Below are 72,089 nucleotides of genomic sequence, written 5' to 3' on the forward strand. Positions count from 1 at the left end.
TTTTTTGTCTGAGTACACTTGGTAGTGAATACAATACTCAATGTGTTATTGTGTTTGAGGGAGGTGTCAAATTTGTGATTTTCTGATTCCAAAGCTGTGAATGGTTCATAAAGGTTAACATTTTGCACTGTGGTAACCATCATGCAGTGTTGGGGAAGCTACTCTGAAAATATAGTTTACCAAGCTACCAATTACTTCACACTGGAAGAAGATAATATACACTAAAGCTGCTCCTAAGGAAAATATAGTTTAATGAAAAAGTAGTTTACTACATCCAAACTACTTTGTGAAAAAATATCATATGTAAATCCGAAAAGTCATAGACTACAAATTGCAAAAATAGATCACTTTGGAGTCATATTGTCATGTATTGTCATGTTGTGTCTTTCTGTCCTTTCCTTTCACCCTGTCTCCCTCTGCTGGTCGTATTAGGTTACCTTTTCTCCCCCGCTTTCCCCCAGCTGTTCCTTGTCTCCTCTTGACTACCTCGTCACCCCTTCTCCCACCTGTTCCCCTTTTCCCTCTGATTAGTCCCCTATATCTCTCTCTGTTTTTGTTCCTGTCCTTGTCGGATTCTTGTTTGTTGTGTTTCATGCCTGAGCCAGACTATCGTCATGTTTGCTGTAATCTTGTCCTGTCCTGTCGGAATCTGCCGGTCTATCTGAGCCTACCTATGTTTGGTTATTAAAGAAGCTCTGTTTAAGTTAGTTCGCTTTTGGGTCCTCATTCACTCACCGTAACAGAAGAATCCGACCAAGAATGGACCCAGCGACTTCGGATCCTCTCCACTCAGCCGTCGAGATCCAGGGAGCGATGCTAGGCAGACACGAGCAGGAATTGTCTGCTGCTCGACATGCCGTTGAGACCCTGGCCACCCAAGTCTCCAACCTCACAGAACAGGTTCACCATCTCCGCCTCGATCCACCGGCCACTTCCAGGGCTTTCGAATCTCCGGAGCCCAGAATCAATAACCCGCCGTGTTACTCTGGGGAGCCCACTGAATGCCGCTCGTTCCTCACCCAGTGTGATATTGTGTTTTCTCTCCAGCCCAACACTTACTCCAGGAGCACTGCTCGTGTCGCCTACGTCATATCTCTCCTTATTGGACGGGCTCGTGAGTGGGGCACGGCAATCTGGGAGGCAAGGGCTGAGTGTACTAACCAGTATCAGGACTTTAAGGAGGAGATGATACGGGTTTTTGATCGATCTGTTTTTGGGGAGGAGGCTTCCAGGGTCCTGTCTTCCCTATGTCAAGGTAATCGATCCATAACAGACTACTCTATTGAGTTTCGCACTCTTGCTGCCTCCAGTGGCTGGAACGAGCCGGCTTTGCTCGCTCGTTTTCTGGAGGGTCTCCGCGCAGAGGTAAAGGATGAGATTCTCTCCCGGGAGGTTCCTTCCAGCGTGGATTCCCTGATTGAACTCGCTATTCGCATTGAGCGACGGGTTGATCTTCGTCACCGAGCTCGTGGAAAGGAGCTCGCGTTCTCCGTTGCCCCCCTCTCCGCATCACTACCATCTTCCTCTGCCGGCTCGGGAGCTGAGCCTATGCAGCTGGGAGGTATCCGCATCTCGACTAAGGAGAGGGAACGGAGAATCACCAACCGCCTCTGTCTCTATTGCGGTTCTGCTGGTCATTTTGTCACTTCATGTCCAGTAAAAGCCAGAGCTCATCAGTAAGCGGAGGGCTACTGGTGAGCGCTACTACTCCTGTCTCTCCTTCAAGATCCTGCACTACCTTGTCGGTCCATCTACGCTGGACCGGTTCGTCAGCTTCCTGCAGTGCCTTAATAGACTCTGGGGCGGAGGGCTGTTTTATGGACGAGACCTGGGCTCGGGAACATGACATTCCTCTCAGACAGTTAAGGGAGTCCACGGCCTTGTTCGCCCTGGATGGTAGTCCTCTCCCCAGGATTCAGCGTGAGACGCTACCTTTAACCCTCACTGTTTCTGGTAATCATAGCGAAACCATTTCTTTTTTGATTTTTCGTTCACCTTTTACACCTGTTGTTTTGGGCCATCCCTGGCTAGTTTGTCATAATCCTTCCATTAATTGGTCTAGTAATTCTATCCTCTCCTGGAACGTCTCTTGTCATGTGAAATGTTTAATGTCTGCTATCCCTCCTGTTTCCTCTGTCTCTTCTTCACAGGAGGAGCCTGGTGATTTGACAGGGGTGCCGGAGGAATATCACGATCTGCGCACGGTGTTCAGTCGGTCCAGGGCCACCTCTCTTCCTCCACACCGGTCGTATGATTGTAGTATTGATCTCCTTCCGGGAACCACTCCCCCCCGGGGTAGACTATACTCTCTGTCGGCTCCCGAACGTAAGGCTCTCGAGGATTATTTGTCTGTAGCTCTTGACGCCGGTACCATAGTCCCCTCCTCCTCTCCCGCCGGAGCGGGGTTTTTTTTTGTCAAGAAGAAGGACGGGTCTCTGCGCCCCTGCATAGATTATCGAGGGCTGAATGACATAACAGTTAAGAATCGTTATCCGCTTCCTCTTATGTCTTCAGCCTTCGAGATCCTGCAGGGAGCCAGGTTTTTCACTAAGTTGGACCTTCGTAACGCTTACCATCTCGTGCGCATCAGGGAGGGGGACGAGTGGAAGACGGCGTTTAACACTCCGTTAGGGCACTTTGAATACCGGGTTCTTCCTTTCGGCCTCGCTAACGCTCCAGCTGTCTTTCAGGCATTAGTCAATGATGTCCTGAGAGACATGCTGAACATCTTTGTTTTCGTTTACCTTGACGATATCCTGATTTTTTTCACCGTCACTCCAGATTCATGTTCAGCACGTTCGACGTGTCCTCCAGCGCCTTTTAGAGAATTGTCTTTTTGTGAAGGCTGAGAAGTGCACTTTTCATGCCTCCTCCGTCACATTTCTCGGTTCTGTTATTTCCGCTGAAGGCATTAAGATGGATCCCGCTAAGGTCCAAGCTGTCATTGATTGGCCCGCCCCTAAGTCACGCGTCGAGCTGCAGCGCTTTCTCGGCTTCGCGAACTTCTATCGTCGTTTCATCCGTAATTTCGGTCAGGTGGCAGCTCCTCTCACAGCCCTTACTTCTGTCAAGACGTGCTTTAAGTGGTCCGTTTCCGCCCAGGGAGCTTTTGATCTCCTCAAGAATCGTTTTACATCCGCTCCTATCCTTGTTACACCTGACGTCTCTAGACAGTTCGTTGTCGAGGTTGACGCGTCAGAGGTGGGCGTGGGAGCCATTCTTTCTCAGCGCTCCCTCTCTGACGACAAGGTCCACCCATGCGCGTATTTTTCTCATCGCCTGTCGCCGTCGGAACGTAACTATGATGTGGGAAACCGCGAACTGCTCGCCATCCGGTTAGCCCTAGGCGAATGGCGACAGTGGTTGGAGGGGGCGACCGTTCCTTTTGTCGTTTGGACTGACCATAGGAACCTTGAGTACATCCGTTCTGCCAAACGACTTAATGCGCGTCAGGCGCGCTGGACGCTGTTTTTCGCTCGTTTCGAGTTTGTGATTTCTTATCGTCCGGGCTCTAAGAACACCAAGCCTGATGCTTTATCTCGTCTCTTCAGTTCTTCAGTAGCCTCCACTGACCCCGAGGGGATTCTCCCTGAGGGGCGTGTTGTCGGGTTGACTGTCTGGGGAATTGAGAGGCAGGTAAAGCAAGCGCTCACTCACACTCCGTCGCCGCGCGCTTGTCCTAGGAACCTTCTTTTCGTTCCCGTTCCTACTCGTCTGGCCGTTCTTCAGTGGGCTCACTCTGCCAAGTTAGCCGGCCACCCTGGCGTTCGGGGTACGTTTGCTTCCATTCGCCAGCGTTTTTGGTGGCCCACCCGGGAGCATGACACGCGTCGTTTCGTGGCTGCTTGTTCGGTCTGCGCGCAGACTAAGTCCGGTAACTCCCCTCCTGCCGGCCGTCTCAGGCCGCTTCCCATTCCCTCTCGACCGTGGTCTCACATCGCCTTAGATTTTGTCACCGGACTGCCTTCGTCAGCGGGGAAGACTGTTATTCTTACGGTTGTCGATAGGTTCTCTAAGGCGGCTCATTTCATTCCCCTTGCTAAGCTTCCTTCTGCTAAAGAGACGGCACAAATCATCATCGAGAATGTTTTCAGAATTCATGGCCTTCCGTCAGACGTCGTTTCGGACAGAGGTCCGCAATTCACGTCTCAATTTTGGAGGGAGTTTTGCCGTTTGATTGGGGCTTCCGTCAGTCTCTCTTCCGGCTTTCACCCCCAGTCTAACGGTCAAGCAGAACGGGCCAATCAGACTATTGGTCGCATCTTACGCAGTCTTTCTTTTCGCAACCCTGCGTCTTGGTCAGAACAGCTCCCCTGGGCAGAATACGCCCACAACTCGCTTCCTTCGTCTGCGACCGGGCTATCTCCTTTTCAGAGTAGCCTCGGGTACCAGCCTCCGCTGTTCTCATCTCAGTTCGCCGAGTCCAGCGTCCCCTCCGCTCAGGCTTTTGTCCAACGTTGCGAGCGCACCTGGAAGAGGGTCAGGTCTGCACTTTGCCGTTATAGGACGCAGACTGTGAGGGCTGCTAATAAGCGTAGAACTAAGAGTCCTAGATATTGTCGCGGTCAGAGAGTTTGGCTCTCCACTCAGAACCTTCCCCTTAAGACGGCTTCTCGCAAGTTGACCCCGCGGTTCATTGGTCCGTTCCGTATTTCTCGGGTCATTAATCCTGTCGCAGTTCGACTTCTTCTTCCGCGATACCTTCGTCGCGTCCACCCGGTCTTCCATGTCTCCTGTATCAAGCCCGTTCTTCGCGCCCCCGCTCGTCTTTCCCCCCCCCCCCCATCCTTGTCGAGGGCGCACCCATCTACAGGGTCCGCAGGATTTTGGACATGCGTCCTCGGGGCCGTGGTCACCAGTACCTCGTTGATTGGGAGGGGTACGGTCCTGAGGAGAGGAGTTGGGTTCCCTCTCGGGACGTGCTGGACCGTGCGCTGATCGAGGATTTCCTCCGTTGCCGCCAGGTTTCCTCCTCGAGTGCGCCAGGAGGCGCTCGGTGAGTGGGGGGGTACTGTCATGTATTGTCATGTTGTGTCTTTCTGTCCTTTCCTTTCACCCTGTCTCCCTCTGCTGGTCGTATTAGGTTACCTTTTCTCCCCCGCTTTCCCCCAGCTGTTCCTTGTCTCCTCTTGACTACCTCGTCACCCCTTCTCCCACCTGTTCCCCTTTTCCCTCTGATTAGTCCCCTATATCTCTCTCTGTTTTTGTTCCTGTCCTTGTCGGATTCTTGTTTGTTGTGTTTCATGCCTGAGCCAGACTATCGTCATGTTTGCTGTAACCTTGTCCTGTCCTGTCGGAATCTGCCGGTCTATCTGAGCCTACCTATGTTTGGTTATTAAAGAAGCTCTGTTTAAGTTAGTTCGCTTTTGGGTCCTCATTCACTCACCGTAACACATATAGCTTATTGAAAACAAAAATGATGTTTACATTTAGAATTAGGCAGGTCTTATGCCCAAAATGAAGGAAATGAGTGCCTACTTCACACCTATTTTATTGTATTTTTTGCAAAAAAAAAGTACTGCTTAGTTCCAGTAGTTAGCTAGACTGTTACATGGCAACAACAACAAAAAATAACAACTGAAAACACTACTTAGATTTGAATTTAGTTAAACTACAACCAAGCTACTGCAAAATGATAGACACGGGCTTTGTACAGATATACAGTGGGGCAAAAAAGTATTTAGTCAGCCACCAATTGTGCAAGTTATCCCACTTAAAAAGGTGAGAGAGGCCTGTAATTTTCATCATAGGTACACTTCAACTATGACAGACAAAATGAGAAACAAAATCCAGAAAATCACATTGTAGGATTTTTTATGAATTTATTTGCAAATTATGGTGGAAAATAAGTATTTGGTCACCTACAAACAAGCAAGATTTCTGGCTCTCACAGACCTGTAACTTCTTCTTTAAGAGGCACCTATGTCCTCCACTCGTTACCTGTGTTAATAGCACCTGTTTGAACTTGTTATCAGTAAAAAGACACCTTTCCACAACCTCAAACAGTCACACTCCAAACTCCACTATGGCCAAGACCAAAGAGCTGTCAAAGGACACCAGAAACAAAATTGTAAACCTGCACCAGGCTGGGAAGACTGAATCTGCAATAGGTAAGCAACTTGGTTTGAATAAATCAACTGTGGGAGCAATTATTAGGAAATGGAAGACATACAAGACCACTAATAGTCTCCCTCGATCTGGGGCTCCACGCAAGATCTCACCCCGTGGGGTCAAAATGATCACAAGAACGGTGAGCAAAAATCCCAGAACCACACTGGGGGACCTAGTGAATGACCTGCTGGGACCAAAGTAACAAAGCCTACCATCAGCAAGGGCATTGAAGATGAAACGTGGCTGGGTCTTTCAGCATGACAATGATCCCAAACACACCGCCCGGGCAACGAAGGAGTGGCTCCGTAAGAAGCATTTCAAGTTCCTGGAGTGGCCTAGCCAGTCTCCAGATCTCAACCCCATATAAAATCTTTGGAGGGAGTTGAAAGTCCGTGTTGCCCAGCAACAGCCCCAAAACATCACTGCTCTAGAGGAGATCTGCATGGAGGAATGAGCCAAAATACCAGCAACAGTGTGTGAAAACCTTGTGAAGACTTACAGAAAACGTTTGACCTCTGTCATTGCCAACAAAGGGTATATAACAAAGTATTGAGATAAACTTTTGTTATTGACCAAATACTTATTTTCCACCATAATTTGCAAATAAATTCATTAAAAATCCTACAAAGTGATTTTCTGGATTTGTTTTTCTCATTATAGTTGAATACGTGTGTATACCTATGATGAAAATTGGTGGCTGACTAAATACTTTTTTGCCCCACTGTATTTATAGATTACCTATGATGTATCTATAGAGTACGTAGAGATCTGGTAAATCTGGTGAGTATAAAGGTCCTAATAATTACATTTATGTGGACTATCTTTTAGCTACCCAAGGGAAATGAACTTCCAACCTTCTGGTTGCACCGCTAGCCACAGTCCCAAGATACTTTACTCACTTGGAAGTGATTGTAATGCACTTATCTAGGCTGGTGTAACAGTATATCTTTAGACCGTGCCCTCGCGTGAACCAGGGACCCTCTGCACACATCAACAACAGTCACCCACGAAGCATCGTTACCCATCGCTCCACAAAAGCCGCGGCCCTTGCAGAGCAAGCGGAACCACTACTTCAAGGTCAGAGCAAGTGACGTCACCGATTGAAACGCTATTTAGCGCGCACCACCGCTAGCTAACCGTTTCACATCCGTTACACTGGGATCATTTAAACTGTAAGACATTCATAAGAAATGTATAACACCCTCATGTGCACTGCATTATAAACATTCATGAAGATCTTTTGAATGTTATATAACGCTTGTAGATGTGTTACCTTATAAAAGTGTTATAAAATCTCTTGTCTGAGTGAGTGAACACCCAAATGAAGCGGAACAAGTGGGATTTCCAATGTATATAATGATTATGCCATTTAGCAGACACTTTTATCCAAAGCGATTTACAGTCATGCGTGCATACATTTTACGTATGGGTGGAATCAAACCCACACGTTACAAGTGCCATGCTCTACCAACTAAGCTACAAAGGACCACTTGCATTGTAAAAACCCACTGGATGTCGAGTAGAAAAGTATTTCAAATAGTTGGTTCTCCTTTTAAATTGCGTGACGTGTCTCCATTGCACAAGTGGCATTTTATTAGAAAAAAATAACTTTATCTGATTTTACTATATTAATTCTGTTCTCCATTTAAGTGATAATGCCCGAGAAAACAGTGTTTGGAGGATATATTGGCATGGGTGTTGTTAGGCTCGACATAAATCTAGGGTTATTACCCAAGCCGGCTGGTTGTTCGTTTTATCAGTTCGATTGCTAGAGACGCGATCCAGTCGTTCAGTCTTTGTGTTCCTTATCTATGTGTAACAGTATAATTTTAGACCGTCAGTTCTTATTCCCAAATCTTATAGAAAGCACATGTTCTGTAACTATAGATTATCCCATATTCATAAACTGAGACATGCAACATGCTGTATCAGCAGGAGAGCATTTTGTTTAAGACATTAAGCCATTGAAAACCTTTATAAATTCGGGTGTGAAATCACGTCTTAAATTCCCCAAACTCAATGATATCCGCAAGGAATGCAGGTGCAGTAGAAAAATGATCACTTTCAGAACCACAACTCTTTAAAAAAATGGAAGTATTTTTTCTTCTTTCTTGTACAGTCTCCAAAGCTAGCAAAATCCACGGTAAAGAAAATAGAAAAAATAGAGAATTCCTGATGAGGGGTTGGCAAACATAAAATAACTTGCGTGAGAGTATAATATTATGCATAGCTGATTGTAAGATTGGATTTTTCTGTTTTCCTTTGCCTTAATCCTTTCATTTAAGTAGAGCACTGGAGTTTTCTTTAGGGGTAGCTCGAGTTACCTTCAAACAATCCATTTTCTCTGCTGGAGCAAATTAATCTTAGATAATCAAATGTGGGACATTTATTTCTGTAGTTCTGTGGGATACTTTGGTGAAAATACTATAGCACATGTAACCCTGTGTATCCATGCACTGTGTATGTGTGATTGTTAACATACAGGAACCCTGTACTGTCTGTTCCTTTGAGTGCACATCCCTCAATGTACACAAGTAAATGAGAAGACAATGAGAAGAAAACGCAGTGAAACTTCTTATGTCCTATAGTGACTCGGTGAATCAGGGGGATCTGTTTGTGAACAATGCCCACTCTCCCTCTCTCTATGATTAATGACTAAGTAATAGTCAGAGTCTGCGCCAGGGCTTTTATGTGAATTGTGCCTGCGGGCTGGGCCGGGCAGCATGGTAGGGTATGATTGACGTTGCTGTGTGCCAACCTGTGGCTGCAGGGGCCTGGAAACCTCATCAAACCCAGCCGTCTTTGTCTCTCTGGTCTCTGCCTGCCACAGCGCAACAGCCCTGATCCCGTTATTATAAAACCATAGCAAGACTAATTCACTGATTGAGGATAGAAGTGGTTTCGGGGCAAGTTCAATTGATGCAGATCCAGAAAGAGGTACTTTGGATGCACAGAGTGGGGTTGAGAGGTGATAATGATGTCATAATGCAGACCCAATGAGAATGGTGCAAAGATGTATCTTTTGTTGGCAAGATACAGTACTTGTCTGTGAGTGATTGAAGTTTGGCATTCATCAATAGGGCCAGGTTCTTTCATGTCTATTTATGGTTGTAACAGATATTATCTCATTTAATTTGTTTTGTCAATGGTAACATTTGCTTAGATGTTTTATTATTATTCAGGAACACCTTCAGTTACAGTTGATTTAACATCTGTGTATTTAAAGCGTTGGTGGTCTGTCTGTTTGTCAGAGCATTTAAGGAATCTGTTGGGCGCCACAGTTTGTGTCCTAACTTTCCTCTAGCTCAGTCTAGATTTGTTTTAGCTCTAAGCACAGGTCATCACTAGTTATTACAGCCACAATGTCCTAAACCCCGCCTATTTCTAAAATCTATCTTCTTAAAATTGTATTTTAAACTTAACCCTAACCTTAACCCTAACCGTAGCCACACTGCTAACCTTATGCCTAACTCAAACCTAAAATGAAGACAAAAAAAGCAAATTTTTCTTTTCCTCAATTTGATACGATATAGGCCATTTTTGTGGCTGTACTATAGCGGCAGATAGCCTAGTGAGCCAGTAACTGGAAGGTCATTGGTTCAAATCCCAGAGACGGTGGAAAAATCTGCCGTTCTGCCCTTGAGTAAGTAAGGCAGTTAACCCCCAACAACTGCTCCCCGGGCATTGATGACGTCGATAAAGGCAGCCCCCCCCCCCCCCCCCCCCCGCACCTCTCTGATTCAGAGAGGCTAGGTAAAATTTTGGTTGAATGCATTCAATTGAGCGACTGACTAGGTATCCCCATTCCCTAGTGGAAATCCTAGTCTTCTCATTGCACTGTTTACATAGGCCAGTGAGATGATTGTTATTCAGTCAACAGTGAAGAGATGCACCCTCCAGTGGCTAACAGGAGTATTTCACTTTAACAATGACCAAGTAACACAGCAGTAAGTTATTAGGAATATTTTTAATATCAAATTTAATTGTACAATTAAGAAACAAATGGTAACAAGTAAGTTGGTAATTGTCAATACATTACATACACTATACTTGGCTAAATACAAGTGAACTACACTAAATGATATATTTCTGTGGAAATATAGGCTTACAAAGAAAATACCTGTCTAACAGATGTTGTACGGCCACTAGACATAATAACAAAACATACAAATAAACAAACATACAACCAACAAATGCAAAAATGTAAATATTCATAATATGCTGAACTCTGCAACTGCCTGATGTTGAAGACTGTTGAAGAGTGCGCTTAAAGAATAGCTACATGGCTCAGGGCTAATATACAGTATACTGTATAGCATACCCTTCCCTTTCTTTTATATAAGCTTTGATACGAGAAACTTTATCAACATTTCAAGGCAGGCACTTTGAAAGCTTGTATATCAGCTGGTTAAAGCAACAAGAACAATTACTAAATACAATTTTAAAAGCCAAAGCTAAATGTGAATATAACCAGTACATAGAATAGCTCCATTTACTATATGTACTTTCCTCTGCCTTACTGAGCTGAGCGAGCTGAAATGGTGAGAGCAGTTTGGCAGGAGAGGCCCTCTAGTTGGCCGGGTTTAGTTTCCTCCATATTCCTCTCATCTATCTTACCCTGTCAAATGAGCAGAATGAGGAAGTAGGTCAAAGGAAATGAAAGGTGGGTGGCCATATTGATTTAGTCTCAGAGCCCTCTGAGGGAGACAAGAGATGAGTGATGACGGGAGCCTTCAGTGTCAGGGGACATTTAAATTGGGAGGATCTGACATCTTTCTGTCAATCATTGACTGACATGGAGTTCCATTTGTTGAATATGCGGAGTCATCATGGCAGCCTCGTGGGAAGTTCGACTTCTAGTCCCATGTCTGTAGTAACTATGGTTACTATACTAGTCCTTATAGGACTTCTGCGTCTCTTATAGATGCAGCATTAGGGCCCGCATTCCTCCACAGTTAGTATTATGACCATAAGAAGTTAGCGGCTTAGTGAAGTTTAGATAATACCAAAATAAAACAAAAGCAAAGAAAAACAAACAAAGGGTTTACTACTATTGATATAACATTATCGACATACTGCATCAGAGTATTGTCAAACTGTAATGACATTTGGATACCAATAGCATTACAAGGGGTATCATCTGAAAGCACATGCCTTGCATGGTTAGTCATACGGCCTACTCTGCAACCGATGCAGACATTTCAATGAAATAAATCATCTTTTCCTCAGAATGTCTATTAGTACATTTACATTTTAGTAATTTAGCAGATGCTCTTGTCAATACATTTTCATACTGGTCCCCCTTGGGAATCAAAGCCACAACCCTGGCGTTGCAAGTGCCATGCTCTACCAACTGAGTTACACGGGACATTTGTACACGGCTTCATTCACTCTCCAGAAGAAGAGAACACAAAGACACACGAACGCCTTTGCACACACACGCTGTAAACATAGTCATATTCATCACAGTCATAAACACAAGTGCACTCACATCGTTTTACATAATGTCTTTATATAAGAATATAGATTCAATTTCTGTATTTACACTCCATACAAAAATGTTTGTTATGACTTTATTTTTGTGTACAACATTAGTATTTTGTTTTGTTTTCCCATGAGTGAAAACTTGAATGGTGTCCTATCACCATCCGACTATAATGTAAGTGCACAAGAAACAAACATTTAAAAAAAAAAATGAATACGGCTTGCTTCATGAGAATATCACTTTGGGAATTGGTCATGACCTTAAAAAGCCATGTAACGCCAGCCATTATAACGGCAGCCAAATGCACTAGTGAGGATTCATACTTCATTCATATCATTGAAGGCAATTAAACAAACAAGTTGTGACAGAAATTGTTGTTACACAGTAATAAAAACAAAGGCACGGCATCAGCAAACAAAACAGAAGACAGTGCAAAAACACAAAGAAAACCAGTTCAATTTGAAGTTATCGCTTTTTGTTCCATTGCTGACAGAAGTGACAAGGGGTAATTAAAGGAGTCCTTGTATTTACTGCAAACACTGATATGGGGAGATGGGATGGTGTGTTTGACCACACATGATGAGGGGATGGCTTGTCTTCACAACACCCTCACTGAGACATCTCTTAAGGCAGAGGGTTGTCTATGAAAGCGTACAGATGGAAGGATGAATAGATTCACGGAAGGATGAATAGATTCATGGATGGCTTCCTCCTCTCTCTGTCCGCCATTTGTACCTCGTAAGGCAATGTGACGCATGTTTAGAAGTTGCAATAGTTGATTTGGTTGTGCTCTGTAAAGCACATGGATCCATTTACAAGGGGTGGTAAAGATAATATTCCATTGCTGTCTATAACAGGGAGGCTTGGAATCTGTTGGGGGAAAAGTATGACAAAAGATAGAATCAGATGCCTGGCTTGTTTCATAAAGTTTCATATCATAAAGTAAAAATGATTCCTATCAAGAAATTACTTCATAACTATTTAGGGCCCTGAGTTTTCCTATCTGTGTGAAAACCAGTTCATTTGGTAAGGAAAAAAATCACTGCTCCATCCATAACAGTAGCAGCAGAGGACGAGAGGGTGCTTAGTTACCTGTGTCTGTCCGACTCCGCTGCATCCAGCCAGGTACTGCTGCATGGCCAGTAGGCCCTCAGGGGTGGTTATGTTGGCCACCAGCGGGCGAGACGGGGGGCTGGTGCTGGTGCTGTCCTGGATGACGGCTGACGTGCCCACCACCGGCTCACTGGGGCCCCACTGGAAGTAGCAAGAGCCCTTTGGAGGACTCTGGTCCTGGGGGTCCACCATCCTACTCTGGCATACAGACAACGTGGAGGCCAGCCTGGTGCCATCCACGTGGCTGTTTCCATTAGGTAGGTGGGGTGAGATGTTCTCAAACATGCAGCTACTGGATGGAGCAGGCTGGCCATTGGCCAATCCCCCATGCTGAGTTTGGTGGTACAGTCTGTTGGGGTTCTGTGGCCAAATGCCTGTGAGAGGGACTCTTTGAGTCTCTGAGTCTTGACTGTGACAGTCAGGGATGAATGTGTGTCCATTTGCCATTATTCCATTCTGTATTGTGCTGGCTGGGGGTGGCAGCTGCTGCTGGTTCTGGGGCCACTGCAGAACTCTCTGGATTTTGAGTGACTGAAATGGTGCACTGTTTCCCTGAAGGCAAGCAGTCGGAAGGGGATTAGATAGATTGAGATTGCTAGATTCAATCTGGGGTGAAACAAAGGCATTACTGGGAATCATGGATGCCCAGCCATCCACCAGACTAGGTGCTACATGGTTGGACTGCGGAACAGAGATCTGTTGTGGTCCGTTTGATGCCATTGTAGCTGGCAAGCCATTATGAGTGAAAAACTGTGGAGGTGGCTGGTTAGAGTGGACCCGGCCAGTGATACCCTGAGGGCTTCCCATGTGGTTGTTTGGTGCCTGAGCACAGGATCCAGCCATGTTGGTGCAAAACGTAACAGCCCCGTTCTGGCCTGAGCTGTGTGGGATACTGAGCTCGGGGAGCTCCAGAGAGGGGGTGAAGATGTCATTGAGCTGTAGCTGCTGCAGGGTGGGGATGTTCAGGTCCATCTGAGGGATCTGGGGGCCAAAGTGGGAGAGCCTCTGGGTGCTGTTGAACACCTGGTGTGGTCCTGCCTGGTTCTGTCCTGCCAAACCATCTGGTCCATTGCCTGTTACCTGACCATTTAGACTGTTCACTGGGGAGCCATTATGGATAAAGCTGCGGCTGTCAAGCAACCCGGGCTTGCACTGTCCTACACCTGTAGGGCTGACCATTCCTGGGAATGGTCCATCCTGGTTGTTGTTGTTAAACACCTCTGTGAACAGGTTTAGGTTAGGGTTGTTGTTGACCATAATGGAGCAGTTGGGCTGGTTACCGCTCCCCTCGCTGCTCTCCTTGAACAAGGCTTCCTCCACGTAAGAGAAGATGTCATTGGTCATGATGTCATCCAGCTCCGGGGAGGTATCCCCGCCCCCAGTCCCGTTGGATTCCTGGCTCAGCCTGAGGAGGGCACTCTCCCACTCCATCAGCTCGGCCTCGTCCACGTCCAGCCCCTGCAGCGCCTCACACAGGTCCCCATCTCGTGCCATCTTCTCCAGGGCGTCTATCATGGCCACCACCGCCCCCTTCTGCTTCACCTCACTGGGGCCGTCACCATCATCATCCCCGTCGGGCCCCTGGGGCTCCATGCTACTCTGCCAGGAGTTACAGGCCACATTGGTGAGCGCTCGGCTGTCCATGAATGCCTGGTCTATGGGTAGCTGAGGCTCCTGGGGCTGGGTGTAGATGGACTCATCTTGGTTCATTAAGGAGCCCAGCAGAGACTGGGGGTCCAGAGACTCCACCTTGCGGATTTTTGGGGAGTTGGTTTGGAACTCAGTGGCATCCAGAGTGGGGCCGGTCTCGTACAGCAGGGCCTCCCCGGTGGTGAAGCTGAAGGGCAGCTCCATCTTCCTCTGGCGTAAATGCTCCTCTCCCTCGGAATTACTGTATCATATGTATGAATGACTGAATGAATGAATATGCAATCATATATTTTGAGAAACAATAAAAAATTATGATACAGACATATTGCAGATAACTCACAGCAAAGCTCTCTGGCGTGCGATGATGAAGTCAGGTCTTCCTCCTTTGTAGACGAGCCTGGCATTGGCCTGGACCCAGACCCAGCACCCAGTCTTCTGAAGCAGTCTGAACGTGGTCAGACCACTCTCTCCTGTCTTAATCACTGAGAGAAGAAGATTCATAGCATTAGATAAATCTGCAAAAAAATATTGATCAAACGAATAAAGAGTTATTATAAAGGATGAAGAAAACCTACTTCTGACATGGTTGTCTGCGCAGTACATCATATCAGCTGCATGGATGAACTGATAACCAGAGCCTCTCATACACAACTCCATCTCTGAGTAGCCCAGGACAACCTTCCCCCTGTAGAGAGATGACAAGACAGGACTCACCATATGAGCATTAGTGGAAAGTACAGCACATAACACATGTTCACCTGTGAAGTCATCCCTCAAACATGTTGAATATAAAAGTGAAATTGTGACACATTTTTTCTTAAGTCATACATTTGATCAAGGCACAGGTTAAATACTATCATACATCTTTCCTAAATGTAGGCCAAAGCTTCCAACTTTTTGGGACCCAGTGAGAACTAGTTTCAGGCCTTTAGAGTCACCTGGCATCAACACCCATGGGGGTGAAGTCGAGCTTGTGTTTGGTCTGGAAGAAGATTGTCTTAGTTCTGATCTCCAAAATGGACGGGTTTTGGACAGGGGTGGCGATGGTGAACAGGCCCAGGTTGGGCTGGCTGCGTGTCCCGTCATCCCCCAGCATGCTCTGGGCATGGAGGAACTTGAGACGCCCCTGGAAGTTCAGAGCCTGAATATGAGGAGAACAAAGGGATGTTAGACTCAGAAACTTGGCTGGTGACTGTATAAAAAGTTTAGCCAAACTTTGCCAAGATCCACCACTCACTGTACACTGTCATATTGATCAACGGTGCTGGTATGTGTTATTATTAGGGTAGCAAAGGGAGGGTATATTACTGGAAACTTTCAAAGCTTACCAGTAAACTACCAGAATTCTGGTAACTTTCAAGGATTTTATGTAATCCATCACAAGACATGACTAGTGGCCCTTTTGGGTACTTCAGATTATCACTAGTTTCTGTAATTATGAATGGCCCTCTCTATCTGGCCGAATCACATGTCAAATATATAAAATAATTCAATAAGATTATTTACACACAAAAAAAAATAGAATAACAAAGCTGTTAAACATTATCCTAAATATAAACCATCAACTTATAGTGAATAACATTGGTGTTTTTAATATGAGGCTTTCAGCATGATATATCCTTCATCTTTTTTTTTTTACAGACTTATTTATTTATTTTACTACAGTACCAGTTTGGGCACACATACTCATTCCAGGGTTTTTCTTTATTTTTACTATTATTCTACATTGTGGAATGTTAAATGTGAGATTCTTCAAAGTAGCCACCCTTTGCCTTAACGACAGCTTTGCACACTCTTGGCATTCTATCAACCAGCTTCATGAGGTAGTCATGTGGAATGCATTTCAATCAGGTGTGCCTTGTTAAAAGTCAATTTGTGGAATTTCTTTCCTTCTTAATGTGTTTGAATCAATCAGTGTTGTGACAATGTAGGGGTGGTATACAGAAGAGCCCTATTTGGTAAAAGACCAAGTCCATTTTATGGCAAGAACAGCTCAAATAAGCAAACAGAAACGACAGTCCATCATTACTTTAAGACATGAAGGTCAGTCAATCCGGAACATTTCAAAAACGTTGAAAGTTTCTTCAAGTGCAGTCGCAAAAACCATCAAGCGCTATGATGAAACTGGCTCTCATGATGCCCGCCACAGGAAGACCTAGATTTACCTCTGCTGCTCAACTGTTCAGAGGGGACTACGTGACTCAGGCCTTTATGGTCGAATTGCTGCAAAGAAACCACTACTAAAGAACACCAATAACAAGAAGAAGCTTGATTGGGCCAAGAAACACGAGCAATGGACATTAGACCAGTGCGATTTTTGGTTCAAACCACCATGTCTTTGTGAGAAGCAGAGTGGGTGAACGGATGATCTCTGCATGTGTGGTTCCCACTGTGAAGCACGGAGGAGGTGATGTGATAGTGTGGGGGTGCTTTGCTGGAGATACTGTCTGTGATATATTTAAAATTCAAGGCACACTGAACCAGCATTCTGCAGCGATAGGCCATGCCATCTGGTTTGTTCTTAGTGGAACGATCAATTGTTTTCAACAGGACAATGACCCAACACCCCTCCAGGCTGTGTAAGGGCTATTTGACCAAGAAGGAGAGTAATGGAGTGCTGCATCAGATGACCTGGCCTCCACAATCACCCGACCTCAACCCAATTGAGATGGTTTGGGATGAGTTGGACCGCAGAGTGAAGGAAAAGCAGCCAACAAGTGCTCAGCATATGTGGGAACTCTGACAAGATGGTTGGAAAAGCATTCCAGGTGAAGCTGGTTGAGAGAATGCCAAGAGTGTGCAAAGCTGTCAAGGCAAAGGGTGGCTACTTTGAAGAATCGAAAATCAAAAATATTTTTGATTTGTTTAATACTTGTTTGTTTACTACATGATTCCATATGTGTTATTTCATAGTTTTGATGTCTTCACTATTCTTCTACAATGTACTGTATGTCAATATGTATTTGTTTTCAATATTTGGTGAAAAAGTCAATCATTGTACGATTTGCAGAGATAATTGAAAATAATGCCATTGTCGATTTATATACAGTGGGGCAAAAAAGGATTTAGTCAGCCACCAATTGTGCAAGTTCTCCCACTTAAAAAGATGAGAGAGGCCTGTAATTTCCATCATAGGTACACTTCAACTATGACAGACAAAATGAAAAAAAAAATCCAGGAAATCACATTGAAGGATTTTTAATGAATTTATTTGCAAATTATGGTGGAAAATAAGTATTTGGTCAATAACAAAAGTTTATCTCAATACTTTGTTATATACCCTTTGTTGGCAATGACAGAGGTCAAACGTTTTCTGTAAGTCTTCACAAGGTTTTCACACACTGTTGCTGGTATTTTGGCCCATTCCTCCATGCAGATCTCCTCTAGAGCAGTGATGTTTTGGGGCTGTTGCTGGGCAACACGGACTTTCAACTCCCTCCAAAGATTTTATATGGGGTTGAGATCTGGAGACTGGCTAGGCCACTCCAGGACCTTGAAATGCTTCTTACGAAGCCACTCCTTCGTTGCCCGGGTGGTGTGTTTGGGATCATTGTCATGCTGAAAGACCCAGCCACGTTTCATCTTCAATGCCCTTGCTGATGGAAGGAGGTTTTCACTCAAAATCTCACGATACATGGCCCCATTCATTCTTTCCTTTACACGGATCAGTCGTCCTGGTCCCTTTGCAGAAAAACATCCCCAAAGCATGATGCTTGACCTCTGTCATTGCCAACAAAGGGTATATAACAAAGTATTGAAATAGACTTTTGTTATTGACCAAATACTTATTTTCCACCATCATTTGCAAATAAATTCATTAAACATCCTACAATGTGATTTTCTGGATTTTTTTTTCTCATTTTGCCTGTCATAGTTGAAGTGTACCTATGATGGAAATTACAGGCCTCTCTCACCTTTTTAAGTGGGAGAACTTGCACAATTGGTGGTTGACTAAATACTTTTTTGCCCCACTGTATATTTTTCATTAATTCAACTATATTCTCTTAAACCATATGGTCTTTCTACTAGAAACCCATGGACAATATGGACACAGATATAAAAAAAAATATATACTATATATGAAAACATTTTTTTTTACCTTCATTTAACTAGGCAAGACAGTTAACAACAAATTCTTATTTACAATGACAGCCTAGGAACAGTGGGTTAACTGCCTTGTTCAGGGGCAGAATGACAGATTTTTACCCTGTCAGCTCAGGGATTCAATCTTGCAACATTTTGGTTACTAGTCCAACGCTCTAACCACAAGGCTACCTGCCGCCCCAAAGTTATTCAAGTATAAATTACCAAAGTTACAATAGATTGCCATAGAGTTTCTGTTATTTACCAAAATGACTGAAGATTCTACTAACTTTGGTAAATGATCGGTAGCTTTGCAACCCTAGTTCTTATGACACAATAAAGTGTATGAAGTACTTTCTGGTGACAATACAAAGTGGATGTGTTCTCTACAGCCCTATAGATGAGAGACTCACCAGGAAGCCAGAGGAGTTGTCCAGGAGGCAGCGGAAGCGACACACAAAGTTCCTCTCCAGGAAGGAGGAGTTCTCTGGGGGGAGCTGCTCAGGGTTATAGGTCACAATGTTCCTGGTGATGTCACTGCTGCTTGCCATGCCTGAACATAAAAAAACAGGGTGAAAGATTGTATAATGAGAGCTTATCATCAAAAACATGGGGCAAAACTTAACTTGAAATATACACACGTAGCTTGAACAGGCTCCCATTGACATCAATCGATGACTTACACAAAAATTCACTGAAATAAACGACCCAAACTTGCCACAAACCATTCCCTCCAGATCACTCACCGTCTCCTCCCTGCTCTGGGTCAAAGGGCTTGGGGTTGAGGGCAAAGTGAAGCTGTCGTCTGAACGTGGCTCTGTCATCTGTGTGGATCAGCTCAAACACACTCTGGTGAACCACGTCTGACTACAGACAGACAAAGAGAGAGGGCAAACTCAACGATTGTACTCTATCAAAGTTAAAAGACAATTCCACCCCAAAAACTATCTTTTGGTATTTGTTTCATTAGTCCATTGTTGATATAGTCCCAAATTGTTTTGCATGTCAGCAATCAAGTTTTCAATTTATATACCGATTTTATAAACATTAGGAACACCTGCTGTTTCCTCGACATAGACTGACCAGGAGAATCCAGATGAAAGCTACAATCCCTTGTTGATGTCACCTGTTATATCCACTTCAATCAAGGTAGATGAAGAGGAGGAGACAGGTTAAAGAAGGATTTTTAAGCTTTAAAACAATTGAGAAATGGATTGTGTACGTGTGCCATTCAGATGGGGAATGGGCAAGATGAAATACTCAAGTGCCTTAAAACAGGATATGGTAGTAGGTGCCAGGCGCACCGGTGTGAGTGTGTCAAGAACTGCCACGCTGCTGGGTTTTTCATGCTTAACAGTTTCCTGTGTGTATCAAGAATGGTCCACCACCCCAAGGATATCCAGGCAACTTGACACAACTGTAGGAAGCGTTGAAGTCAACATGGGCCAGTATCCCTGTGGAATGCTTTGGACACCTTGTACAGAAGGTTTGAGGCTGTTCTGAGGGCTAAAGGGGGTGCAACTCAATATTAGGAAGGTGTTCCTAATGTTTTGTACACTCAGTGTAAAACTTTCAAAATACAGAAATACAGCCGGTATGATGCTTCATTACAGCTTTATTCATGTATTTTGAAGGTTATATATCTTGAAAACTTGATTGCTGACATGCAAAACATTTTGGGACTATGTCAACAATGGACTAATGAAACAAATACCAAAATATCGTTTTTGTACGGTTTTCCTTTAGGTGTAGTTTATGACTATGGCTGTAGCCTCGATTTATTATGGTAGACACATAATAATAATGGTGTCTACAGGCCATATCAGGGTTACTTAATGACATGTGTACTTCACAAATAGTCTGGCCTCCGCTGGAATGGACAACTAATAGGAGCCTTTAGAAGGACCTAAAATAGGAAATGCAACTGTGCTGCCCACCACTGAGAAACTATAACGGCAATGTAATGGAGCTCAGCTTATGTCTGTTATTAAGCAAACAAACCCTGAAGCCACAAGACTAAAGTGGGTCCTGGACACTGTTTGTTTCTGGTTTCCTCGGATTCACTTAGAATTTGGAATTCTGGCGCTCTCTTCAGAACAAGAGGAACAATGCGGTTTGTGGTCAAAGCCATAGTGGACTCTTCAAACCAACAGAGTAACATCACATTGTCAGATGGCACTGAGATACAGGTAACTGTCAAAATAAAGGAAACACCAACATAAAGTGTCTTAAAAGGGCGTTGGGCCGCCACGAGCCGAGAGACCGGGTTTAATCGGCCTTGGCATAGATTCTTCAAGTGTCTGGAACTCTATTGGAGGTACGCAACACCATTCTTCCACAAGAAATTGCCTCATTTGTTTTATTTATGGTGGTAGAAAACGTGCTCTCAGGTGCCGCTCCAGAATCTCCCATTATTGTTCAATTGGGTTGAGATCTGGTGATCGAGACACACACACACACACACACACACACACATCCTTTAAACTCCCTATGCTCCTTTGAAACCCCTTTTTCAAACTCACTGAGATCTTTTCTTCTAACCATGGTAGCCAACATAATGGGCAACTGGGAATTTTTATACGTGACCCTAAACATGATGGTATGTTTTAATTGCTTAATTAACTCACCTGTGTGGAAGCATCTGCTTTCAATATACTTTGTATCTCTCAATAGTCAAGTACTTCCTTGATTTTGGAAGTGACCTGTATTTTGAATGAATTTCTACTGAAAACCAATGTGAAAGGCTTCGTGCGAACTGTAACTCTAAATATAATCCAACTACTATAAAGACTTCTAATTTGTGGCAGAAGTAAACTCTGTGTGTGTTTGTTGTGCTAAACTCCAACGGATTGTATTAAGACTGGCATCCCTCTCAGTGGGGCATCATAGTTACCTGTCAACACTGAATAGACTCTATACTATATATATACAGTGCCTTGCGAAAGTATTCGGCCCCCTTGAACTTTGCGACCTTTTGCCACATTTCAGGCTTCAAACATAAAGATATAAAACTGTATTTTTTTGTGAAGAATCAACAATAAGTGGGACACAATCATGAAGTGGAACGACATTTATTGGATATTTCAAACTTTTTTAACAAATCAAAAACTGAAAACTTGGGCGCAGTAATGACAGAAGGCATGGCTAACACAAAGCACATGTGCTACAATAGCTCATATAGCTCAGTATGGGAGTAGAAGTTGACCAGCACATCCACAACAATGGGATTTCTCTTCGTCTGCGGAAAAGAATGTCATGATCATGGTTATATAAGGAATTCTCAGACGATCATTTCCAGGAAAAAAGGCAAAGCGCGACTGCAAATTTGCTACAAGACGCTTCCTTCAACACCTGCCTATTTTGATTAGTTAACAGGTCGTTGAGTTGCACATTCGCTTTCCTTGATGATAAATGGAAATCTGGATTGTTACCAAGTTATGCAGTGGGCCGTAGCTCTCCAGCAAAGATGGTGCACTGCCTTGCTCACATTGATTAACAACAAATGTTGCCTTTGGTTCTCTGTCTCTTAGAAGATTCATTCTCAAAGGGATTCAACTAGCCTGAGCAGAAACTCAACAAAAGCCCACTTCATCCCCCTAATTCCTAGATGTAATCTGTTTCCTTCATTCAAATGTCTTGCCTTCGTATTTCAATATTAATCTGCACGACACCCGATCATTATTTTTTACAAAGGCAGAAAGTGGTGAGGTTATGCAGTGATGAGGAGCAAGGTTTACATATGTGATGTTGCAGTTGTGTTATGCTACAGATGTTGGAGGTGTTACCTGATGGAAGCCCAGGTAGTCTTGGATAGTAGGAGAGGCATAGAACACATGTCCTTCAGCTGTGACCACCAGCACAAAGCCATTCAGAGCCTGCAAGAATAAAACACAATGTTAAAACAGTAACACACTCACTTATATACACACTCTCACACATACACAAACACGGCGCATGCACGCACGCATACACAAACCAACAGGCACACAAGCACGCGCGCACATACATGCTGATCGTCCTCTCACTTTCACTGTAGTCGAGCGTCGTCCACAAACACATCAATTAGAGTGCTTCATTGAAGAGGACATTTTGTTTATCTGGCGGTATTATAATCTGGCAACCTGTTTACTTGCTATCTGCCTCTGATGCTCTGCCTTCACAGATCCCTCAGCATTGACTGGTGATCATAACAGCCTCCGTCGTGAGAGAAGAAACCCAAACATGCCATTCATCGCCCGGTGCGAAAGTGTACCTGACATGTGAGCGTGAGTAAACAGTGTGCTATAGAACTAGAGAGTGTTCACTGTGTTGAGTGTAGTAAACCTTGTGCTATAGAACTAGAGAGTGTTCAATTTGTTGAGTGTAGTAAACCGTGTGCTATAGAACTAGAGAGTGTTCACTGTGTTGAGTGTAGTAAACAGTGTGCTATAGAACTAGAGAGTGTTAACTTTGTTGAGTGTAGTAAACCGTGTGCTATAGAACTAGAGTGTTCACTGTGTTGAGTGTAGTAAACCGTGTGCTATAGAACTAGAGAGTGTTCACTTTGTTGAGTGTAGTAAACCGTGTGCTATAGAACTAGTGTTCACTGTGTTGAGTGTAGTAAACCTTATGCTATAGAACTAGAGAGTGCTCACTGTGTTGAGTGTAGTAAACCGTGTGCTATAAAACTAGAGAGTGTTCACTGTGTTGAGTGTAGTAAACCGTGACCAGACCTTGGCATAAAGCACCAGGACAACATATTTCACCTATCAGAACTTCGTGCTAAATGGGTGGTCTTGGATTATAACTCAATCCACCTGGATTAACAAACAAATAAACAATGTCTGGCTCTTGAACTACGCATCTGTCTGTCTGTCTGTCTGTCTGTCTGTGTGCGTTGGTTCTGTGAAGTCAGTGGTCTGTACTGTACTGTATTGTACCTGGAGTAGAAGGTCCCCCTTGGAGAAGGTTGTGGCTTCCATCCCATTAATGTTCAGCCCATTCCCACTGGGAAACAGGACACTGCTTTTCTTCATGGTCGCTGCAGACAGAGAGGGGAGGAGAGGGATAGGGGGCGGTAGAGGGGGGGAAAAACAAGCTCACATCAGCACGCTATCCTGAAAGCAATACGCACGGAAGTCTGGGGAGTCTGGGGTTTCTGGGGAGTCTTGGGAGTATGGAGTTTCTGTGGTTTCTGGGGAGTCTGGGGTTTCTGGGGAGTCTGGGGTATCTGGGGAGTCTGGGGTTTCTGGGGTTTCTGGGGAGTCTAGGGTTCACTTTTTCTTCGTTTTTGTTCCCTCAGCCAAGTTCTCCAGTAGGGCTCATATGTTGGCGCTCAGTAAAACATACCAACTCCCTTTCTCACCACTCCTCCTTCACATCCCTGCCCATCTCTCTCTTCCACATTTTTCCACTCTGCCTGCCACTCATTCTCTCCTCCCTCCCTCCCTCCCACTACTGTATCCTCAATTCCCCCTTTCCGTTCTCTCTTTATCTCCCTCTTACTGCCCCAACTCCCTCTCTCCACTCCTCTCACCTGCTCTACTGGCTTCCTTCCCACTTTCACACCTTCTTCACTCATCTGCCAATCCCTCTCTTTAAGGTCACTCTCTCTTCTGGCTTTATCTGTCCTTTACGGACTGTCCTCCTCACCTCTCCTCTGTCATTACCCATTTATCCACCACACCCCCTTATCTCTCCCCTGTCCTCTTCCTCTCTTTCTTTTTTGGACAGAAACACAGAGTTTGTCTCTAAGACACAATGCTTATGTGATTCTACCGGACACAATAATCCGTTTCTATAATTTCTTCTTCTCATCCCTGTCCCTGTACCACAGCCAAACAGAGTGGGATTAGGTGACGCTGAGTGAAAACAACTGGCTTGTGTAAGATTCCGTCATGAGAGATGGTGCTGCTCTCGGTCAATGGGTTTGAAGCCCGGCCATCGCCCAAATGAAAATCATGGTGCTGCTCTCGCTCAATGGGTTTGAAGCCCAGCCATCGCCCAAATGAAAATCCTGGTGCTGCGAGGAAATTCCATCAATCATGATCAGGACTGAACCTCAAATGTTTCTATTTTCCTCTGAACGACATATTGTTGGACGCCAGTTCGCACACATCTGTCGAAGTACCAGCAACATGGGCTATCCATGTTTAGTCTGTAACTCCTTGTAAAAAAAATATCCAGACTTTTTGTTGTTGTTGAACAAGTCAACCTGCCATGCTTTCACTGGAGTGAAAAACAGATGGGCACCAGGTTTAAGGAGGACGCCTTTCCTTGCAATATTAATTATGCATATTTCATAATAGGGCTTTATGAACCGTGTAACATTGTTGCAAGACAAAAAAAGCAAATGGTTTTATTGCAGCTTGCTTGTGGACATTATAGGCATACCATCCCATTTCAAAGACAAGGCCAACCCGATGATGAGTGCAATACTCCATATCATATCAGATCAAACCACAACTCCCTGAAATCAAAGAATTTGAACGAAACCAATACCACGAAAATCCTTTTTCATGATATATATGGGACTGTGCTACCAACCAACGGCTCATATTTCTGGGGCTTCACAGTTATGTGGACTGGCTTCAGGGAAACAACTGCTATGATACGCAATTAAAATGAACAAGGACATCCAGTATTACATACAGAGAAGGTATTCCTAAGATTGCCAAACAGATATGGCTTTCATAACTTTCACAACTGTCCCATTTTAACGACAACTAAATGTTTACATAGAAGCGAGCAGTTGTAATGATTACAGTCGTGAATACTCTCTCTCTCTCTGTGAAAGGGTTCTTCTTTAGACGACATGAGCGACAACCAGTCCAACCATGCATTCCTCTGAGAGATGATTAAAGAAACAAATCTGTCATAAAAAAACAAAGACGTTTCCAAACAGGACAAATAATAACACATTGTATACAATATTTTGCAAGGGGTTAAATATGTGTAAAAAACTATAGTATGCAGATTTGTTTATGTGAGAATGAGAATGGTATGATACGTGTGGATGTGTGTGACTGACCGTGTGTGGTAAATCACTTTTAGGCTCCTGGATTACGATTCCCTGGCTTCTCCCTACCTGGGAAGACTTTCAGAAGAAAGAGTACTAAACAGCCCAAAATGGTACCATTTGTTTTGTTTTAAAAATACATTAAGGGTTTCTTAACATGATCAGTGTTCTGGCTGCGGAGTGGCATTTCATCCACAGTGGAAAAGCCTGATAAGAAAAGCTTTCCACTGTAGTGAAATGTTGGAAGTGCTTCTAACAATAGGAACATCAAAAGCTACTCCACCTGTGGATATTGGGAGGTATCGTATAATCCAAGTCAAATATGTGACAAATAAAATGTTAATGTATTTTTTATTACGTAGAACACAGACTTTTATAGACAAATGTCTCAGATCACTTTTTTTTAAACCTGTCTAAGACCTTCTATGCTGTCTCTACAACTCTTTCAAGTTGCCAATCATTTTCACAATAGTATTTGAGGAGTCTCACATACTCTAGGAGTCTGTATCTGTGGGTACACGTCAACAAACATTCTAGGGTCTTGTCCGTACTATACAGAGTGCACCCCTCTTAATTAAATCTGTGATCACCCTTCATTTAAGCAATGGACCAACGAGGTTGATTGACCTCTGTTGTGAAATGGGAGTGGCAAGACGCCACTGGTCTGTACCTGAAACACTGTGTGACATTCCCAAGAGAGCTACAAAGCCTGTTAAGACAACCACTTCCAGTCAGGGGATTACAAAAAGCGACTTTTGGCACGGCCTCAGTTATAAAAGGAAGGCTGAGATCCCACTGCTTATGTTGTTAATGGCACATACAACGCCCGGGGCGAGAAACGGCAGGGAGTCTGTAACTTTGTTATTACTGCACAGCATTTCAAGGGAGCGAAAGAGCGAGAGACAGTGTGTGCCAAGCTCGTCTACTGGCATTCAGCTTGTCTGTTTGTTTTGGCTGTGCCGGGCCTGTGCCCCCTTTGCCAATGTGAGTGAAGTGCCACATCAGCAAGTTGAAAAGCTCCCAGAAAGTTGGTAGACCACTGAAACTTGACTCATTGTTCACAGCCTCATTTATCTCAACATCCACCCCCTTCCCCCACTAGGGGGCTCCACTTGGTAACATATACACATACTAGCAAAATTGACCCATCTCATTATCTTTCCTTATTTTTCCTAAAAACATGACCAATCTACATGACGCACACTCACACACACACACACACACACACACACACACACACACACACACACACACACACACACACACACACACACACACACACACACACACACACACACACACACACACACACACACACACACAGCTCAGTCCACCTGAGCCCACCCAATCTATGTGAGTTTAAAGAGTAAATCCCCACAGCTGAATGGAGCTTTTGTTTCCCCCTGGTGTCTGAGTGGCATACATCATCAGTCGATGAGCAGGTTCTGACCTGCAAAACAGCTTCAGAGCGAGAGTGAGATGGGGAGAGAGAGGGAGAGAGTAGAGAGAGCGAGAAAGAGTGATGTCTGTTGTAGTAATGTACAGTGTGTTCATGTGCTGTACAGTCTGAGTGAATGAGCATAGGAGTTACCATAGGAGAAGAGCACGTGACGGTTTACTACACTGACGGTTTCCTATTGGGGGAAGCATATTAAACCTTGTTTGTTTTTCTTTGAGGTGGTTTTCCCAGCATTAGGCCTGCAGTGTTCCTCTGTAATCAGTAGATTTACTGATGTCTTTGGAATTGTTCTATACTCTCTTAGTTGACTCAATAGATAACAAAACCAGTTTAATCTGGTTTAATGGTACAAAAAGAGAGAGAAAAAACCTACAAAGTGCATGGGACTGTCTGGGACATACAGTTAAATTATGTTCATTATTTGTGGCTGCAGGACTGACAGCCAGGGATGCTCCTCAACCAGAGGATGTCTGTACATCCCCTTCCCACTGACCCTCCTGACCCCACTGTGTCTGGTTCACTGGGGAGCTAGCCTTGCCCGATTGGGTCTGCTGGGTCGTGGGACCCCCTCAGCCCTCTCCGTCTCAGCCTCAGGAACTCCACTGACCTCCCCAGTCTGGCAGTCAAGTGGTGGACCAGGACTCAGGAGCAGCACAGGAGAGCAGTAACCATACAGTACTGCACAATGCACCGCCACACATAACAGTGCAATAAACGCTAGCAGTTAACAATGGAAAAAAGAAGAAGAAAGAACACAATGCACTGCGAAAGAAAACCAGACTCAAAACACACAGAGCGCTGCTGAGGGCCCACTTACTCACGCAAACAGTGAGGAGGGCAAAAAAAAAATAGGATGTGTTGGATCGTCCAGATTCTGGCTTGGATTGGCCTGCCTTGCACTGTGTGTTTTGGAGAGATTGCCTGTCTATGTGTGAGAGAGGCGGCAGGGCTACACAGTAGGTAGAGGCAGTGTGTTTGTCATTAGGTCTGATATTTAGTCTGTTTTCATTTGTTTGGTCGTTTGATGCACAGCTTGGTTTGCCTGGGAGCTTGTTCAGAGACTTGAGCCTGAGCAGCGTTCATTATGTGTGTGTACTTGTAAATGTCTGTTTCTAGATGGACATGACTTTATGTGAGCATGTTAGCATTCACTTATGTGTGTGTTGTACTGTATGTGTTTATGTTTGTGTGCTGTGTGCGCACTTTCCAAGAGGCAGGCAGGGGGGTGTGTGCTCAGGGGGCCCCTCTCACCGCTAAAAGCGTTGCGTGACTAGAGTGGACGGATGGGCTGGGGAGAGGCCACATCCTGGGATTTTCCTGCGGCAGCTGCTCAGATAAGGGAAACGCTCTTGTCGGTATTGCTTACAAAAGCCCTAGGGGCCCATGCGGGAGGAGGGAGGATGTGTGTGTATGTGTGTGTGTGTGTGTGTGTGTGTGTGTGTGTGTGTAGGCTGCTAGATCAGTCCTGCAGCTTTCAATGAGAAAACCTGTCTTTTGGCACAGACCCAAGGTTTAACACAATCAAAACCCGACACTGCCAGATAGTCGGCTGGACTGTTTTTGCAAGCGTCATTTTGTGTGGTCTCACACGAACACTGCAAAGACGTCTGGCAGTCATCCAGATCCTCACAACCCCTACAATGTTTTCTCTGTGCTTTTTATTTTTCAGTTCAGCAAAGTCCTGACAAATACATGTAAAAGACGACATGCTGTTATCACTCTTGTCCTTCACACAGTCAGCTACCTATGCAAATACCTTCCCATAATACCTGCATTGTCTTTTAGGAAAACAGATTAGCAATGAAATAAAAGACACATTTGCATCAATGTGCTAATAAAAGCCACAGCTTTTTCAAAGGGCCCTGAATTGACCTACATACAACCAATGTGCCACCACCCATATGAAAGCACACATGATTTGTTGATTCTTCTAAAAGTCGAGTGTAGTGAAAAGCCTATTTAGAGTCCATGTCATCACAGCATGTGTTGACCTAGCATCCACCTTCATCCACGGCCCCTGCCATTGGTTGATTCCTGTTATCATACTCTATCATGTACAAATCCAGGTGATTCATGTTAAATAACAGTAAGCGCATACATGATTAAGTTAATGGTCTGGCAGCAGCTAATGGTTTGGCACACAACCCTACTGTAGAATAGAAAACAAATCAATCTCACTTACTGCCCTCCAAGTGTTACTAAACTTGCAGCAGATGTTTGATAACGATATCTGATATCTTCATCCAACCAATGCTGTTTAGCTAGACTGAAGAGGAGGACATTTTGACCCTTTTAAACCGTGGCTGATTGTCCATGAAAGTGTTTTTCAGTATGCCTGGCTATGAAACCCAACACCACTCTGACAGGGCATTAACCACCAGCCTACTGTGGCCTCCTCTGTCTGTTACAACCACCATTATAGGATTCTATAACAATGAACATGAGCTTCACTCCAGGCAAGATTTCCTTGTCATTCAGTGTAAGAGGAACTGGCATAGCCCTTCAAGAATGTGATATCTTCTCAACGGAATATAATTAGCTGAAATTAAAATGTTAAAAAGAGGAGGAGGTAATACAGCTGGTTCGGCTATTTAGGAGAGATCTGTCTGCAGTATATTATGTACAGTACATGAAAGACGTGACTTGACGGCCCACTATAACTTATCATGTGCAATGTTGTGCTTAAGTAGTGCCTGAAGAATACACTGTATGCAAACTTAAATCTGGACACTGACTTGCCTAGTTAAGAAAAGGTTCAATAAAAAAATGTAATACAAAATCTGGACACTGAGACAAGACAGGAGATTTGTGAAAGAAAGACTGTGCTAGCCAGAAAGAGAGGCTGAGTACGAGCTCTAAAAAAGTGAAAGGCTGAAAGGAATGCAGTTGACGGGACTGGGACTGACAGAGAGTTTATGAAAAGGCAGATTGCGCAAGAAAGAGAATTAACGAGTATAAATGAAAGTGCACGACGTTGTCGTAGAGAGAGAGGGGCTACGAGAAGCGCAGTGCCAGAAAGAGAGGGGGAGAAATGAAAGCATGCCAGCTATGCATAGGGGAATATTATCTTGATTTGAAAACATTTAGTTCCAGCAGATCCAGTACAAAGATCTCTGTTCTCACGCAGATGTGCAGGAAGTGGCAGGCAGGGACATCATGCACCCCAAAAATCTGAGCGGGAACAACGTACGTGCGGACAGCTGGTAGGTGGTCCGGAGGGGGGCTTTGAGAATTTAGCATTTTTTGAACACCTGAAACGGTCTTTTCCTGCAATCTAGAGCCATAATCATTATGCTTAATTCTATCTAAATAAATATGTATATTTTTCTGTATATCTATATATACTGTACCTCTTGATTTGTCTGTATCCTCCTGATTGGTGGTTTTGTTTTTTAAAGAAACAAAATATGCTTCTCTGCATTCTGCTCAATTCTGATTAAAAATTGAAAGGAATGCAAGTCTTAATTCAGTACATTTAGTTATTGCTTGCTTTTATAAAGTCTACCAACCTTGCCAGCAGGCATGCCAACTAAAATAGTTACACAAGCTAGCTACTTTAACTTGATTGATAGCCTGAAAAGGCTTCTTGTTAGCTAGTTATGAGGTTGGGATATTGGGAACCTATCTGGGCTAAAGACAACTTCATACAATTGCTAAGTTTCCAGTAGTATTACAGAGAAAAAACTAAACCCATTTCTATTTTCTGATTTTTTAACAGGACAAATCTGAGGGGCCACATGACGCTATGGGCATGAAGCCTGTGGGGGTGGGGATAATGACACAGCGAGAGCCAATGGGGTGAGCTAGCTGCCCTATAGGGCCAACCCTCTGTCACTCACTTGATTAATGTTCCTGTTACTTCCATGACTGGAGGGAAAGGCAACATCGTCTGCCTTTTCCTGTCATAGTACAGTGCCACGAGCTGTTCTCTCCCTTACCGTCGGGCAGACGGTATCGGAGGATGACCAACAGGCTCAGAGAGTTTCTATCTGCAAGCCATCAGACTGCTGAACACGTGAACTCTACTGACCGCCTGCTCTGATTCTGTGCACCTTAGCACATCACAACTGCTGCTACCACTTATTATACTGCTCAATTTATACATTTTCACTCCATCCCCCCTTCCCCAAAACACATGTACCCCTGTATATATTTTACTATAAATTATAAATCTATTTATTATAAATCTACTTCCATTTACTTTATGTTGTAAAAAATGTCTTGTTGTTGTTGCATTGTCGAGAAGGAAACTACAAGTAAGCATTTCTTTAGACGATGTATACCATGCGTTTCCCATACATACGACTAATACAACTTGAAACTTGAAGTGTAGTTGAGGTACTTGATATTGGTACATTTCTTTGCTATAAGGCTAAAGTTAGAATTGGTGGTCAAGTTAGAATTGGCCATCGTCTGAAGAATCGTTGTCAGTTAATTTTCATAACCCACGAATGCATGGCCAGGCTCGACTCCAACACCATCATTAAGTTTGCAGACGACACAACAGTGGTAGGCCTGATCACCGACAACGATGAGACAGCCTATAGGGAGGAGGTCAGAGATCTGGCAGGGTGGTGCCAGAATAACAACCTATCCCTTATAGACTGGGAGCATAGACTGTTCTCTCTACTACCGCATGGCAAGTGGTACCGGAGTGCCAAGTCTAGGACAAAGAGGCTTCTCAACAGTTTTTACCCTCAAGCCATAAGACTCCTAAACAGGTAATCAAATGGCTACCCAAACTATTTGCATTGTGTGCCCCCCCCAACCCCTCTTTTTACACTGCTGCTACTCTGTTTATCATATATGCATAGTCATGTTAACTATACATTCATGTACAAACGACCTCAATTGGGCCGACCAACCAGTGCTCCCGCACATTGGCTAACCGGGCTATCTGCATTGTGTCCCACCACCCACCAACCCCACTTTACGCTACTGCTACTCTCTGTTCATCATATATGCATAGTCACGTTAACCATATCTACATGTACATACTACCTCAATCAGCCTGACTAACCAGTGTCTGTATGTAGCCTCACTACTTTTATAGCCTCACTACTGTATACAGCCTGTCTTTTTACTGTTGTTTTATTTCTATACTTACCTATTGTTCACCTAATACCTTTTTTGCACTATTGGTTAGAGCCTGTAAGTAAGCAATTCACTGTAAACTTTGATTTGATTTATGTTACAAGTACTACTTTATGGAGAACTGCATTTGTTTTTTTTTACCTTTATTTAACTAGGCAAGACAGTTAACAACAAATTATTATTTACAATGACAGCCTAGGAACAGTGGGTTAACTGCCTTGCTCAGGTGCAGAGCGACAGATTTTTACCTTGTCCTCTCGGGGATTCGATCTTGCAACCTTGCGGTTACTAGTCTAACCACTAGGCTACCCTCCGCCTCATGAAAGTCAACTAAGCCAACCTGGATGAGGGGTTCATCCAAGTAAATAAACAGGGTTAAGGCACCATTCATAACTCAGTATGAGAGATGCAATGAACAATTTGAGTTCTTCTCCGTGTCTGTTAAAAAATGATGCTTGATGGGGGCACAATCTAGGATAGGAATCTTCCTCCTTGGCAAAAGTGAATATGATCTGGCAACCCAAACTAACTCTGTGCCTGGTGTGCTCTAGATATCACACTGCCATACTGATCCTTATGACCTTGTATGCAGTTGATCAAAGCTGGGAGAAAGAACTCATTGTGCCGAGACGTACGGGAATAGTTTGAAGACAAAAAAAACATGTTGAAATTGGCCCATATCTCCCGTCTAAATTTAGCCTCTCAGATCAGATAGTGTTTGGTTGAGATGGTAGTGAGTAACAGCGGGAGGGGATTAGGCTATGTCTGATAGAGTGTGAGTGGTAATGGTGGTTGATATTCCTTCTGTGACCTGCCCTTTCAGAGAAGAGAACAGGGTCAAAGAGAGGCGTGTTAGGTTGTTGCATGAACTCAATGGCACACCGACAGCCATTTCAGAAAAAATAGAACTACTCTCCCAAAACAGGCCGCTTCTTCTTGTTGTTTATGTCATGCTTGTTTGCATTAGACGTGTTTGGTTTTCTTCTGAATTCTTTGCTGTTCTAGAGGAAGGATGATGTCGTCCTTCATGGCTTGTATTTTGTTGTTGATATTTCACAATTCTTCAATACTTTGAGAGAGATATGAATCACAGAAAGACTAATATATCCTCCATTTTTTTTATCATTGCCTGAGAATTCTCTATAAAGTCTCTGAAATGGTTCATAGTCCGTTGATTATAGTTTTAAACAAACAGAGTGGTCCTCTGTGGGAGTTGTTAAATGTCAGCGTATAAACCATGGTAGCAAGCCAGCCTGAAGGAAGCCAACAACAACACAAAGGCAGACAATGAGAGGGTGAAAGAGCACAACAGCAGTGGATCTACTAAACATTTGACCACCACCTGCCTACTTCAGGTCAACCTTCCAACATAAGATGAGCAATCATAATCTATGCCCTTATATAACATAAGTTACCCAGGCTATATTTGAATCAAATTTGATTATTTTTGTCAGCTCCAAAAAGGTTGGCATTTAGAAGGACTATTATTTATTCATGTGTCCTGAGCAGAATGGTGTGCAGGTTCAAACGCCTAAAGTTCTTATGATCCAAAATAAGGCAGAAAATGGGAGTATCATGTCGGCAGTGGGACCCAGATCATAACCCTTAAACCAAATTTGGTTAGTAGAAATGAAAACATCATTAAAACGACTTCCCAATGGTCGTTTGTATTCTCACGCTATACTGAAAGGCGAGCCATAGAGTGAGAGCCAACAGGCAATTGTTCAATGAAAATAAAACCTGTCACTTCATTAAAATGGTCTTTCCTGGAGATGTTGATATTGGGTTGACAGGTGAATTACACTGGGGTTTAAAGAGAGTTTTACCCAAAACAGCTTGTCCTTCAAGAAAATAGACTGATGATCAGTTAATCATGATTCAATAACAAACAACAAGACTTCTCCAATACAAATGCTCTTGCCTCTCCCAAGTAGAAGGCTTTTAGAAGTTTTTACCCCATTCTCAAATGATTGTGTTTTTGACAAGTGTTCTTATTGTTGTGATACACTTTGACCTTGTTTGGGTTGGTCGGTTTGTGTCAATGTGGGTGCTTTGTGGACATTCCTAAGACATAGAAATGAACAGCGAGCGATTTGACATCAACAAAGCAGCTATAATGGCAAACAGACATACTGAGGATTTTTTCAATTAACTTGAAAAGACGCTCCATTATTTGCTTTTTTACAATGACACACAATGTGCCGCCAGGAGAATGTCCTACAAGTGTTCCAAAATATCTAACGTTACCTAATAAAGTCTCGATACAAAGCCAAGACACACATACAATATGCCGTTTTCAAATCAGTTCGGGCCATTTCAGCCATTTGAAAAGGAATTTGAAAAGGAAAAGCAAAGACACACACATCAAGCTTTCATAAATGGCCCTTTAAATGTAACTATCCGCATCCGTCAAATATATTTTGTTCTGCCATTTCTCTCCCAAACCGTTTACAGGATCTTTATCACGTCCTAAACCTGCCCCCACCAGAGCTCTACCAGTGTTTGTTTTGACTGGGGGGAGCAGTACAGAGTAGACCGAGCTGGCTGATACTATCTGTATTGTTGCCCAGGCAAAGACCCTCTGAAACGATGCAGTGGACTTGTTTTTGTGCTTCTATATCTGTTGTGATTCTATTCACCAATGGCATGAGGGTCAACACATTTGGTCAATCTGAGAATTAAGAAAAATGCTCCTCCGAAAATAAAAAATAAACATATTTTTTTGTGTATTATAAAATTGTGTGCAATGTTTTCACCAGAAAACGTACGATGGAAAAGGCTGGATCCTTTCCCTAGTTTTCTACACTACCGGTCAATAGTTTTAGAACACCTACTCATTCAAGGGTTTTTCTTGATTTGTAATATTTTCTACATTGTAGAAAACTAGTGAAGACATCAAAACTATTAAATAACACATACGGAATCATGTAGTAAACAAAAAAGTGTTAAACAAATCAAAATATATTTTGTATTTGAGATTCTTCAAATAGCCACCTTTTGCCTTGATGACCGCTTTGCACACTCTTGACATTCTCTCAACCAGCTTCACCTGGAACACATTTTTCCAACAGTCTTGACGGAGTTCCCACACATACTGAGCACTTGTTGGCTGCTTTTCCTTTACTCTGCGGTCTGACTCATCTCAAACCATCTCAATTTGGTTGAGGTCGGGGGATTGTGGATGCCAGGTCATCTGATGCAGCACTCCATCACTCTCCTTCTTTGTGAAATAGCCATTACACAGCCTGTAGGTGTGTTGGGTCATTGTCCTGTTGAAAAACAAATGATACAGTAGTCCCACCAAGCCCAAACCAAATGGGATTGCTTATTGCTGCAGAATGCTGTGGTAGCCATGCTGGTCATGTCACATGTGACTAGGGTGGGCATTCTATGTTTTGGATTTCTGTGTTGTTTGGCCGGGTGTGGTTCTCAATCAGAGGCAGCTGTCTATCGTCTCTGATTGAGAACCATACTTAGGTAGCCTTTTCCCACCTGTGTGGTGTGGGTAGTTGCTTTCTGTTTTTGTGTCTGCACCAGACAGAAATGTTTTGGTTGTTCTCTTTATTGTTTGTCTATTCAGTGTTCAGTTCAACGAATAAAAGATGAACACCTACCATGCTGCACCTTGGTCCTCACCTTCTTCCACCAACGGCCGTTACAGGTTAAGTGTGCCTTGAATTCTAAATAAATCACAGACAGTGTCACCAGCAAAGCACCCCCATACCATAACACCTCCTCCTCCATGCTTTACGGTGGGAACCACACATGCAGAGATCATCCATTCACCCACACCGCATCTCACAAAGACACGGCGGTTGGAACCAAAAATCTCCAATTTGGACTCCAGACAAAAGGACAGATTTCCACCGGTCTACTGTCCATTGCTCATGTTTCTTGGCCCAAGCAAGTATTTTCTTCTTATTGGTGTCCTTTAGTAGTGGTTTCTTTGCAGCAATTCAACCATGAAAGCCTGATTCACACAATCTCCTCTGAACAATTGATGTTGAGATGTGTCTGTTACTTGAACTCTGTGAAGCAATTATATGGGCTGCAATTTCTGAGGCTGGTAACTAATGAACTTATCCTCTGCAGCAGAGGTAACTCTGGGTCTTCCATTCCTGTGGCGGTCCTCATAAGAGCCAGTTTCATCATAGCGCTTGATGGTTTTTGCGACTGCACTTGAAGAAACTTTCAACGTTTTTGAAATGTTCCGGATTGACTGACCTTCATGTCTTAAAGTAATGATGGACTGTCATTTCTCTTTGCTTATTTGACCTGTTCTTGCCATAATATGGACGTGGTCTTTAACCAAATTTGGTTATCTTCTGCATACCACACCTACCTTGTCACAACACAACTGATTGGCTTAAACACATTAAGAAGGAAATACATTTCAGAAATTAACTTTTAAGAAGGCTAACCTGTTATTTGAAATGCATTTCAGGATGATACCTCAGGAAGCTGGTTGAGACTATGGCAAGAGTGTGCCAAGCTGTCATCAAGGCAAAGGGTAACTAGTTGAAGAATCTCAAATCTCAAATCTATTTTGATTTGTTTAACACTTTTTTGTTTATTACATGATTCCAAATGTGTTATGTCATAGTTTTGATGTCTTCACTATTGTTCTACAGTGTAGAAAATAGTAGAAATAAAGGAAAACCTTTGAATGAATAGATGTTCTAAAACTTTTGACTGGTAGTGTAGGTCCATACTCTACTATTCTGTGAGATTTTCAACTTCACTACATAACACAGTCTCTGGGAATTCAACCCGGCCGACGGAAACAGAGACAATGAACGACATCACAATGAATATCAAAGCTCTTTGAATACTTTACAGTGTGGACCATGAGACAATGCAATGTGTGATGATGCAATCTGCTATTGCCAAGTGTGCAAATGACCCACTTTCCGGCGTCTATTGTTCAATCATATCAAATAAAGAATGAAAAACGACAACAATGCAACTGAGGCCCTTTAATCACCGATTCAAAGTCGCTAAGCCCAGTTTTTAAAAGACCATGCCACGCAAGGCTAGAGTTGGCATGGACACTGTGCTCTTTAAACTTGTTGACCGGTTGGGGCTGAGACAAGTGTGCAAGGTTTCAGGTGCTGCATGTCCATAACATGTGGATGCTAAAGGAGTAGGGTCAAAGGGCGAGGGGTTACATTGGCATGTATTGTATGCCCATAAAAATGCCACTAATAGCAGAATACAAATGATGCTGCATTGGGCAGGTGCCACTATGTCTCTGTTCCTCCAGCACATGATAATAATGGGAAAGTAGCCTCACGGTGTCAGGGAAAAAACCTGCCCATTGAACAAATTGTTAGGCTTCAAATTAAGATTTTTGATTTAGTCTAGTCTATGTAACTTTGACTAAAATATCATCAGTCTTAGTCAAATTGTTGTAATTTGAATAATGATTTTGTCTAGTTATATTCAAAATGACAAAAACAGTGAGAAATTTTAGTCAACCAAATGCCCTTTCAAAGTCTCCCAGAACCTGCCATTGATGCTGCTGTGTTATGCATGCTTCACTGTAGGGATGGTGCCAGGTTTCCTCCAGACGTGACGCTTAGCCTTCAGGCCAAAGAGTTCAATATTGGTTTCATCAGACCAGAGAATCTTGTTTCTCATGGTCTGATAGTCCATTATGTGCCTTTTGGCAAATTCCAAGCGAGCTGTCATATACCTTTTTACTGAGGAGTGGCTTCCGTCTGGCCACTCTACCATAAAGGCCTGATTGGTGGAGTGCTGCAGAGATGGTTGTCCTTCTGGAAGGTTCTCCCATCTTCACAGAGGAACTCTGGAGCCCTTCTCCCCCGATTACTCAGTTTGGCCGAGCCAGCAGCCAGCTCTATGAAGAGTCTTGGTGGTTCCAAACTTCTTCAATTTACGTCAATGCGGCAGAATTGTTTTGGTACCCTTCCCCAGATATGTGCTTCAACACAATCCTGTCTCGGCGATCTATAGATAAATCCTTCAACCTCATGGCTTGTTTTTCTGCTCTGACATGCACTGTCAACTGTGGGACCTTATACAGACAGTTGTGTGCCTTTCCAAATCATGTCCAATCAATTGAATTTACCACAGGTGGACTCCAATCAAGTAGTAGAAACATCTCAAGGATGATAAATGGAAACAGGATGCCCCTGAGCTCAATTTCAAGTCTCTTAGCAAAGGGTCTGAATACTTATGTAAATAAGGTATTTCTGTTTATAATTTTTTATTTTTAATACATTTGCAAAAATGTCTAAAAACCTGTTTTTGCTTTGTCATTGTGGGGTATTGACGAGGATTTTAAAAAACTAAATTTTTAAAATAAGGCTGTAACGTAACAAAATGTGGAACAAGTCAAGGGGTCTGAATACTTTGCAAATGCTCTGTAAATCACTGACTTCCATGTGCACAAACATACCTAGCCTTGTCCTATCAACATATTTTTCTGCATAACATCCAATTATCTTCCCTACAACAGAAATATGACAAACATTAGGAACACCTGCTTTTTCCATGACATAGACTGACCTGGTGAATCCAGGTGAAAGCTATGATCCCTTAGCAGTCACCTGTTAAATCCACTTCAATCAGTGTAGATGAAGGGGAAGAGACAGGTTAAATTAAAGAATGCTTTTTAAGACTTGAGACAATTGAGGCATGGATTTTGTATAGTATGTATGCCATTCAGAGGCTGAATTGGCAAGACAAAATATTTAAGTGCCTTTGAACAGGGTATGGTAGTAGGTGCCAGGCCCAACAGTTTGCGTGTGTCAAGAACTGCAAAGCTGCTGGGTTTTTCACGCTAAACAGTTTCCCGTGTGTATCAAGAACAGTCCACCACCTAACCAACTTGATACAACTGTGGGAATCATTGGGGTCAACATGGAACAGCATCCCTGTGGAACGCTTGTAGAGTCCATGCCCTGAGGAATTGAGGCTGTTCTGAGGGCAAAAGGGGGTGCAATTCAACATTAGGAAGGTGTTCCTAAACGTCAATACAGAGACAAAGCGGAGTTGCAATTCACGAGACGTATGTGGCAGGGTCTACAGACAATCACGTAATACAAAGGGAAAACCAGCCACGTTGTGGACACCAACGTCTTGCTTCCGGACAAGCTAAACACCTTTGCCTGCTTTGAGGATAAATGTGAGGACAGACGCTGGGAGACGAGAAGCAAGTACAGGGAGTGAATATTTAATCAATAACAGACATGAAACAAATCACGGACAGTGTCTGAACAAGGGAAACAAAATTACATTAATGCTGACACGGGGATTAAACTGAGGAATAGACAGATAAAGAAGGGGCAATCAATAAAGTGATGGAGTCCAGGTGAGTCCAATGAAGTGCTGATGTGCGTAACGATGGTGGCAGGAGTGCGTAATGGTGGGCAGCCAGGCGTCCTCGAGCAACCAGAGAGGGGGAGCGGTAAGCAGACATGACAATAACAAAGTGCCACCGACGCGGCCCGCCACCAAGGGCTATGGGCCCTCCTTCTCCGTGATCGACGTGAGTAAGACATTTAAGCGTATTAACCCTCGCGACGGCATCCCTAGCCTTGTTCTCAGAGCATGCTAAACCAGCTGTTTACGGAGATATTCAATCTCTCCCTATCCCAGTCTGCTGTCCCCACTTGCTTCAAGATGTCCAACATTATTCCTGTACCCAAGAAAGCAAAGGTAACTGAAATAAATTACCATTAAATGAGTAGCACTCACTTCTGTCGTCATGAAGTACTTTGAGAGGCTAGTTAAAGATCATATCATCTTACCTGACACCCTATACCGACTTCAATTTGCTTACCGCCCCAATAGATCCACAGACAATGCAATCGCCATCGCACTGCACACCGTCCTATTGCATCTGGACAAGAAGAATACCTATGTGAGAATTATGTTCATTGACTACAGCTCAGCATTCAAATCAAATCAAATCAACTGGGTCCTGGACTTCCATGACGGGCCACCCCCAGGTGGTGAAGGTAGGAAACAACACCTCCACTTTGCTGATCCTCAACACAGGGGCCCCACAAGGGTTCGCCTTCAACTCAATCATCAATTTCAATGTCTGCAGACTCGTTACAAATTCAAAGACAGACAACTTTATATACTCAACAGAGAGAAAAACATAGCTAGACTGTTATATTAAAATTAAACTCAATGCTGCTATTGTATTTAATTTTGTAAAGCAGCTTGTGTTTCTTGACCAGGCAAAGGGTATCTAAAGCAAAGGGAAGCATAGGAGTCCCCTGCACAATCTGTATAATCGAAGGCAGAGCGGAGACTGTCTGGCCACACTAATCGCTTGCTCCCTTGCAGCTCACGAGCTGATGTAGGCTGTGTGTGTCTGGTGTGGCATGTCCTTCCTACTGCTGAACAGAACTGCGCTGAGCTGCTGTGCTGCTAATATTAATTGTGCTTATCACTGAAAAGCTCTCAATCTCTCCAAAAACTCTTGTCCAGTACACTTAGTTGTCAGATTTAGATAATTGTGTCTCGTCTTCTTTTAGTCAACTGAAATAAAAAAAATGTTTAGTTAGAGTTTTTTTCAGGGTCTTTTGAATCAGTTATATTCTCATCAATTGCCACTGAAAAATGTTTGACAAATATTTTAGTCACTATGTTTGTTGACATAATGAACACTGACACACACAATTTACACATAGTCACACCCTGATCTGTTTCACATGTCTTTGTGCTTGTCTCCACCCCCCTCCAGGTGTCGCCCATCTTCCCCATTATCCCCAGGGCATTTATACCTGTGTTCTCTGTTTGTCTGTTGCCAGTTCGTCTAGCGTGCTTTCCCATCTTCCTATTTCTTAAGTTCTGTTTCCTAGTTTTCTCAGTTCTGACTATTCCTTACTCTGAGCTTGCCTGCTGTCCAGTACCTGCCTGACTCTGACCTGATCACAAACCCCTGTCTGTCCTCGACCTGCCCTTTGGCTGCCTCGTGTTCACAATAAATCATCTGAGAACTGTACTATCCACCTTCTGTGTCTGCATTTGGGTCATATCCTGAGCCGTGATACATACATGTACAGATAACTGCCGAAATAAAGAAACACTTGCGTAAATGAGGGATACAAAGTATATTGAAAGCAGGTGCTTCCACACAAGTGTGGCTCCTGAGTTAATTAAGCAATTTACATCCGATCATGTTTAGGGTCATGTAAAAACATGCCCAGTTGCCCATTATTTTAAATACCATGGCTACTGTAGAAGAAGAGATCTCTGCAACTTTGATAGATGTGTCACAAAGGAACATAGCGGGCCTCTTGAGCTTTATGGCAGAATGTAGATTTCCTTCTAAATAGACATTCCCAAAATAAATTATTTTTCATGAGATGGCCATTAACAATAACTAGGAATGCTGCATAGTTCTTGAAAGGGACGGATTTTTTTGTTAAAAATAGTTATCAATTGCTGACGTGTACTCATTTTGATGACATAAGCTCGAGTACATAGTACAAATATAATGAAAATATATTCAACAACTCTGGGTGAATAGGGCTTGAAATGACTGAAATGCTTTCTAAATATAGTAACAATCAAATTATAAATGAATTACTATAAGATTTCACTTTTCTTATAACTATAGAATAAATATGATCATATTTAGTGAAATTACAAATTTGGCCCCATTTCATATAACTGACGACAGAGCATTTTCTGCCAAGCCTCCTCTGAGCAACGCAGAGACACCATTCTAACGTCTGCAGACTCGTTATAACTTCAGTTTTATGCAAAAGGTCATTTCGTCCCTCTGTGACCAAGGGAAAGTGGTCGTGTTTCAATTCTACAAAATGATGTTGAGAGTTTCACAGTGAGATGAAACCACGATTGCTGGATTTGCTCTGTCACTCAGAGGTAGAGAAAATGTATTATTTTTTCTGGATAGGCCAGAAAACCACTCAAAGTCCCCTAAATATGGTTAGGGTGTGTGTGTGTGTCTCAGTCACCAGATCACAGCGCAGTCTGGCGCGGTGCATGAGACAGCGTTTTCCACCATCATACATTTTTTATTTTTTTTTATTTTTATTTCTTGTGGAAGAAAGGTGTCGCATCCCTGCAATAGAGTTCCAGACACTTGTAAAATCTATGCCAAGGCGCATTAAAGCGGTTCTGGCAGGTTGTGGTAGCCCAACGGCCTATTAAGACAATTTATGTTGGTGTTTCCTTTATTTTGGCAGTTACCTGTCTATTAGGACCGTATCTATTCAACTTCCTGTAAGCCAAGTGAAAGCCCAGACTCACTGAAAGTTCAACAGTATGATGTTTGTTCCTCCACTCCCACTTTGGGACAGGGATGTTTTTCCTGTTGAAAAGGGACTCCCAGGAGGGAGGATGGAAGAGGAGGTGTGTGCCGGGGCCGGGGGAGAGGGTAACTTTCTGAACCTTGACCTCTGACTCTGAGTGCAGAGAGGAGAGAGGAGGGGAAGGAAGCTGTCTCATTATTTTAATTCTTCTGCCACTCATTCTTTTCCAAATTGTTAAAAAATATAGCCACTTAGCCATTGAGCATCAAAGAAGTGTAGACACAACAAACCAACTGTGTATGAAGCATGTATAGCTATCATCCATTGTGTACTAAAAATACCTCCTACAAGTATCTAAAAAAAAGTCAGAGCAGCTTTTCTACTCACTACCATCTGTCTGCGTGATTTAGAGGTGCCAACAAAATGCCAGAGGAACAACACAACTGAGAGAGAGAGAGAGATTACACCGATCCACAAAGTATTTGAAAACAAATCCAATTTTGATAAACTCCCATATCTACTGGGTGAAATACCACAGTGTGCCACCACAGCAGCAATATTTGTGACCTGTTGACACAAGAAAAGGGCAACCACTGAAGAACAAACACCATTGTAAAATACAACCCATACATTGCATTGCGAAAGTATTCGGCCCCCTTGAACTTTGCGACCTTTTGCCACATTTCAGGCTTCAAACATAAAGATATAAAACTGTATTTTTTTGTAAAGAATCAACAACAAGTGGGACACAATCATGAAGTGGAACGACATTTATTGGATATTTCAAACTTTTTTAACAAATCAAAAACTGAAAAATTGGGCTTGCAAAATTATTCAGCCCCCTTAAGTTAATACTTTGTAGCGCCACCTTTTGCTGAGATTACAGCTGTAAGTCGCTTGGGGTATGTCTCTATCAGTTTTGCACATCGAGAGACTGACATTTTTTCCCATTCCTCCTTGCAAAACAGCTCGAGCTCAGTGAGGTTGGATGGAGAGCATTTGTGAACAGCAGTTTTCAGTTCTTTCCACAGATTCTAGATTGGATTCAGGTCTGGACTTTGACTTGGCCATTCTAACACCTGGATATGTTTATTTTTGAACCATTCCATTGTAGATTTTGCTTTATGTTTTGGATCATTGTCTTGTTGGAAGACAAATCTCCGTCCCAGTCTCAGGTCTTTTGCAGACTCCATCAGGTTTTCTTCCAGAATGGTCCTGTATTTGGCTCCATCCATCTTCCCATCAATTTTAACCATCTTCCCTGTCCCTGCTGAAGAAAAGCAGGCCCAAACCATGATGCTGCCACCACCATGTTTGACAGTGGGGATGGTGTGTTGCTTTTACGCCAAACATAACGTTTTGCATTGTTGCCAAAAAGTTCAATTTTGGTTTCATCTGACCAGAGCACCTTCTTCCACATGTTTGGTGTGTCTCCCAGGTGGCTTGTGGAAAACTTTAAATGACACTTTTTATGGATATCTTTAAGAAATGGCTTTCTTCTTGCCACTCTTCCATAAAGGCCAGATTTGTGCAATATACGACTGATTGTTGTCCTATGGACAGAGTCTCCCACCTCAGCTGTAGATCTCTACAGTTCATACAGAGTGATCATGGGCCTCTTGGCTGCATCTCTGATCAGTCTTCTCCTTGTATGAGCTGAAAGTTTAGAGGGACGGCCAGGTCTTGGTAGATTTGCAGTGGTCTGATACTCCTTCCATTTCAATATTATCGCTTGCACAGTGCTCCTTGGGATGTTTAAAGCTTGGGAAATCTTTTTGTATCCAAATCCGGCTTTAAACTTCTTCACAACAGTATCTCGGACCTGCCTGGTGTGTTCCTTGTTCTTCATGATGCTCTCTGCTCTTTTAACGGACCTCTGAGACTATCACAGTGCAGGTGCATTTATACGGAGACTTGATTACACACAGGTGGATTGTATTTATCATCATTAGTCATTTAGGTCAACATTGGATCATTCAGAGATCCTCACTGAACTTCTGGAGAGAGTTTGCTGCACTGAAAGTAAAGGGGCTGAATAATTTTGCACGCCCAATTTTTCAGTTTTTGATTTGTTAAAAAAGTTTGAAATATCCAATAAATGTCGTTCCACTTCATGATTGTGTCCCACTTGTTGTTGATTCTTCACAAAAAAATACAGTTTTATATCTTTATGTTTGAAGCCTGAAATGTGGCAAAAGGTCGCAAAGTTCAAGGGGGCCGAATACTTTCGCAATGCACTGTATTTATGTTTATTTATTTTCCCCTTTTGTACTTTAACTATTTGCACATTGCTACAACACTGTATATAGATATAATATGACATTTCAAATGTCTTTATTATTTTGGAATTTCTGTGTGTATAATGTTTACTGTTCATTTTTATTGTTTATTTCACTTTTGTTAATTATCTACTTCACTTGCTTTGGCAATGTTAACATATGTTTGCCATGCCAATAAATATCTTAAATTGAGAGAGAGAGAGAGAGAGAGAGAGAGAGAGAGAGAGAGAGAGAGAATTGCCTCCCTCACAGACACCTTTATCATTCTCCTCTTTATCCACTTTAACAGCGCAGACCAGAATCCTTCAGGCCTTCATAGCTCACCTGTGTAATTAAACATGAATGGAACACAGTTTATGAATCACCGGGTCACACGCTTACCCCACGCAAAGTTGACATAAGAACTTCTCTATGACAGGGAATATAAATCATATCTCATGTGGGAGAGAAAGGGGTGAGAGGGCGCAATGACATATGAGGAGGAGTCAACTCTCTTTAGGAACGTCATCACCTCTGGTTTGAGATGAGCAGAGCTGTGATTCGTCTTTCAACACTTTCAAACCGATCCATTCTTTAAATCAGCGAGTCTTGCACTGTACACAGACCAGGGACTTTTTCCAGAGCTAAATAGACTGTAAGAAGAGAGGGATAAACTTTAAATAACTAGTTCTAACAGCTCATAAATCTATGGGATGTGAGCTTGTCAATGCCTAGCCCACTACAGGACCTCATGTTGGCGCCTATGGCGGTAGAGGTTGAGGGCTGAGTTATTGAGGATTCACTGAGAATGTGAATAAAGAAGTCATTGGTTTTCTAAAGCTGAAACTGCCCATCAACGCTCACCAATGGCCAGGGTTATGGTTCTGGCCAGGGTTGAGAGTGTAAGAAGACATGGAGACTGAGAGGATATGGTGGCTGTGCCAGAGGCGCCAAAGTAACTGACTCAGCAATTCCTCTGCCAACGCTCCGGCTTTGATGTCTGTTAACCCTCAATGGCTGCCATGTTGAGGTTGTTGTAGTTGGTTTTTGGTTTTTGAATGATTAGGCATCTTATGAGTAACTGGACATTGCTCTGCATGATATAGAACCAAACATTTGGTATGTGACTGTCCCAATCCCAGTCAATCATTGTTAGGTAATATGGGCCAGTGGCCAAAGCTTATGTAAAGGTAATATGGGCCAGTGGCCAAAGCTTATGTAAATTCCACCTCTGCTGTGCTCAACACTCAATTTATCGATATGATTAAGTGGCAGCCTGTGATATTTTCAGTGGTATCCATTACATTGGGGAGGGGGGGGGGGGCGTGGGGGGTAACGTAACGACTGTTGAGGATGTGCTCTTTCCCTTCTATCAGATTCCTAGCATGCCATGCACTCTTAAGTAGCTTTCTGTCGCCAATGGCAAATTGGCACGAGAGCAGTGAAACATACCTGTCTGTTTCAGGACTCTTTCCTTACGATTATCATCACCACAACAACACAAGGTAAAAAGAGTTAAAGATTTGATGATCTGAAATTCCAAGAAAGAGAGCTCGAGAGATGGACCACGATGACATGGTTCCTTTTCCGAGATACAGTACTGGCTTAAGACAGATGCTAATTGGAGTATTGAGCTATAACTTATGTCGTTTCTTTTATTTTTCGTCTTTTTTTTTTTACCTTTATTTAACTAGGCAAGTCAGTTAAGAACAAATTCTTATTTTCAATGACGGCCTGGGAACAGTGGGTTAACTGCCTGTTCAGGGGCAGAACGACAGATTTGTACCTTGTCAGCTCGGGGGTTTGAACTCGCAACCTTCCGGTTACTAGTCCAACGCTCTAACCACTAGGCTACCCTGCCGCCCCGTCTCAGGAATTACGTTGCCTGTTTGCCTGTTTATGTAAGTATTTTATAGCCATGACGTAACAGAAAGATTCACTGATGTATGGTATTGAAACTATACAGCATGATAACAAAAACATCCCGTTATGTTGTCTACCAAGTGCATTACTGGCGACACGTTTGTTGTGTCTGCGTCGAAAGTAGAAATGGCCCGAAAGGCTTCAAATATTTAGGTGACCCAGGTTAGACAAACAGAGTGACAGGGGCAGGCCTGGGCACATTTCTACAGATGCAACAACATCTTGATTTATTCATGTCCGCGCTCTGAGGCTGTCCTGCTGCCAACCCACTAGGGGAGTGCAGACTTTCAACAGTACATAAAAATAGTCACGGAACAAGGAAATACAAGATAGCGCTTTCAGATGTGTTTACAAATGGCCCTTGTTCAGGGAAATTAGCTGGAATCAGGGCCTATCGTGCCATAGTAGGATTGTTGTGATTCTGGGAGCCAAAGGAAGGCCTAGTACTGCTGTGTATGCTGCGTTGGAGATTCTAGTTCAATTGTTGTCATGTTGTTATGTCCTGGGTCAGCTGATGCTCTGCAGTCAACCACACAACATTTCCTCTAGCTTTTCCCTTTTTCCAACAATTGTTTACAGACAGATTATTCTGAGGTTGTGGACAGGTGTCTTTTATACTGATAACAAGTTCAAACAGGTGCCATTAATACAGTGGACAGAAGAAGAAGAAGAAGTTACAGGTCTGTGAGAGCCAGAAATCTTGCTTGTTTGTAGGTGACCAAATACTTATTTTCCACCATAATTTGCAAAGAAATTCATAAAAAATCCTACAATGTGATTTTCTGGATTTTCTTTCTCATTTTGTCTGTCATAGTTGAAGTGTACATATGATGAAAATTACAGGCCTCTCTCATCTTTTTAAGTGGGAGAACTTGCACAATTGGTGGCTGACTAAATACTTTTTTGCCCCATTGTATTTTGGTGCGAAAAGTGCAAATCAATCCGAGAACAAAAGCAAAGAACCTTGTGAAGATGCTGGAGGAAACAGGTACAAAAGTATCTATGAACAGGCAGTTAACCCACTGTTCCTAGGCCGTCATTGAAAATAAGAATTTGTTCTTAACTGACTTGCCTAGTTAAATAAAGGTAAAATAAAAAAAGTAAAAAAAATCCACAGTAAATCAAGCCCTATATCGACATAATCTGAAAGGCCACTCAGCAAGGAAGAAGCCACTGCTCCAAAACCGCCATAAAAAAAGCCAGACTACGGTTTGCAATTGCACATGGGGACAAAGACCATATTTTTTTGGAGAAATATCCTCTGGTCTGAGGAAACAAAAATAGAACTGTTTGGCCATAATGACCATCGTTATGTTTGGAGGAAAAAGGGGGAGGCTTGCAAGCCAAAAAACACCATCCCAACCGTAAAGCACGGGGGTGGCAGAATCATGTTGTGGGGGTGCTTTGCTGCAGGAGGGGCGGATGCACTTCACAAAATAGATGGCATCATGAGGGAAGAAAATGATGTGGATATATTGAAGCAACATCTCAAGACATGTCAGGAAGTTAAAGCTTGGTCACAAATGGGTCTTCCAAATGGACAATGACCCCAAGCATTCTTCCAAAGTTGTGGCAAAATGGCTTAAGGACAACAAAGTCAAGGTATTGGAGTGGCCATCACAAAGCCCTGACCTCAATCCTACAGAAAATGTGTGGGCAGAACTGAAAAAGCGTGTGCAAGCAAGGAGGCCTACAAACATGACTCAGTTACACCAGCTCTGTCAGGAGGAATGGGCCAAAATTCACCTAACTTATTGTGGGAAGCTTGTGGAAGGCTACCCGAAATGCTTGACCCAAGATAAACAATTTAAAGGCAATGCTACCAAACACTAATTGAGTGTATGTAAACTTCTGACCCACTGGGTATGTGATGAAAGAAATAAAAGCTGAAATAAATCATTCTCTCTACTATTATTCTGACATTTCACATTCTTAAAACAAAGTAGTGATCCTAACTGACCTCAGACAGGGAATGCTTACGAGGATAAAATATCAGGAATTGTGAAAAACTGAGTTTAAATGTACTTGGCTAAGGTGTATGTAAACTTCCAGCTTCAACTGTGGAACTGCACTGTTAGTCACATGTTGTCAACATCTGGTCAACCCTCCATATGGAGAGCTCCTGGGTGTGCAGGCTTGGCTTTTTCAACATTACAACCAAAAACCTTTATCTTTGTAAAATGATTCCCTCATTCAATAAATCACGGATCAAATGGACAAGGTAGACTACTTCAAGCACGATATCTAACTCGGCATGTTAATATATAAAGCTCAAATATTCATGTTTTGGGGGAGATCTATGCACAGCAAGTTATTTGTCAATTCAGTTACATGGCTACTGTTTAATAGAGGGGAATCCCAGCTTTCCAATGGTACAGATTTATTTAGGCTCTACCGTGCCAGTGGAAAGGCAACAACAAAATGAATGCTTAGTTAGCTATAGTTAACTAGCGACATAACTGCTACAAGTTATGTTTTGAATTGGTGATCAAGTTAGTGTGTCATTATTTTATACCTGCTGCAGTCGATCTTAAATAAATACAAGCATTTCGCTACACCCGCAATAACATCTGCTAAACATGTGTATGTGACAAATAAAATGTAATTTGATTTGAAATGTTGCGCTCTCTCTCCTCGGGCAATGGCCTACTCGCACTGGCACACATGCAGAACCACAGACATATACTGAAGGGTCATTCCTATAACGGCTGATATGTCGTTTTCAAAATTGTTTTTATTGATTGATCATATTTAAAAGTGTGCCTTCATGAATTACATGAACAACAATTATTCAACTAATTTCCATGACCTTTGATGACCTTAAAAACCATAACTTGACAACTTGGTACAGCGCCTCATGTCATTCAGGCTGGCACATTTTCAATCTGGTTCAATCTCAAACAGCCTACTGTCACTCACAGATTCACAGACTAGCTGAAAATAAACTCGAACAAAGCGGAATCAGGAAATGAATGCCTACTCTCCATTGCTATTCAATGAAGATCCCGCCATCATTCCGCTTTGGTCAACCTTTTTTGCCTCGGTGTGTGAATCTGGGCCAGCGATAGGCTACTTTGCTTCTATAGAGGAGCTGGTACACGGTTCCCCAAAAAGGTGAAGTGCCGGTATGGCGTTCCGGACAGCTCCAGCCCAAGTCAAGCAATGTTTGTTTGATTAATTTGGTACTTGACTGGCACTTGAGCTGACACTCACCTTTGAAGAAGCTCTTGACCTTCAGGTACCCAACGCTGAGGCGGAGCACGGAGAGTTTGTCCAGGCGAGAGCACACATCCTCAGGGAATGGTAGAAGGCCCGTCAGCCTGTCCAGCTCCCCGTTCAGCCGATCCCGGTGGCGTTTGGAAGGGTTCGACTTGACCACTTCTGGAGCAGGGGTTTTCTTGCTGAGGGGCAAAGAGACAGTATCGTTGTGGTTAGTTTGTTGTAAAATGCACTGTACTTCATAATGGCCAGTGTACACATCACACTTTAGACTTTAGCTTACCTAAAATATGTCAATGACACATGTTATTATAGCTAAATGCCATAAGCTTTAAATGCTTGGCAAGAGTGACATCCACTAAAACAGCTTCCTGTGATGAAATAAGAAGCATGAATCATTTAACAAAGGAAACATTTCGTAACACTTTCATAAGCAGAGGGGAACAGGAACTTTAAAAACGAAATGAACCAAGACCGACTCACTTCAGTCATCCTTGCCTGCAGGCCCTGCCAGGGCATAGCATTTTCTGAGTTTGGGGTTCGATAGGGAGGTACAGTTCGTAAACAATTTGTTATTTTTTGAACAACTTCAATTTCTTTTTGCATGCGACTCTTTCATTTGAGTTGTTCATGTGACCTGCTGCTGGCCGTAATGAGTCCTACAGCAGGATTAATACGAGCTCCCCCAGCTCAGCGGCTCCTACCAACAACTGTCTATCACGTGCACACAGAAAATAGCTCATGCTGCAGGCCGCATAGAGAAGGAAAAGGCATATATAGAACTCATAACTGATTACATGGTGCAAAAAAGAAAGCAATTCATTGATTATTGTTTGTTATTGATGGACACAGCTTTCTACCCAAACATACATAGGCTGCCTCTGCTCAACACTCGAACTTGTGAACGAACAAATCATTTGGGGGGGCTTCTGGAGTTTGTTGTGCTAATCTCCCTCGCACAGTCAAGCAATGGCATTACGTCAAGAGTCGCTCACAATCTAGTCCGTTTGCGACCGCAATTAGAACTGGTTTCAAAGGTATCAAGAAATAATCTTATTTGTATGCCTAGCAATCACAACTGTACGTAGTTTGAAGCACACTTTCAGAATTCTCAGTCACAAACGACAGCTCCAATAAGCCCCCCGTCATGATTCTTTCACGTTTTTAGTCCATCGTTCGCCGGTAGTGGGTCCTGCGTGCTCTAGGCATTACTGAATCAAATAAACAAATTCATGTTTTTTTGACTGAATGAGTTGAAAAGTCGGTAAAAACAGCCAAACTTCCCATCACTGGTGTATGACACACTAATAAAAACATGAACAGTATCGAAACCCAATGAGCAATAGTGGTGCGCCGCATACAGCATTGAAACCCACTGAGCAATGTGGTACGCCACTCTTGCCCGAAAGCAGGAAAGACGATGCAACTCATAAACGTGACTAATAAACATAGTGATGCACACTGTTTTATAATGTGAGTCATCATGCATCATTAGCCTACTGAGATAGGAGTCAGACGAGACAATCGCAGCGCCTGAGGCCAGAGGGATGGCCTGCTTTAAGTAGAAAAGCATTGAACACCCTACAGTGCAGCTGCTGGCATGCACTATACAAATATCACTCCTCTCTACAGTTTATCCAATATTAAACGTCCTGCAATGCAAAAAAAGCCTGTAGTGGAATAGTGGAAACATTACAATTAACAAAGATGGAGAGTTATTAATGTCTACAAACGTTCACATCTATTTAATAATTCCAATGCAACCTTGAGGACTTAAATTCGATTTTTTTTCTAATTTCCACTGTGTCAAAACCAAGTATTTTTGGCCACATCAGAGGCTACTCATGGTCTTTGTTTGTTTTGTTGAGCTCATGTTCTATTTCACTTCAGGAGCAACTGTGTGATGAAGTCTTGGGACCACCATTGTTGACCACCACACATGTCATTAATTGCAAATCAGACACACATGCTCAGGCTCAAGCCAAGCATGCTGGGACTGGAAGAGAGGGAGGGAGGGAGATGACACATACCCTAAACCCAAACCATGGGAGTCAGGAGGCTACAACTCCCCTCACACCTGCTGGAGCAAAAGTGGACGACTTCAGTACACCATTAAACGTTTTCAAATGTGGGTTGGAGGAGTGGCAGCTGCTATTTATCTCAAGGGCTTTGTTCAAACAGTGCCTGTAACACATACTGTAACAGTAAGACAATGAATTCTCAGGGGACAAAAAGCATATTCACACCAACTGGAGAAAAACCATGATAAGTGGACTATATAAGGTTTTAATCCATTTCAATACAACAGTCCAACTCAACACAAGACCCAACCCAAACTAGTGTAGGCTAGTGAACAGCAGGAGATAACAGCTGCTGGTCAGGTTCAACAACCACACATCTCCCCTTCTCCCAAATTCAAGGGTTCCACCTTCCTCACAGAGCTGCTTCTCCCATACTTTGTGTGACTTTCCCATTACAGAAACTGCCGATGATCATAGGTATAGTTTTTCCCCCCTCTTCCCTATTGAATTTCCTGCAGGGAATACAGCCATAATTCAATTCCCGTCCTTAGACCCAAGCAATACCTAACCAGAAATAGAGCAAGACTGACCTCACTTTTCAAAAACGCCTGCGGAGACAAATGCCAGTATTCAGACCCATTTTTTCCACCTTCGGTTGCAGTGCATCATGGGACTCCAGACACAGACATCAGGGCAGTCATTGTTAGAGTTAGAGCAAACTAGGTTTACCTCATCTCTCTCTCTTCCTCTCTCATGGATAGTCTATTTAAAGTGCAAAAAGACATGGCTGAACCCAAAGACCCTTCACTCTGATTCATAGGGATTCATGTTGCACAGAGTACGTTGTAATGCAATCGGCATGCTTTTGTCTGCTCAAAGTGGGTGGTTTGGGGATCATGAAAGTATTTTGAACAGGCTGAGAATACATCCAAAAATGTGTAGGCTGCACCCACAACTACAATCATGCAATCAGATCTAACAACTTTGAAACCATGGACTTATTCAGCCACATGGTGGACTGGAGTGGACACTCACTCAAACAGCACATGACATTTAGCATAAACAGCACTGAAACACTCTAATGAAGGACAGCTTACTACACTACAGAAACACTGAAGGAAAGGCTACACACACAGAGAGCTACTTTATTTCACAATATCCACTCGCCGACGTCTTCCTTCCACTTATCTGTTCCTGAGGTGCTCTGAACATTCCTTCCACCTAAGCTCTGTTAGTTGCGGATGAAAATGGACTGATCTGTTTCATCCGCTACGGCTCCACAGCACCGTAACGTATGGACACCTCACTTCAAGTTGTCCTGTAGCCAGCCAGGAGGGCATCTCTCCTGGCAAGGAAACTGAGTGAGTCCCCCTCTCCACGAACCCCCAGGGAGCTGCAGTCTGATCAGCTGATCCCTAGCACTAGAAAGACTGAGGGCTGCTGCCTATACGTAGAAGAAAGCCTGGCTATGAAGGCTGGTATCACGATGGTATTACCATCCTTGTTACTTTGTTCAAAGAAACTGTCTCTTGTCTCGAACTAAAACCCATTCCCCAGATCAGGCGGGGCAACATAAAAGAGACAGTGTAGCGTTATTAAGCATTATTTAAGGTTGAAAGTAGAGTGGGGGTTTTTCTCCACATAACAGTAGCACACTCAGGTACATTATTAATCTAAACGTTTGTTAAAATATGTCTTTGGTTTGACATGTAGGCTGCAGTTAGAACGAACTGGTCCTAGTGAATTTCTGTTGTGGCCTAAGTTCAGCTGAGAACAGTGACTTGATGTATACAGTTGAGGCTGTTGTGGAGGCATCCCTGTAGATATGAGACAACCATAGAACAATAAGCCATTATGCTGTTGTGCATAAGATTTGTTTTGGCTTTCTGCCTCACCTCTATCAGCTAGACTTTGTGTACACACACACACACACACCTACCTTTCCCCCATTGTTAGCTAGTAGAGACATACTAATCCCCCTACCTCGCTGTTGGCCAACAATAATGTTGACACCAGCAGAACATGGTAAGCACTCTCATAATAAGCTTTTTGTCGTGTTCTGAAACGGATTAACAACTGTAACACCATACAAATCATTGGAAATCTACTTATGAACAGTGTGTTCTGCCACAAAATTGAACATTCAATAATACATTTTATCTTAATCATCCGTAACTCTCTCACACTCACAAACAGATACAAACACACACATGCTACTTAAGCTACCATGCAAACACACACACACACACAACACACACCTTCACACAATCTTTCCCACAAAGACTTTAATGACCTTAAGGAAATAATTAAGTCATATTGTCACACAGTGGGCTCTGGGAGTAATCACAACCTGATGTAGAAATGTCTCAGATATACTGTATATGTTAAACACTTTACATCAGGTAGGCAACTTAACTATGCAATTACAATAGTACTAATGTGTAAGTTGTCCATGTACTTTTCAATTGTACATTTAGAGGCCTAACAGAACAATCTGTCATTTATATTGAAAGAATAGTTACAGTTACTAAAAATATAATATTGGATATCTTTACTGTAATGCACATATTTGGTCTAACATGATTAGGCATATAACCACTTGTAGAATGCTTTAACTTACTGAAAACACAAGAGCAGAAACGTATGAAAGCATGCCGTAGGCCTATGAGCAAAGGCGAGAGAAAAAAATTGACAAAGAAATGAGAGATTCAGATGGACAGAACCCTTTTGGAATGCTACTATGCAGTGACCACAGTTTTTTTTACAGTCAGTCTCATGGTGCCTTTGTGCTGCAAAACCCAGATGGCTGTCCAGGAAACCTTAGGCCTCTCTGAACAGCCCCACATCTTCACAAAGACAGAGACATATGTCCGCACAGGCACATGTCTAAAGTTACTTATTTTTGATGTGGGATTTATACTGGGAAAGGTCTATTTGAAAAAACTGTATATGATTTCACTAACATGGAGAACATAGACGTTCAACAGACACATGCCCACAAGCACACATGCACATATAGCTGTAACACATTCCATTCATTTTGTCTGGTTGTTTTGACAAATCCAACATGTCACGCCTAAAGAAAATGCATTTAGAATGCATGAAAATAACAGCATGAAGATGGTAATGAACTAATATTAACCTGGTTAAATCAACGTTTTAACATTTTATTTTTAGGATATATTATAGTAAGCAAATACTTATCTAGGTGTTATTAATTATTCATGCGCGTGAAACATTCTCAATACTTTATTGGAATCATTAAAAAAAAGTGGAAACATTGGAAAAGTAATGTCATAGCATACTAGTAGCCTACAACAAATACAAACATATTGCACCGCTTAAGTTTTCCATGGAGGAAAAGTTTTGTTTTTTCCAGCCAAGCTATTAGTAAATCTTACTTAGTCGCGAAAAACGGCATTATAAAACACGTGTCTTTTGTAACTGGGTTGTGTAATATCAGTGTGTGTCAAAAAAATATGCTTCAACGAAAAAAGTAGAAAAGACGCAGAAGTGTTTTCGCATAATGAGAAGAAACCGTATATCAGATTACAATAACATACTTCAAGCCAGCGATCATCCCGCGCACCCCGCCCTCCTTTAAGCATCGCGTGAGAGCGCAGCCGACTCTCAAACTTGATTGTGATTAATGCAAGAGTACTATTTCCATGCCAGACCAAAACTATACACGATGAGAGATTCTTAAGGTGACCCGGTGAAAACTAAATGGAGGCACCAGAACTTCTGGTCAGGCATAAATTTACTGCAACACATCAACACAACACACATGCACTATTACAAGCTTTGCGTGCGTAAACGTGAGACTTTTACCACTGTCTGTGTAGAAAGAAAGCCAGTTACCCCAGAAGAAAGAGTAGAAAATTAGCAATAGACCAACACTAATAACCATTTATGAAGAAAATAATCCAACAGCACGAAGTAAATGATTATATTTAGCTGCATGGATAAATAGCCAATGTAAAGCTTAAACATATTAATTATATCTCACCTGGCTATTGAATACGCCATTGAATTGGCTGTTACTGAAATTACATCGAACGAGAGTAAAATAACTCACTTGACATTGTAATGCATGCAATGCACACATTGTATTTTCATTAGCATATTTGTGAGAAATTGCATTATAACATGTCAATATATTTGGTATATATGGTCGGGAAAAGACATGTTGCAAATGTTAGAATCATGCACGATTCTGTAGACTATCTACCTCAAGCTAGACCTAAAATCGAACTTCCCAAAACATTTATTGTCTGGTCAAACAAGTTTAAATGACATCCTTACGTTTTCTGAACGGGCTTCTTCCGCTTTTTGACAGCATAGACTCCAGCGTTGTTACTCAACATGGTGACGCTTCTGCTGTAAATCGGCTATAAAATGTTCAAAAACACCAACAAAATAACATTCACTGTCTTCCTCACAGACAGTTCTCAAATAACAAGGGAAGTTAATGTCCAGACATAAGTGAATCCCATCAAAGATTTGTTCTTAACTGACTTGCCTAGTTAAATAAAGGTAAAATAAAATAAAAACATATTTAAAAATAGAGAGGTCTCTTTGTAACGCAGATCTCCCGTAACGCGACGTAGACAGACCCAGGCGGTCAAAGTCGACCGTGTTAGATGCGCGGTGAAAATCCAGAAGTGTTTGGGGGATTAAGCAACTTTAGGAAAATTCCCCTGAATGAATAGCTTAATATGTGCGTGATCCTGTTCTTTTTCCGTGAGAAGTCCAGTCTCTCCAGACCCCCAAACAAACAATAAAATACTTATTCTAAAGTGGTAGATTTTGCCGTAGCCCAACCCAACCCTTTGAACAGCTTCGGAGCTGCTCTTTTACAGCAGGTAAAATTGGCCTATCGTTTTTGGCATGGGGCGTTGTCAGGAAATCATACACGGACAGTCGGAGCACTTTTAAGGTGGACCAGAATAGAAGTGGATACCCGAGAGCAGTAGAAAAAGCGCAAAGAACTCCCTACGTTTGTTGCGTGCATTAAATCGATTATAAACACATTCATTTTCATTTGGAAGTCATGTGCAGTAGAATCAGTTAAACATTTACATTTGCAAGTAATGTTATTCAATCATTTTAGTAACTACAGAGTTATAACAACTTTCGATATGACATGCACAAATAATATAACCATGTAGGCCAATGCTTATCCTCTAACATGCACTAAAATATCATTTGGTTCTATTTGTGATGCTTGATGTGCTGCAAGTCCCGCCTCTCCCATCTCACTGGTTTTTAGGAGCATATACACAATTTTACGGTATTTTACTGTGTCATTACACAGTACTTGCATTGATACCATATTTATATTACTGTCGGTGTACTGTAATGTGAAATAGAGAATTTTACTTGCCACTGAGCTGACTGTAAGCTTCTGTCAAATTCACAGTAACACCTTTACAGCGTACTGTATGCAGGTGCTCCAACTCAACATCATCATGGGTGACACATCTGACTAGGGGGAACCATAGCTTAGCTGGTAGAGTTCTTACAGATATTTTGGATGGATCCGTGCCTGCATTAGTGAAAGAAAAGTAATAGTGGTTTAATTGTACAATATCATGGTAATAATAAAGTAATAACCTACTAATTTAATGTCAATACATTTATGTCTGACAATGATGGGCTGACATTTGCAGCACGGTTTCAAGCATCAAGTTGGTGCAAGCCTCACTTATTTAATGACAAAAGCCTGGAGAGTGAGAGAGATTGATAAAAAGTTCAATTTAGCCCCATGCAGAGCCCTGGTGGCTGTCTGTATGTTGTAGAGCATATAGACCAAAGAACACAGCCCATATTCCCACACATCACCACACCTCAGTGACAGTCAGAAGCCGTGCGTGTGGCACACAGAGACAGCGTTTCACACTCCCAGCACTCCCTGTGGCCCTCTGTAAACAGCATGTTTATCTAGAAAACCCTGTGACACTTCCTCATAGCAAGCATCTGTTACCATGTTCCCATCCTGTGCCCGAAGTATGCAGGGAACTCCATTCTCCTCCCTCCCCATCAGTGAAAGTAAGCTACCATTGCCTTTCACAAACAAAAGATGAACAAACATTGCTCAACATCCGCAGCATGATCTCAAACAGATGTAGGATCTAAATTTGATCATCCTGTTGCAGGAAAACTTTCCTGCAATGTAGAACATTAAAACATTTGAGGTTTAAAACTGCTTCTGAAGTTTATAATTTCCCGTTTAAAATTTGCAGACTTTATTTTCCAGGAAGAAAAATGTATCAACCCCTACAAAGATGTCCATGAATTATAATCCACATAATAATTAACATTTCCTGATGTAGAAAAGTGGCTCAAATTAAGATCTTACACATGTACACTCATGATCTACTACTGTGGGCCATGATTGAGAGGTGCTGTAGGTATATGTATGGAGTATCTGCCATGTCTCTATCATTGGGAGAGGATACATTCTGCCCTAGGGCCATGTAAATCACTTCCCTAACAACCAAACAAATAGTAAAGGAAGAGAAAAAAAAGGCTGAGTATTTGTGGACGTGGTAAACTTTGCGACGTTCCAAGGGTGACCTGCTTTTCAAGTCTGGCTTCTCTATTACCTGTACAGGCCCATTACCTGTTACCTGTAACCAACCACACATTCATAAACTCGCTGTAAGCTATCATTACAGAACATCAAAGGGCGGTGGGAAATGACTGTATTAAACACAACTGTGAGAGTTGTAGCATAAATGAGGGAGTGTGTTTGTGGGTGCCTTCGTCAAATTGTATTTTTCCAACATTTCATATTTTGTTAAACTCCTGTTGCCATAACGCTGCAGGCAGGCCAACCTAGCTCTGTGCTCTGCTTTACAGTGAGCTAGCCAGCCAGTCAGCCTGCCTCTAATTTCAGCAGCAGTCCAGTGGTAATGATAGTTTTGCTCGTGCAGAAGAATAAAAATTCAGACAAAGTGCTATTCAGACTGTGGGAGCTGAGGAACATGGTTGCTGTCCTTGCCACAGAATTCTGACCATGGTAGTGGAGAGGCCTATCATGCAGCTGTTCCTATGGGATTCATTTATTATGTGTGTTTGTTTATGTGGCCACGGTGCATTCCTGGGTGACAGTCACCGGTGAAGGGCAATAGACTCCGTGGCAAGATGTCTTTATAGATAGATTTGGTCTGAAGGAGAAACTACATAGTTGACTGGCTGAGTTTTTGTGGACATGCAAACAACCTCACTCACTATCTTGTATTGTCCTGCCGTTTTTTTAGCTGCAACAGACAACACGGTTCTCTGTTGTTGTTACTGACAATATTTTTTAAGTACTGTATATCTGACAGATATATTATCCATACTATTTTTAAGCACAGCAATGTTAAGTTCTGTACCTCTTAGACAAAATGGGAGGCTACTTAACAAGGTTTATTTAAGTTTGAGTTGGTAGCTTGTTTTTTTTTATTTATACGGGCACAGGCTTTAAACACATGCATCACACCCAGGATTAATAAACCTGTTCCTCCAATAGCATACTGGTTTGAGTCTCATTAAAGCCTTCAACTGGTATTTAATAGTAAAGGAAATGCAGGAATGCACCAGAATGCATGACTTAAAGGGGGAAGTTGGGTAAGTTTAGGTTTATATTCAGCATTACTCTGTCAAGGGAAATATAGTATAATTTCTAACAAAGATATCTACATTCAGTGCACTCGGAAAATATTTGTTACATTACAGCCTTATTCTAAAATGGATGAAATCTTTTTTTCTCTCATCAATCTACACACAAACTGAAATATCAAATTTACATAAGTATTCAGACCCTTTACTCAGTACTTTGTTGTGCTTAGGGTCATTGTCCTGTTGGAAGGTGAACCTTTGCCCCAGTCTGAGGTCCTGAGCGCTCTGGAGCTGGTTTTCATCCCCTCAATCCTGACTAGTTTCCCAGTCCCTGCTGCTGAAAAACACCCCCAGAGCATTGTGCTGCCACCACCATGCTTCACCGTAGGGAGGGTGACAAGTTTCCTCCAGATGTGACATTTGGCATTCAGGCCAAATACTTAAAATGTGGTTCCATCAGACCAGATAATCTTGTTTCTCATGGTCTGAGAGTAATTTAGGGGCCTTTCGGTAAGCTCCAAGCGGGCTGTCATAGGCCTTTTACTGAGGAGTGGCTTCCGTCTGGCCACTCTATCATAAAGGTGGAGTGCTGCAGAGATGGTTGTCCTTCTGGAAGTTTTCTCCCATCTCCACAAAGGAACTCTGAAGTTCTGTCAGAGTGACCATCCTCTTGGTCACCTCCCCGACCAAGGCCATTCACCCCCATTGCTCTGTTTGGCAATGCAACCAGCTCTAGGAAGAGTCTTGGTGGTTCCAAATTTCTTACATTTAAGAATGATGGAGGCCACTGTGTTCTTGGGGACCTTCAATGCTGCAGATATTTTTTGGTACCCTTCCCCAGATCTGAGCCTCGACACAATCCTGTCTCTGAGCTCTACGGACAGTTCCTTCAACCTCATGGCTTGGTTTTTGCTTTGACATGCACTGTAAACTGTGGGACCTTATATAGACAGGTGTGCGCCTTTCCAAGTCATGTTCAATCAATTGAATTTACCACAGGTGGACTTCAATCAAGTTGAAGAAACATCTCAAGGATGATCAATAGAAACAAGATGCAAAGGGTCTGAATACTTATGTAAATAAGGTCTTTCTGTTTTTTATTTTTAATACATTTGCAAAAAAAAAAAAATGTTTTCACTTTGTCATTATGGGGTATTGTGTGTAGATTGATGAGGAAAACAATTAATTTAATCAATTTTAGAAAAAGGCTGTAACGAAACAAAACGTGGAAAAGGAAAAGGGGTCTGAAAACATTCTGAATGCACTGTATATTTCAAGATGTTGTGTATCCTGGAAATAATCAGAATTAATGTAAACATTACAGTTTTGAAAACATAGCCTGTCCAAAAAAAAGTGGTCTCTTGGCACAACTTACCCCGTGTTTGGTAAGTTAAGCTGCCTACACATTTTTGTACTGAATGAAATATTACCACTACCTATTAAAACATGTCTATCTTTACTTACCAAACACAATTCAACAGAATCACAATCGCCTTTTTGTTTTTTAATAATTTTAAGCGTCTTTAAACACAGGCTTGAAGGGATACTTCGGGATATTGGCAATGGAGCCCTTTGTCTACTTCCCAATAGTTAGATGAACCCATGGATAAAAAAGTATGTCTCTGCATCCAGTAGGAAGGAAGTTAGTGGTTTTGCGTGCCAATGCTAACTAGCTCTAGTGCAATGACTGTAAGTCTATGGTATCTACTAGCATACTAGCATTTACCATAGACTTCCAGTCATTGTGCCAATGCTAGTTAGCAACTTCCTTCAACCTGCACAACGAGACAAATCAATTGTGTCCACGCGTTTATCAAATCAAATCATATTTATTTATATAGCCCTTCGTACATCAGCTGATATCTCAAAGTGCTGTACAGAAACCCAGCCTAAAACCCCAAACAGCAAGAAATGCAGGTGTTGAAGCACATTGCCTAGGAAAAACTCTCTAGGCCAAAACCTAGGAAGAAACCTAGAGAGGAACCAGGCTATGAGGGGTGGCCGGGTGGAGATTATAACAGAACATGGCCAAGATGTTCAAATGTTCATAAATTACCAGCATGGTAAAATAATAGTTCTGGGACAGGTAGCACGTCCGGTGAACAGGTCTGGATTCCATAGCCGCAGGCAGAACAGTTGAAACTGGAGCAGCAGCATGGCCAGGTGGACTGGGGACAGCAAGGAATCATCATGCCAGGTAGTCCTGAGGCATGGTCCTAGGGCTCAGGTCCTCAGAGAGAGAGAAAGAAAGAGAGAATTAGAGAGAGCATACTTAAATTCACACAGGATACCGGAGAAGACAGGAGAAGTACTCCAGATATAACAAACTGACCCTAGGCTCCCGAAACATAAACTACTGCAGCATAAATACTGGAGGCTGAGACAGGAGGGGTCAGGAGACACTGTGGCCCCATCCGATGATACCCCCGGACAGAGCCAAACAGGAAGGATATAACCCCACCCACTTTGCCAAAGCACAGCCCCCACACCACTAGAGGGATATCTTCAACCACCAATTTACCATCCTGAGACAAGGCCGAGTATAGCCTACAAAGATCTCCGCCACGGTACAACCCAAGGGGGGCGCCAACCCAGACAGGAAGATCACATCAGTGACTCAACCCACTCAAGTGACGCACCCCTCCTAGGGACGGCATGAAAGAGCACCAGTAAGCCAGTGACTCAGCCCCTGTAATAGGGTTAGAGGCAGAGAATCCCAGTGGAAAGAGGGGAACCGGCCAGGCAGAGACAGCAAGGGCGGTTCGTTGCTCCAGAGCCTTTCCGTTCACCTTCACCCTCCTGGGCCAGACTATACTCAATCATATGACCCACTGAAGAGATGAGTCTTCAGTAAAGACTTAAAGGTTGAGACCGAGTTTGCGTCTCTCACATGGGTAGGCAGACCATTCCATAAAAATGGAGCTCTATAGGAGAAAGCCCTGCCTCCAGCTGTTTGCTTAGAAATTCTAGGGACAATTAGGAGGCCTGCGTCTTGTGACCGTAGCGTACATGTAGGTATGTACGGCAGGACCAAATCAGAGAGATAGGTAGGAGCAAGCCCATGTAATGATTTGTAGGTTAGCAGTAAAACCTTGAAATCAGCCCTTGCCTTGACAGGAAGCCAGTGTAGGGAGGCTAGCACTGGAGTAATATGATCAAATCTTTTGGTTCTAGTCAGGATTCCAGCCGTATTTAGCACTAACTGAAGTTTATCTAGTGCGTTATCCAGGTAGCCGGAAAGTAGAGCATTGCAGTAGTCTAACCCAGAAGTAACAAAAGCATGGATTATTTTTTCTGCATCATTTTTAGACAGAAAGTTTCTGACTTTTGCAATGTTACGTAGATGGAAAAAAGCTGTCCTTGAAACAGTCTTGATATGTTCGTCAAAAGAGAGATCAGGGTACAGAGTAACGCCGAGGTCCTTCACAGTTTTATTTGAGACGACTGTACAACCATTAAGATTAATTGTCAGATTCAACAGAAGATCTCTTTGTTTCTTGGGACCTAGAACAAGCATCTCTGTTTTGTCAGAGTTTAAAAGTAGAAAGTTTGCAGCCATTCACTTCCTTACGTCTGAAACACAGGCTTCTAGCGAGGGCAATTATGACCCATGTTTCATTGAAATGTACAGCTGTGTGTCATCCGCATAGCAGTGAAAGTTAACATTATGTTTTCGAATGACATCCCCAAGAGGTAAAATATATAGTGAAAACAATAGTGGTCCTAAAACGGAACCTTGAGGAACACGGAAATTTACAGTTGATTTGTCAGAGGACAAGCCATTCACAGAGACAAACGGATATCTTTCCGACGGATAAGATCTAAACCAGGCCAGAACTTGTCCATGTAGACCAATTTGGGTTTCCAATCTCTCCAAAAGAATGTGGTGATCGATGGTATCAAAAGCAGCACTAATGTCTCATGCCATTAAAAGGTCATTTACCACCTTCTCAAGTGCAGTCTCAGTGCTATGATGGGGACTAAAACCAGACTGAAGCGTTTCGTATACATTGTTTGTCTTCAGGAAGGCAGTGAGTTGCTGCGCAACAGCCTTTTCTAAAAATGTTGAGAGGAATGGAAGATTCAATATAGGCTGATATTTTTGTATATTTTCTGGGTCAAGGTTAGGCTTTTTCAAGAGAGGCTTTATTACTGCCACTTTTAGTGAGTTTGTTACACATCCGGTGGATAGAGAGCCGTTTATTATGTTCAACATAGGAGGGCCAAGCACAAGAAGCAGCTCTTTCAGTAGTTTAGTTGGAATAGGGTCCAGTATGCAGCTTGAAGGTTTAGAGGCCGTGATTTTTTCATCATTGTGTCAAGAGATATAGTACTAAAACACTTGAGTGTCTCTCTTGATCCTAGGTCCTGGTGGAGTTGTGCAGACTCAGGACAACTGAGCTTTGAAGGAATACCTAGATTTATAGAGGAGTCCGTAATTTGCTTTCTAATAATCATGATCTTTTCCTCAAAGAAGTTCATGAATTTATTACTGCTGAAGTGAAAGCCATCCTCACTTGGGGAATGCTGCTTTTTAGTTAGCTTTGCAACAGTATAATTTTTTGCTTTTCGGATTGTTCTTATTTTCCTCAATTAAGTTGGAAAAATAGGACGATCGAGCAGCAGTAAGGGTTCTTCGATACTGCACGGTACTGTCTTTTCAAGCTAGTCGGAAGACTTCCAGTTTGGTGTGGCGCCATTTCCGTTCCAATTTTCTGGAAGCTTGCTTCAGAGCTCGGGTATTTGCTGTATACCAGGGAGCTAGTTTCTTATGAGAAATGTTTTTAGTTTTTAGGGGTGCAACTGCATCTAGGGTATTGCGCAAGGTTAAATTGAGTTCCTCAGTTAGGTGGTTAACTGATTTTTGTCCTCTGACGTCCTTGGGTAGGCAGAGGGAGTCTGGAAGGTCATCAAGGAATCTATGTGTTGTCTGTGAATTTATAGCACAACTTTTGATGCTCCTTGGTTGGGGTCTGAGCAGATTATTTGTTGCAATTGCAAACGTAATAAAATGGTGGTCCGATAGTCCAGGATTATGAGGAAAAACATTAAGATCCACAACATTTATTCCATGTGACAAAACTAGGTCCAGAGTATGACTCTGACAGTGAGTAGGTCCAGAGACATGTTGGACACAACCCACTGAGTCGATGATGGCTCCGAAAGCCTTTTGGAGTGGGTATGTGGACTTTTCCATGTGAACATTAAAAGTCACCAAAAATGTGAATATTATCTGCTATGACTACAAGGTCCGATAGGAATTCAGGGAACTCAATGAGGAATGCTATATATGGCCCAGGAGGCCTGTAAACAGTAGCTATAAAAAAGTGATTGAGTAGGCTGCATAGATTTATTGACAAGAAGCTCAAAAGACGAAAACATCATTTTTTTTTGTAAATCTGACATTGTGGAAGTATCCATTGCCAAACACTTTGTACTTTTTTAAAACACTTTTAAAATAGGCCAGGACAAGTTGTTACCTTACATCCCAGTGGTAATGTCTTGCATTACACCTGGGAAGAAAACAATAAAATGTTCTCAACTTGCCATTGGCTCAACCATTGCTAAACTTAGCCCATAGCCATTGGCTCAACTTTCCCGAAGAAAAACATTTAGACTATATTAGCCCACACAGCTACAAGGATATTTCATACTAGGTTTAGGACCTCATATTGAAGTTTATTGCAACCCATGATATATATAATAATCCTCAAATGATCTACTTTGGTTCAGATACAAGCATCATGAAACTTCTAACACAAAAAAATGATTTGCCTTTGTGAAAATCAGTTTTTTGGATCTAACTTGCTTACCACTTGTTCCATGTGGTTTCTTCCTTCACAGACTCCATGAAATGATGACCTATTTGGTCAAATTATTTATTTTGTCCATGATTTCCTAGAAACAAGGGTGGTTCAACTTACCCCTTTGGCTCAAGTCGATGAACAGCATTCTCACATAGGTATTCCTCTTGTCCAGATGGGTAAGGGCAGTGTGCAGTGTGGTTGCGATTGCGTTGTCTGTGGACCTATTGGGGCGGTAAGCAAATTGGAGTGGGTCTAGGGTGTCAGGTAGGGTGGAGGTGATATGGTCCTTGACTAGTCTCTCAAAGCACTTCATGATGACGGAAGTGAGTGCTATGGGGCGATAGTCGTTTAGCTCAGTTACCTTAGCTTTCTTGGGAACAGGAACAATGGTGGCCCTCTTGAAGCATGTGGGAACAGCAGACTGGGATAAGGATTGATTGAATATGTCCGTAAACACACCAGCCAGCTGGTCTGCGCATGCTCTGAGGACGCGGCTGGGGATGCCGTCTGGGCCTGCAGCCTTGCGAGGGTTAACACGTATAAATGTTTTACTCACATCGGCTGCAGTGAAGGAGATACAATACAATGCTTTTAGGTTTTTACTATCCACCAATTTGTCACACCCTGATCAGTTTCCCTTGTCTTTGTGCTTGTCTCCACCCCTCCAGGTATCACCTACCTTCCCCATTATCCCCTGTGTATTTATACCTGTGTTCTCTGTCTGTCTGTTGCTGTCACGCCCTGACCTTAGAGAGCCTTTTTATTTCTCTATTTGGTTGGGTTGGGGTGTGATTTGGGTGGGCATTCTACTTGTTATATTTCTTTGTTGGCCGTGTATGGTTCCAAATCAGAGGCAGCTGTCTATCATTGTCTCTGATTGGGGATCATACTTAGGCAGACTTTTTTCCACCTTTAGTTTGTGGGATCTTGTTTTTGCATAGTTGTTGTCTAGTCCTCCAGAACTTTACGTTCGGTTTTGTATTTTGTTGTTTTGTTGGTGTTCAGTAATAAAATATCATGAACACTTTCCACGCTGCGCTTTGGTCTCATTCATCTAACGACAGACGTCACAGTTACCAGTTTGTCTTGTCTTGTCAGGTCTTACCAGCGTGTTTTCCCGTCTTCTGCCTGCCCTGACCCCGGGCTTGCTTTCATCATCAATCTACACACAATACCCCATAATAACAAATCGAAAACAAGTTTTTCAAAATTATAGCAAATTTATGACAAATAAAAACAGAAATACCTTATTTACATAAGTATTCAGACCCTTTGTTACGAGACTCAAAATTGAGCTCAGGTGCATCCTGTTTCCATTGATCATCCTTGAGATGTTTCTTCAACTTGATTGGAGTCCATCTCTGGTAAATTAAATTGATTGGACATGATTTGGAAAGGTACACACCTGTCAATATAAGGACCCACAGTTGGCAGTGCATGCCAGAGCAAAAACCAAGCCATGAGGTTGAAGGAATTGTCCATAGAGCTCCGAGACAGGAAACTGTCGAGACACAGATCTGGGGAAGGGTACCAAAACAATTCTGCAGCATTGAAGGTCCTCAAGAGCACAGTGACCTCCATCATTCTTAAATGGAAGAAGTTTGGAACCACCAAAACCCTTCCTAGAGCTGGCCACCCAGCAAAACTGAGAAATAGGGGGAGAAGGGCCTTGGTCAGGTCTCCAGAGGTCCTCTGTAGAGATTGGAGAAACTTCCAGAAAGACAACCATCTCTGCAGCACTCCACCAGTCAGGTCTTTATGGTAGAGTTACCAGACTGAAGTCACTCTTCAGTAAAATGCACATGACAGCCTGCTTGGAGTTTGCCAAAAGGCACATAAAGGACAATCAGACCATTTGGCCTGAATGCCAAGCATCACATCTGGAGGAAACCTAGCACCATCCCTACGGTGAAGCATGATGGTGGTAACATCATGTTGTGGGGATGTTTTTCATTGGCAGGGACTGGGAGACTAGTCAGGATCAAGGAAGGATGAATAAATTACAGAGAGATACTTGTCGAAAACCTGCTCCAGAAAGCTCAGGACCACAGACTGGGGCAAAGTTCACCTTCCAACAGGACAACGACCCTAAGCACACAGCCAAGACAACGCAGGAGTGGCTTCGGGACAAGTCTCTGAATGCACTTGAGAGGCCCAGCCAGAGCCCGGACTTGAACCCGATCTAACATCTCTGGAGAGGCTTTAAAATAGCTGTGCAGCGACGCTCCCCATCCAACCTGACAGAACTTGAGAGAATCTGCAGAGAAGAATGGGAGAAACTCCCCAAATACAGGTCTGCCAAGCTTGTAGCGTCATACCAAAGAAGTCTTGAGGCTGTAATCGCTGCCAAAGGTGCTTCAACAAGGTACTGAGTAAAGGGTCTGAATACTTACGTAAATCTGATATTTAATTTCTTTGTATTTTTTTTGCTAACGTTTTTTTTTTAAACTGTTTTTGCTTTGTCATTATGAAGTATTGTGTGTAGATTGATGAGGGGAAAAACCTATTTTATCCATTTTAGAACAAGGCTGTAATGTAACAAAATGTGGAAAAAGTCTAGAGGTCTGAATACTTTCCCGAATGCACTGTACGTTTTTTTCAGCAGCAGACTATGATCCATAATGTCAAAAGCTACACTGAAGTCTAAAAAAAACAGCTCCCGACTTCTTAATATCAATTTCTTTCAGCCAAATATCAGTCATTTGAAGCTAGCCAGAAGCTAGCCAGTTTTACTGCCGACGTAAAGCCACACCGGCCTTCACGACTGGAATACCGACGTTATCTGCCTAAGGGAGTTATCCAACTGGCCTCTCCGTCGCGACGTTACCTGAACGCCCATCTGCGGCCCGCTAATCGTTAGCTGTCTTATCGGCTGCTATCTGGATAGGTCCATCTGACAATTTTCTTGGGTCACTATAACTACAGTATATCTATTTTCGCTAATTGGATTGGTCCCCTCTACCACACGGAACCCCACTAATCTACCGACAGAAACGCACGAGGTGGCTATAAACAGACCTCCATCCTCTGACAGCTTGCTACCCATGGCCCGGCTAGCTGTCTGAATCGCCATGACCCCAACCAACCTCACTACTCACTGGACCCTTATGATCACTCGGCTAAGCATTCCCCTCCTTAATGTCAATGTGCCTTGTCCATTGCTGTTCTGGTTAGTGTTTATTGGCTTATTTCACTGTAGAGCCTCTAGCCCTGCTCATTATACCTTATCGAACCTTTTAGTTCCACCACCCACACATGCGATGACATCACCTGGTTTCAATGATGTTTCTAGAGACAATATCTCTCTCATCATCACTCAATGCCTAGGTTTACCTTCACTGTATTCACATCCTACCATACCTTTGTCTGTACATTATACCTTGAAGCTATTTTATCGCCCCCAGAAACATGCTCCTTTGATTCTCTGTTCCAGATGTCCTAGACGACCAATTCTCATAGCTTTTAGCCGTACCCTTATCCTACTCCTCCTCTGTTCCTCTGGCGATGTGGAGGTGAATCCAGGCCCTGCAGTGCCTAGCTCCATTCCTATTCCCCAGGTGCTCTCTTTTGATGACTTCTGTAACCGTAATAGCCTTGGTTTCATGCATGTTGTTAACATTAGAAGCCTCCTCCCTAAGTTTTTTTTTTTCACTGCTTCAGCACACTCTGCCAACCCGGATGTCCTAGCCGTGTCTGAAACCTGGCTTAGGAAAACCACCAAAAACTCTGAAATCTCCATCCCTAACTACAACATTTTCAAACAAGATAGAACGACCAAAGGGGGCAGTGTTGCAATCTACTGCAGAGATAGCCTTCAGAGTTCTGTCCTACTATCCAGGTCTGTACCCAAACAATTTGAACTTCTACTTTTAAAAATCCAACTCTCTAGAAACAAGTCTCTCACCGTTTCCGCCTGCTATAGACCACCCTCTGCCCCCAGCATCCTGCAACACAAACTCAAAAAGGTTCTGGGACACTGTAGAGTCAATGGAGAATAAGAACACCTCCTCCCAGCTGCCCACTGCACTGAGGATAGGAAACTCTGTCATCACCGATAAATCCACTATAATTGAGAATTTCAAGAAGCATTTTTCTATGGCTGGCCATGCTTTCTACCTGGCTACCCCTACCCTGGTTAACAGCACTGCACCCCCCACAGGAACTCGCCCAAGCCTTCCCCAATTTCTCCTTCTCCCAAATCCAGTCAGCTGATGGTCTGAAAGAGCTGCAAAATCTGGACCCCTACAAATCAGCCGGGCTAGACAATCTGGACCCTTTCTTTCTAAAACTACCTGCCGAAATTGTTGCAACCCCTATTATTAGCCTGTTCAACCCCTAGTGTCGTCTGAGATTCCCAAAGATTGGAAAGCAGCTGCGGTCATCCCCCTCTTCAAAAGGGGGGAGGGACACTCTAGACCCAAACTGCTACAGACCTATATCTATCCTACCCTGCCTTTCTAAGGTCTTCGAAAGTCAGGTCAACAAACAGAGTACCGAGCCTTTTGAATCCCACCGCACCTTCTCCGCTATGCAATCTGGTTTCAGAGCCGGTCATGGGTGCACCTCAAGGTCCTAAACGATATCTTAACCTCCATCGATAAGAAACAATACTCTGCAGCCGTATTCATTTACCTGGCCAAGGCTTTCGACTCTGTCAATCACCACATCCTCATCGGCAGACTTGATAGCCTTGGTTTCTCAAATTATTGCATCGCCTGGTTCACCAACTACTTCTCTAATAGAATTCAGTGTTTCAAATCGGTGAGCCTGTTGTCCGGGCCTCTGGCAGTCACTATGGGGGTTCCACAGGGTTCAATTCTTGGGCCGACTCTCTTCTCTGAATACATCAATGATGTCCCTCTTGCTGCTGGTGAGTCTCTGATCCACCTCTACGCAGACAACACCATTCTGTATACTTCTGGCCCTTCTTTGGACACTGTGTTAACAACCCTCCAGACGAGCTTCAATGCCATACAACTCTCCTTCTGTGGCCTTTCAACCAATCGCTGCCTGCACCTGCCCGCCCGTCCAGCATCACTACTCTGGATGGTTCTGACTTAGAATATGTGGACAACTACAAATACTTAGGTGTCTGGTTAGACTGTAAACTCTCCTTCCAGACTCACATGAAACATCTCCAATCCAAAGTTAAATCTAGAAATGGCTTCCTATTTCGCAACAAAGCATCCTTCAGTCATGCTGCCAAACATACCCTCGTAAAACTGACTATCCTACCGATCCTCGACTTCGGCGATGTAATTTACAAAATAGCCTCCTACACCCTACTCAATAAATTGGATGCAGTCTATCACAGTGCCATCCGTTTTGTCACCAAAGCCCCATATACTACCCACCACTGCGACCTGTACGCTTTCGTTGGCTGGCCCTCGCTTCATACTCGTCGCCAAACCCACTGGCTCCAGGTCATCTACAAGACCCCTTATCTCAGCTCGCTGATCTCCATAGCAGCACCCACCTGTAGCACGTGCTCCAGCAGGTATATCTCTCTGGTCAGCCCCAAAACCAATTCCTCATTTGGCCGCCTCTCCTTCCAGTTTTCTGCTGCCGATGACTGGAACGAACTACAAAAATCTCTGAAACTGGAAACAATTCTCTCCCTCACTATCTTTAAGTGTAACGCACTGAGTCGTGACATTAAGCACAAGCTGTCAGAGCAGCTCACAGATTACTGCACCTGTACATAGCCCATCTATAATTTAGCCCAAACAACTACCTCTTCCCCTACTGTATTTATTTAGTTCCTTTACACCCCATTATTTCTATTTCTACATTGCACATTCTTCCACTGCAAATTTACCATTCCAATGTTTTACTTGCTATATTGTATTTACTTTGCCACCATGGCCTTTTTTTTGCCTTTACCTCCCTTATCTCACCTCATTTGCTCACATTGTATAGAGACTTATTTTTCTATTGTATTATTGACTGTATGTTTGTTTTACTCCACGTGTAACTCTGTGTTGTTTTATGTGTCGAACTGCTTTGCTTTATCTTGGCCAGGTCGCAATTGTAAATGAGAACTTGTTCTCAACTTGCCTACCTGGTTAAATTAAGGTGAAAAAAAATTGTGTCAGTGCCGTACATGTTGAGTGCCCTTCTCTATAAGCGTGCTGAAAGTCAGTTGTTAATTTGTTTACTGTGAAAATGTAGCATTGTATCTGGTCAACACCATTTTTTCCAAAAGTTTACTAAGGCTCAGTAGCATGGTTGGTTGTTTAAACCAGTAAAGGATGCACACATGTACTGTACCGTGTTTCTGACAAACATAAAATAAGCAACATAGCTAGACTATTGTAACTTGAAATGCAGTCCTTTCTCCTCATCCTAACTTCAGCCTCTGTGCAGGGCACTGCAGACTCATATGAAAACATGATGCTAGCTGTTCCTGTGGGAAGGCAGTAGCGTGTGAAGTCTGCAAATGCATTATTAGAACACCTCAAATTTTGACTCAGTCCTGCTATAAGACTATAAAACTGCTACTATTACCATCAGGTCATATAATGTGTCCAGGGGTTTCTGCCGATTTGGACTGCAGCGGTCGAGCTGTAAAGGGTGATGTTATTAGCTAACTATGGCAAATGCTTCTGTGTGTTCTGAGTTCGGGAGAAACCACAATGTCTGTCATGCAGGGAAGCGAGGACCATAATTGTTGCCCCATGTGTTGTGTTTTTTCTGCCTTTTGTGTTTGACTCTTCCTCTGCTCCCTATGGACAAGAAACAGATTGTGTTGTCTACTAGCACCCTTCTCCTATTGACTGGAATCTGTTATCAAGAACAAAAATGTTCTAATAGTGAAAAATAATGTTCTGTTTCATTACACAGAAGCAAGGGTATCTCTTAAAATGCACTATAGACTTTCTTATTATAGGTCAGCAATATTCATAATATGAAATGGAAGTATGCAGCTGGGTTATGCAGATTAGATAAGGGCTGTAAAGAGTGATGATAAGAACAGCAATATATGGCAAATCAATATAAATC

At 42.9% G+C, this 72,089-nt stretch overlaps 1 protein-coding gene and 1 long non-coding RNA gene across 2 annotated transcripts; one reads left to right on the top strand and one right to left on the bottom strand.

Moving 5' to 3' along the window:
* Positions 1–11,604: 11,604 nt before the first annotated feature.
* Positions 11,605–56,198, bottom strand: LOC100135875 (aryl hydrocarbon receptor beta; the record flags this gene model as incomplete). Its single annotated transcript, NM_001124252.1, is given in 11 exon segments — positions 11,605–12,466; positions 12,689–14,600; positions 14,700–14,841; positions 14,935–15,044; positions 15,298–15,500; positions 18,856–18,995; positions 19,189–19,309; positions 22,228–22,317; positions 23,362–23,462; positions 49,646–49,833; positions 55,978–56,198. Coding segments are annotated over 11 exon segments (3,180 nt in total). The 3' UTR covers positions 11,605–12,355.
* On the top strand, positions 29,872–34,729 carry LOC149984641 (uncharacterized). The gene is made up of 2 exons (XR_016494761.1): positions 29,872–30,101; positions 30,617–34,729. It is a non-coding gene; the product is annotated as an uncharacterized LOC149984641 (long non-coding RNA).
* Positions 56,199–72,089: the final 15,891 nt, after the last annotated feature.

The sequence above is a fragment of the Oncorhynchus mykiss genome, chromosome 3 (assembly GCF_057628025.1).
Source record: "Oncorhynchus mykiss isolate SJ-2025 chromosome 3, ASM5762802v1, whole genome shotgun sequence".
Classification (NCBI taxonomy): Eukaryota; Metazoa; Chordata; class Actinopteri; order Salmoniformes; family Salmonidae; genus Oncorhynchus; species Oncorhynchus mykiss.